The following is a 60,948-nucleotide window of genomic DNA, read 5'->3' on the forward strand; positions in this document are numbered from 1 at the left end:
TCATCCTGTTGCACTTCCATATTAGCATCCTCAATTTCCAAGTCACCATCTTTACTTTTACTACCGCTCATCCCCACACTTGCAGAGGGTGTGGAAATGGTGGAAGGAGGCTTCTGTAGGAGTAGTATCAAAAATCTCAGATTCACACACAGCACTCTTGGACACACTTAAATTCTCCTCAGGGATTTGTGAATACATAATTTGTTCTTCAGCCTGTTTTGTTTTATGTGAACTGATTTGCCTGTTTTAAAGCTGACACATGTAGACTTAAAGTGAGAAGGTGTTGCATGTGAGGTTTCAGAAGATGCTTGTGTTAGGCTCTGGTTTTTGCAATAGGCGTTCTAGTGTATGAAACAGCAGGAGCGGGATCACAACTTGCAAAGGAAGGCCATGGCCTCAGCCTTTCCTTGAATCTGTGTATGGAATGCTGGCAATTTTTACGCTTTTCAGCATTACATTTTCCACTTCTTATTAGAGGTGCTGTTCTCTTTAACATTGTGAAATATTGTTTAGATTTCAGGTGCCCTTTCTTTTTTTTTTATAAATTCTTTATTTTCAAAACAAAGACAGATTTTTGTAACAAAACAATCAGTACAAAACATAAAACTATATAGAAACAAAAAACACAATAATACAGATACATATTTAGATATACAAAATACAGATGCCAAAACAGAAATACTTCAGTTAAATCTAATGCTGGGCATACACGGCCAGATAAAATGTCTGTCAGACCGACAGACATTTTATCTGGCCGGCTGCCAGCCGCAGATGTCGCCGGCATACACTGTGAGATTTCTCTCACAGTGTATTCGGCAGATATCCGCGCTCCGCCCCCGGGGGAGGAGACATTTCCCTGTTCCTTCTGTAGGAAGGAACACAGGAAATGTCTGTCTGTAGGCCGCGGCTGGGCATACATTGCCCGATGCGGCCGACAGTTTACCGGGAAATATCGCATCGGACGGGCATGCTGGAAAACCCGGCATGCCAGACCGATCAATATTTAACCCTCGGTCACCCCCCCACAGGATACAATTATCGGGGTGATCCGCCGATAATGCGTGGATCGCCCCGATAACTGTAGCGTGTATGGCCAGCATAAGGTACAGCATGTTCTACTATATAAAAAAAGAAAAATATATATAAATAATCAGAAGAAAAATAAACATACATACATACACTCTGTTTTTAAATATAAAAAATAAATAATAAAAAGAAGGTGAAGAGGAATAGCAGAGAGAGAAAAAGACAAGAGGGGAGAAGGGGAGGGGGATGCAGGTAGACACTGAGGGTCTCATTCAGACCCGCTCGCGAGCGCAGGACGCTCGCAAGCGGGTCGATGCTACCTGCAATAATGACGGCCAAGCCTTCGTTATGGGTCTCGCACTAAAGGGGGCGTGCTGTTGATGGTGACTGACAGCACGCCCCCTTTAGTGGGCGTGCCTGGGGCGTCGTTGCCAGACGGAGGCGTTCCCTACCGTCTGGGTCCGGCCCCACTGACATCACTAGTGATGTCAGTGGGAGTGATTTTGGCTCTGATAGAGCCAAAATCACTCCTGGGCTTGCGGCAGCGAGACCCTACCGCAGGGTCTTGTCGCAAGTCCTATGGTCGCGATTGTCTTGACCATCGCGACCATCATCATGGACGCTCGCATAAGCTGTGGGTGGTCACCCACAGCTATGCGAGCGTCCAAGAGGCCGCTCCATTTTCAGGTAGGAGGGCCCTGATTCAGAGCGAGCGCTCTGGTCAGAGCGTACGGCTCTGAATCAGGCCCTGAATGCACTGACATCTGAAACACGACAGCAGAAATATTTAGAAATTAAGAACGTGGAATGAGGGCTGCATATGAGGCAGAGGATTTAAAATCTATTCAATTGGATCAAAGAGCAATAAACTCAGATTATTTCTTAAGGGCTGAATAGGGAATCTCATCCATTGTCATATAAAAGTCAAGACGTTGACACCATTCCCACACTGTAGGAGGAGTGCGAGAGCGCCAACGAACTGGGAGTATCGCCCTTGCAGCATTATTAATATGTCTAAGGAGGGACTTTTTATATAGAGAATTCTGGTCAGATGTATGTGAAAGCAACCAAAAATCCGAACCAGATGGAACAGTGTAACCTAAGATTTCTGAAGCCAAGGCTATTATTTTACCCCAAAAGGGGGCAATTAGTGGACAGTCTCACCAGATGTGCATCATCGTACCTGTTTCCCTAAAGCACCTCCAACAGAGAGGGCACACCGTGGGATAGGATTTGTGGAGGATAACCTGGCAACGGTACCATCTTGTCATGACCTTATATTGCGTTTCCAGAACCTCTATACTATTGGAACACGCATTAGTAACTTGAAACACTTTGTCCCAATTAATATGTATATCCTTTTTAATAAAATCTCTATCCCAGGCCTTTACAAAAAGAGGGTCGCCAGTAAACATGTTATGTAATAAAATCTTGTATATACCTGAGATTATATGTGTAGGAGGCTGCCGGAGCGAGCACATAGATTCAAAGGGTGTCAAATACCTAGCAATTACTGAAGGACCCCCAAGAGAAGAGACAAAATGTCGGATCTGGGTGTAGGCCCAAAGAGAATGGTTTGTAAGAAAGGTATTGGCACATAAATCTGAAAAGGGTATAAATTGGCCATTGGCCACAAGGTGACCAACTCTAAAAAAATCCCTGCAGCAGACCATATGGAGGAAAACCGCCCTGAAATCCCAGGAGGGAAAAGGGGATTATAAAGGATAGAAGTAAGAGGAGATATCCCTAAAGATATTCCAGGTTTAACTCGCAATTTTTTCCACATGTCCAAAGTAGTGCCCACTGTTGGGTGTGTGGAACAAGCAATTTTAGAAAACCACGGCAAGGTGCTCAAATGAAGATTAGACTATTCCGCCTTCAGTTCCACCCACTGCTTACCCACCGTGCCCCGAGTCCAATCCAGAACTCTACCGAGTACAATGGCCTGATAATAAGTGGATATCATTTGTAATTGTTGGCCTCTCTGCCTAAAGAGCACTTCATGTTTAAATCTGGGCTTCCTACCCCCCCCCCAGAGAAACTTTCGGATGAGGGTATGTGCTTTTGACAGAAAGCTCAGGGGGAGGGCAATCGGTGTAGTCTGCAACAGATATAAGAGGCGCGGAAGAATATTCATCTTGATAATATTTAGGTGGCCTAGCCACAAAAACTTTTGCAGGCTCCACTGATCCGGTTCTTTACAAATAGAATTGAGCAAAGGTGTATGATTAAAGCTAAACAGGTCACATATACGTCTAGGAATAAATATGCCTAAATATTTAAGAGAAGAAGTCTGCCATTTAAAGAGGAAGGAGGTACCAAGTGCAGACACTGTCTCAACCGAAGCGATAACATTTAAGGCAACAGATTTACTATAATTAATCTTAAAATTAGAGAGGTCACCAAAACGCTGGAATTCCTTCATTAAATTAGGGAGAGAAATAACCGGATTAGTTACTATCGCTAGCAGGTCATCCGCAAAGAGGGCAAGGCGATAGTCTTGTGAACCCACTTTAAGGCCTGTAATACTAGGGTTCGCTCTAATTGCTCTCGCCAAGGCAAGGAGACTGCAAGGTGTATTAAGTCAAGGACTTTGGTGGTATTGTCCTTCGCCTCCCTACTTGGGCCAAAACCCACCTGGTCAGAGTGGATGATAGATGGAAAATGAGGCTTAAGCCGATTAGCTATAAGCTTCGCATAAAGCTTGACATCCACATTTAAAAGAAATATAGGGTTATAGCTTGCCGGTACTGTTGGATCCTTGCCCTCCTTGGGGACAACCGTAATGTGTGCTGCAAGCAATTGATCGGAAAAAGGAGTATGCACTGAAACTGCATTACAGGCTCGTAACAAAAGCGGCAAGAGAGTATCTTGTAACGATACTGGATTAGAACCTCTATACACACCATCCTATACCTTCTAAGGATAACGCTAATTTGCGTACGCAGTCATACAGTATATAAAGACTTAGACCTGGAATCTGTGGTTCCAAAGCACAAGTATTATTCAAGTAAAAGTTCAGACAGTTGCACGCAATTGATCCAGACACAATTTAGGCGCAAAAGGAATTATACAGACCCAAGTACAGTATACATACGCAGCACTTCCGGTACCAGGTGCTAGGCATCAGCAAGAAACCCCTCGTCTATCAGCATTCGGCACGAAGACTAAAACCCAGTGTTGGAGCACACATATTTATACCCCCCAGGAATAGGTAAAACAATAGAGACGTTTGTTGCTGATGCTATTGGTTCCCAAGGGAGATCCATCTGTTACGGAGCATTTAACAGGCTGGTGCAAATAGACTCTCCCTGCCTCTGACAGCTGGGGGTCTCTCCCTTCCCGCCCCCTGTAACATCCTAACAGTTAATACATTTTGTTGCTTGAAGTCTCTGCGATCCATAACTCTAGAATGCATGATGCGATCTCCCCACCGATTACACCGGAATACTGTGGAAAGAGTACGCATCAGTACAAAACCAAACACGGCTTTCTTAGCATGTATAAAACCTTAGTTACCAAATATCTTTATTTCACAGCATTTATATTAACCAAACAAACTTAAATCTTATATCTTAAAGCTAATGGAACCTTGTAAGTGAATATGTAATGTGTGAGTGTACGGGGTTTGATATGAAGACGCTAGTTAACTAGGTGCGGATGCGAGCGCATTTAGCTACTAAACTGTGTTTTCATTTGGGGTCTTGTGCATTCGCTAATATGCGACTAGTTAACAGCGCTATTATGCGTATTATCGTGTATATGAGAAGTGATGGGAGATGCAATCGCATGGTGCTAATAGTATTATCGCCACATGTACTAAAATGTGAGTTTATCTAAAATGGCGCTTAGGCGGCCATTCGCAAAATGGCATCTTGCGATCTCATTTTCAAGATGGCGTCTTGCGGCCAGTCGCAAGATGGCGTCACCGCGATTCAATTTTAAACTGAACTTGTCTCAGCCAATTACTCAGCTTCGACAGTCCACCCTTTGATAGCAAACAACATGCTATCACAATCTGCTATTAGAATTTAATTTAGGCTTACATTTACATATTATTTAGTGTTATTGTGGGATGGCACAAGGTGGTTCTTAATCCATCAATAATGTGTCTCTGGATGGGGACATAAAACTACTATTATACGCACACCGTGGATCTTGGAAGATCATGTGAAAGATGTGGGAATGCACCAGTCTTATAAAAGTAGTCTTGAAGGGGAATTTAGACTTTACATTATCTGAGGTGTTTTAAGAATAACATTTCAATAATACATTCTATGCATGGCTAAATATAATACATTAAATGATGGTATTTCCTAGTTCAGGGTTGTAATGCAGTTCTATATTTACCTCGTTATTCATATTGTCATTACTGACCACCATCATAGTTTCGTTCTTGCGTTTTACTCTATTTTTACATTTTCCACACTTCAACACAATAGGAACACACCGGACTCATATGCCAATTATTATGATGACAATTAGTATAAGGATCCAGAATTTACCTATGCTGGCAATCACTTCCTGGACCCATTCCCCTAGACCTGAGAACCATTTCACTGGGTTCAGCCATGAAACCCTCCTTCTATCTTCTCCCCTACTTCAGCCACTGAAGCGTTATGGTTCTTACGAAACTCCCATTTTAGCTGCAGAATTTCATCCATCTTTCGGTCTATCACCTCCTTGGGGTCGCTGGTATCATTGGTGACATAGGTGCAACATTTTACTCCAAATTGGGTGGCCAATATTACGCAATACCCTCCAGTAACAGCAGTCAAATAATTCAGCACTAGCCTGTGTTGCACCAGTTCTTTCTTGTATGCTTGCAATTCTCTCCTTGTATACCTGAATGTGTCATCGTACATCTCGGTGATATTATCTATCAATTTAGCAAGTTCCTGGATATATCTAAAATTTAATGTACCCTGAGCAATCCTGGTGGGATCCAAAGTGACTAAAACTTGAAAGCCAGTTGTCTCACTGATTAACTGAGTGGCTTTATGTACATCACCAGGTATCATATTTCTTTTGCCTCTGTGTTCATATTGTGTGTGAAGATATGGTGACGGTGTGTTTTTATGTATACCAAGCATTTCAACATGTGTGAGGGTCATAACTTCTGGGACTACTCTTCCCAGGTAACACAAACCTTCGGAACTCGGGGAGAGCCATTTATACGCTTTTCTTCCACAGATGAAATATATATTATCAGGGAGAACATAAGGAATGGTATGCATCATTATCATTAAGCACATTTCCCTTGCAAACAATCCTATTTCTGCGTCTTCCATCTGGTACATGCAAGTTTCTGGCTGTATTATTTTAGCACAATAACCATTTGGCACCTTACCAATAATTTCTTTGGTGGAACTCAATGTATACCGCTACCAAAAATGTTTCCCACCAGACTTAATGGAGCGTAACAGATCATGGTTTAGGGACTCATTATCAGCTCTTTGTGAGAAGGTCATCGTCTGATTATTCCCTGTCACTTCCCAACTCCTGGGTCTATTGGGGTTGGTTATGCTTCAGCACAAAAGTGATCTATCTACTTGGAATTGATGGAGTTTGAAATGAGGGGGTTTGGATGAGAGAAATTTTCCATCCAAGGTTTTCCCTTTTTGCAATTCTAAAATTTCCGTGGTATTTAGCGGAAATGGCACCAAACCTACATTATGCTGTCCCTGTGGCACATGTGAACATACCCAGCAATCAGTTTGATTTAACACTTTGCCTACCATACTATGATAATCCTCTAAAGGATACCCACCCCAGTACGGGCTATATTTAGGTGGCACCGTTGGATACAGTTCTCATCAACTAGGGACCCACAAAGCTCACAAATACAGGAATCTTCAGACGATAACCCTCTACACCTTCCCCGAGTATCCGGAATGATAGCTCTCTTAACGATAACAGTACTAAGGTTGGTCAGACACTCCCCTTATTGGCATTGCACTCCTCCTGACTCCACTCCATCAGCACTGCCATCAGCTCCCATTTCCTCGATCGGTCTCCCATCACAGAAACTGGATACACCCGAACCGACCAAGATGGTGAACACTCTAAAAGAGAATATGAAAATGAACACAGCAGGCCGTCCATTGTCACAACAAGACCTGGAGATTTATTTTTTTTGTTCAGGTATCTCACTACAACCTGTTCAATCCTCCCGGAACAAGCTCACGAGCGACAGGTCCACAATATCAGCCTTGTCTCCGACTTGTTTCTCCACTGGTTGATTGACCTTTTTGCAGTGTGGAATGGACCCAGGTATCTCTCTCGGCCACCTTCAAAGATGCAGTACTCGTCAGCAGCACCTGGTACGGACCTTCCCACCTATCAGTCAAACAACCTGAACGCAAGAAATTGCTGATCATTACATATTCTCCTGGTTCAACATCATGACAGTTAGTTTCAGGCATATCATTAGACAACAATTTCAGTTTCTGCTGCTGTTGCTTTAACTGCTTACTCATTGATATAAGATACTTTACAGTTACCTCATTGTTACCCTTCAGGTCTTCCTGTGGACTTATAATCAAATGAGGTTGTCTACCGAACAATATTTCAAATGGGGACAGATTCAGAGGAGGTCTAGGAGTGTTCCTTATGCTATGTAGGACCAAAGGTAACGCTTCTGGCCAGCCTAGTCCAGTCTCTGCCATGATTTTACTTAACTTATTTTTAATAGTCCTGTTCATCCTCTCTGGCACTGGCTTGTGGTCGGTAGGGGGTATGAAGTCGGCTATTAATACCCATCAGCTTACACATATTTTGAAAAACATCACCTGTGAACTGAGTACCCCTATCACTCTCGATGATTTTAGGGATACCGTACCTGCATACAAATTCCTGAACTATTTTCTTGGCAGTAAACGCAGCAGTATTAGTGGCCGCTGGGTAGGCCTCAACCCAGTTAGAAAATACGTCTGTGCACACTAATACATACTTAAGGTTCCTGCAGGGTGGTATTTAGATGAAATCAATTTGTATCACCTGGAAAGGTCCATCAGTCGGTGGAATGTGGGACGGTTCGGTAGGGATCGCTTTCCCTATGTTCTTTCTCAAGCAGGTCAGACAGGACATTGCTATCTTTTCTGCTTGTGAACAAAAACCTGGTGCGCACCAGTATGCCCTCACCAACTTGCACATACCCTGTTTACCCAGATGAGTCAGGCCGTGTGCTGCCTCAGCCAGGCTGGGGTAATATGCTTTGGGGGCTACTGGCTTACCATGTCTGTCCCTCCAGAGCCCAGAGGACTCTTGCCCACATCCCTTGGACTTCCAAATGGATTTTTCCTGAATCGAACACAAATTTTGCATCTCAATTAATTTCAGCATATCAATTGTTTGGAATGACATAATTGTTTCAGTTGGAGAAAACATTTATAACCCTGCTGCCCATTTTGCAGCTTCATCAGCTCTGTTGTTGCCCAGTGACACCGGGTCATCCTCACATGTATGGGCTTTGCATTTAATTACTGCCACCGCTTTGGGCAGTTGGATTGCTTCTAAAAGAGGTTTTATGTGTCGGGAATGTGCAACAGGTGTGCCTGCTGATGTCATAAAATTTCTCAGACGCCATAGAGCCCCGAAATCGTGCACCACCCCGAACGCGTACCTCGAGTCAGTGTAAATGTTAGCAGATTTACCTGCTGCTAATTCACACGCTCTAGTTAGTGCTACTAACTCTGCCACCTGGGCTGAGTGAGAAGGACCAAGAGGTTTAGCTTCTATGATGTCTGTGTCATTTACAACAGCATAACCTGTACATAATTCACCTGTGTCTGTTTGTCTATGACAACTCCCATCCATATAAAAGGTCACATCCACATTCTCTAAAGGTGTGTCATGTATGTCAGGTCTAGTAGTAAAGGTCTGATTCAGATATGATGTCATACAATCGTGCGTCTCATTATGTCTGCCGAACTCACCTCCCGCCAGCAACTCCTCTCCTTCCACCCTTTGTACATCATGTTGTACATATGGTAGGTATGTTGCTGGATTCAGCGTACTGCAACGTTTAACAGTAATATTTGCAGGAGCGATTAGAGCTAGTTCCCATTTGGTGAACCTAGCAGAGGAGACGTGTCTGGTTTGAGCTGAGTTCAACAGAGCAGATACAGCATGGGGAGTGTAGACAATCATATCATGGCCCAATACTACGTCCTCACTTTTACTCACCAATAGAGCGGTAGCTGCTACACTTCTCAAACAGGTGGGGAGTGATCTTGCCACAGTGTCCAATTGGGCACTGTAGTATGCTACGGGCCTACTGGCATCACCATGTTTTTGTGTAAGGACACCTGCAGCACAACCATCGGCTTCCATACAATACAAATCAAAAGGTTTTTCATAATCAGGTATTCCCAATGCAGGAGCTCTTGTCAGACTATCCTTAAGATTAAGGAAAGCCTGTTCTGATTCCTCTGTGTATGACACGATTGGGCTTTGAGGAAGAGACTAATTCCTGTAAAGGTAAGGCCAAAATAGAAAAACCTGGTATCCACATTCTACAGTATCCACACATTCCCAAGAAGGTACGAATTTGCTGTTGATTCTGCAGCAGTATCATGTTCTGTATGGCCTGGATTCTATCTGTTGTAAGATGTCGTAACCCCTGGGTTAGGCAGTGTCCCAAATATTTTACTCTGGATTGGCACGGCTGTAGTTTGTCCTTAACCCCCTTTTCCTGTATGTGAGAGATGAAGTAACAAAAGTTTAGTATCATTCAAACATGACATAAACGAGTCAGAACATAGCAATAAATCGTCCACATATTGAATTAGAACAGATACATTGGCAGGTTGAAAAGATTGTAAACAGTCGTGCAATGCCTGGGAGAAAATACTGGGGCTGTCTATGAAACCTTGGGGTAACCGTGTCCATGTGTATTGTAAACCTCTGTATGTAAATGTGAATAGATACTGACAGTCAGGATGGAGAGGCACAGAGAAGAAAGCAGAACAGAGGTCAATGACAGTGAAATGGGTTGCATTTGGTGGGATCTGCATCAAAATGACAGCTGGATTTGGCACTACAGGGAATTGGCTCTCTACTACCTTATTAACACCTCTAAGGTCTTGTACCAGCCTATAACCCCTCCCACCACTCTTCTTCACCGGGAAGATGGGACTGTTGGCTACACTAGCTGTACGAACTAAAATTCCCTGTTGCAATAATCGCTCAATTATTGGAAAAACCCCTAATTCTACCTCCTGTTTTAGTGGGTACTGGGGAATTTTTGGAGCTTGCCTTCCGCTTTTTAAATTTACCATTACTGGGCTTACGTTTGCCATTAATCCAGTGTCCTGTCCATTTTTAGTCCAAAGGGAGTCTGGAATTAGGGACAACATTTCATTTATCTGAGATGGATTTTCACTTAAACTTGTAGAGTGATACATTATCCTTTGGGGAGTGTCCAACATATCCCGCACCTCATGTGCCACTCTCTCTGGGATGTCTAAAAATACACCATCAGGGGTGCAATATATGACACATCCCATTTTACATAACAAGTCTCTACCCAGAAGGTTAGTAGGAGCCGCAGCAGCCAGGAGAAAAGAATGCCTGGTAAGCAATGGCCCAATAGTAACCTCTGTGGACTTTGTTAAAGGATAATGTTCCACTTTACCTGTTACCCCCATTGTTGGTACTGTCTCGTTGGTCACCTGTAAATTAACGAGAGATTTTATCACTGACCTGGTCGCCCCTGTGTCTACAAGAAAAGGATATTCAGTACCAGCTGTATCAACCATCATGACCGGTTCTTCCCTAGTACTTCCCGTTAAGCTGACTATCTGTAGACTACAGGTATGACCTGACCCCTAGCGTTGGCTACCATTCTCCAATAAAGCATTTACAGCTACAATTGGAGCTGGTGCCTGCTGAACATCTGCTGGCCTCTGTGCATATCCCTTATGGGGATATCCAGGTCTTCCCTGATGTGGGGTTCCTACTCTTTTTACTGTACAGTTTCTACTTAAGTGTCCTGGTTGTTTACAGTTAAAACATGTTTGTGAATCGGGTGAAGACATGTGGTGTTGTGAGGTTTGCGCAGAGAGTAAAGGTGGTGGATATGGGTAAGGATAGGGAGGGTAAGGGTATTGTGGGGGATAAGAAGTTTGTGAGTAGTATGGGACCTGTGGTTGTGTCGGGTTAGTGGGATAGAGTTGTGTTTGTTGTTGCGTGGGGTTAGTGAGGGCACATATTTGTTCAGGTGTGTGTGCAAGTGCAAGTGTGTCTGTTGGCTGTGATGTTACCGTCATTCCCTCCAGAGCTTGGATACTGACAGCCATTAGTTTTTCGCTCGGGGCTTCTCTCTTCTTGGAGATGTTTTTATCATGTTCGTTGGCGGTTTCTATGAGGGTATCTATTGTGAGTCCCCGCCAACCAGGCTGTGAGGTCTGAACCCGGGTTTTTAAACTCTCCTTCAGACCTTCCACGAGTATCCTGACTATCATTCCCCTGTGGTGAGTGCTATCTTTAATATATTCTATCCCAGTGTACTGGGTGATAGCCTGCAGAGCCCGGTCGCAATAATCTTCTGCAGATTCACTCTCCTTCTGCTTAATGGTGAAAATTTTGTCCCAGTTAACTACTACTGGAAAATATATACCCAATTCAGTTACAATGCGGGAAATGTTACCTTGGTTTACTTGGTCTGTTAAGGGAACGTCACCATCCAATGCACAATCCGTGATAAATTTTGTCACGTTGGTATTGCGTGGTAGACAGGCCCTTAACACCACACGCCAATCTTTATTAGTGGGTTCATGTGAACTACCCAAATTTCTCAAAAATCTTTGACATTTGGCTAATTCCTTTTTGGGATCGGGGAAATCATTTATGATGGAATTTAGTTCTGCTCTTGTCCAAGGACAATGCATTACTACTTCCCTCGTGGGCACTATACCGTTCGCATCTGCATTTCCATTTGGAACAGTTATTGTCCGAATAGGATGCAGACCGGTAGCGCTGCTACCTTTGACCTGGTTACCTGGCTGGGGGTTTAGTCTGCTGCTGCTGCGTATGGTATGAACAACTTCCTCTACGGGTGCAGAGAGCATTAACAATTCCCTTGCTGTTACCGATGGAGATGGCGGCACCACTCGTGATGCGGTGATGCCGCATCTATCATTTGTACAGCATGGGAAATGGCAGACATTACAATAGGCTCATCATCCACATCATGAACATTTTCTTTATAGTTGCTTATGAGAGGGTACAAGTTGCTTGTTACATTTTTATGGGTATTTTTGGTAACTGTACTTGCACATCCATCCACATAAGGTGGGGGAGGTGAGCGTGAACTGCTGGCAATACTCTCCACGACACTACCTTGCCACACAGGCACGCCATTTTGTGGCTCGCCTGTATTGCAATTGAGCATCACGGATGTATTTTCTGGCAATGTGCTCGCGATGCTAGTTTGCATCGTTTGCACATTTTTAAGCCATGCATCCCCTTCATGCTGCCACAGTTTTAAACATTCATAATATTTAACCTTTTTCTCTCGGGAGCGCATCAGACTGATGTGATCCCGGACATTATCTAACACATTTTTATCAAAACTACCAATTCTGGGAAACGGTCTAACACTCTTCATCGTCATTTTAAACCATACATCACAATACCTTATCGCATAAGTACCGTACTTAGTATGCATAATACGATGAGCTGATCCGATCGGCGCCTCCATTAGCAGCACATCATTGTCTAACATCTCCACTGTTTGCGCGGCTCCCATTCTGAGACAAAATCCTACGCTTTTCAATGAAGATTTAAACTGGTGAAAGACAATCAAGATACTTTCACTTACCTGTGGACGATTTAAGTCGGCAGCGCCCACACACCTGGATAAGATTTGAAAAAGGCAACTTCCACACCCGGATAAGATTTAGTAAGGCAACTTCCATACCTATGGAAGTTTAGATGTCGGCCACTTCCACGCACCTCTCTACAACAAAGACAACATGTACATCTGCTACTGTGTATAGAATGGTAAAGCTGCTTACCGAGCAACTAGCACTTAGCCCTTAAAGGTCATACGGTACCTTTAAACAAAGTTTACTTTGTTTAAAGGTACTTTGTTACAAGTTACCCCTACCAACAAAACACTCACTGTTACACGTTAACCCAGATATTGCTAATAATTGAAAAAATGTAGACCTCAACTGCTTTATCCAAAACACGTGGCAGCACAACCGGAAGTACGTATACGCTATTGTGCGACCGGTCGCATACACAATAATGCGACTACCACACAACCGTATGACAACCTTTAGCTGCATACACAAAAGTGCGTCTTTGCTGTGCGCAAACCTACGACTTAGCCGCGTACTCAGTACTGCGGCACTCCTTTAAACGTAAGGTTCTATCAACAGAGGAAAACAAACTTTTTCCTCTCTTGTCCCTGGATTCTAGTCAGCTTCCTTGATTCACACGGAGACGGATAGCGATCTTTCAGCACAAAGCAGTTGCAGGCAAACCCTGCATGTGGCCACTCCACCCTTTGCTGAAATATCGATAGCCGTATGTACCGTGTGAGCAGGTAAGTGACTTCACTACGAGCTCCCAACTATCGATACTGGATCAGAACCTCTATACACACCTTCCTATACCTTCTAATATCCTGCCTATACCTTCTAAGGATAACGCTAATTTGCGTATGCAGTCATACAGTAAATAAAGACTTAGACCTGGAATCTGTGGTTCCAAAGCACAAGTATTATTCAAGTAAAAGTTCAGACAGTTACACGCAATTGATCCAGACACAATTTAGGCGCAAAAGGAATTATACAGACCCAAGTACAGTATACATACGGTACATTACATACATTCCGGTACCAAGTGCTAGGCATCAGCAAGAAACCCCTCGTCTATCAGCATTCGGCACGAAGACTAAAACCCAGTGTTGGAGCACACATATTTATACCCCCCAGGAATAGGTAAAACAAAAGAGAGTCGTTTGTTGCTGATGCTATTGGTTCCCAAGGGGGATCCATCTGTTACGGAGCATTTAACAGGCTGGTGCAAATAGACTCTCCCTGCCTCTAACAGCTGGGGGTCTCTCCCTTCCCGCCCCCTGTAACATCCTAACAGTTAATACATTTTGTTGCTTGAAGTCTCTGCAATCCATAACTCGAGAATGCATGATGCGATCTCCCCACCGATTACACCGGAATACTGTGGAAAGAGTACGCATCAGTACAAAACCAAACACGGCTTTCTTAGCATGTATAAAACCTTAGTTACCAAATATCTTTATTTCACAGCATTTATATTAACCAAACAAACTTAAATCTTATATCTTAAAGCTAATGGAACCTTGTAAGTGAATATGTAATGTGTGAGTGTACGGGGTTTGATATGAAGACGCTACTTAACTAGGTGCGGATGCGAGCGCATTTAGCTACTAAACTGTGTTTTCATTTGGGGTCTTGTGCATTCGCTAATATGCGACTAGTTAACAGCGCTATTATGCGTATTATCGTGTATATGAGAAGTGATGGGAGATGCAATCGCATGGTGCTAATAGTATTATCGCCACATGTACTAAAATGTGAGTTTATCTAAAATGGCGCTTAGGCGGCCATTCGCAAAATGGCATCTTGCGATCTCATTTTCAAGATGGCGTCTTGCAGCCAGTCGCAAGATGGCATCGCCGCGATTCAATTTTAAACTGAACTTGTCTCAGCCAATTACTCAGCTTCGACACTTGGTACGTCTTATAGTAAGACAGCGTGAAGCCATCAGGTCCGGGACTCTTACCAGATGGGGAAAACATAATAGCAACAGATAATTCTTCTTCTGTAAAAGGGGAGTCAAGAGCCTGTGTCACTGCTTCGGAGAGAGTAGGGAAATCTATTTCTTCCAAATACTTCTGGATCTGCGTTACCCGAGCTGCATAATCTAAGTTCGCGTTATCCAGACCTAAATTATATGGGGCAGAATAAAAAGTCTGAAAGACTGCTGCAGTATCGTTGTTGGTATGGCAGAGATTGCCCGTATGATCCTTGATACGTTGAAGATAAGTCAGGGATCTCTGAGCTCTAAGAGCCCTTGCCAGCATTTTGCCTGGTTTGTTCCCCCAACGATAATATTTATGTCTGCATTTTTGAAGCCCTCTCCTATCCCCTTCTTATAGTAGATCATTAAGAGCATCTCTAGCCTTTTGAAGTTCTACAAATACTTCAGTGGACACAGTAGATTTATGGGTAAGTCCGAGCATCTGGATTTTGGCTAATAAAGCATCCCTCCATTCAGTTTTCTGTTTTTCGAGGTAGGACCCTAACTGAATACACCTACCACGGACTACACATTTGTGGGCCTCCCAGATTGAGATGGGTGAAACGTCATCAGTGACATTATGAGAAATGTACTCTCTCAGGGTTTCCCCAATTTGATCTTTACAGTAGGAATAACGGAGAAACTGCTCATTAAACTTCCAGTACCACTGACGAGGAGGGTGTTCACGTAGGTACAAAGTTAAAAATATTGGGGGTGATCAGAACCAGTAATTTGCCCAATAGTGGCATCTGCCAGGAGGTCTAGGTGGGAATGATCTACACAAAGATAAGCTATACGGAAATAAGAATTATGAGGGGAAGAATAAAAAGTGTAATCCCGCTCTGCAGAATGTAAGAATCTCCAAGTATCTACCAATTGGAAATCGTGCAGAGTCAGTCTGAATTTCCTAGTCTCTTTAAAAGAGGTGCGTGGAGATCCAGAAGTGGTATCAATAGAGGGCTGCAGGGCCCAGTTAAATTCTCCACCAACCACTCGGATGCCCTCCAACTGATCCTCTATCATTTCTAATGACTTACTTAGAAAGCCAGACTGACCTCTGTTGGGTACATATAAATTTACCAGAGAATATTTTTGATTAGTTACCTTGACCAATAATACCCTACCATCTCCAATACGGACAACTGAGGTATCAGAGAGCACTAAATGTTTAGAAAACAAGATGGCCACCCCTCTAGCCTTGGCTTCGGAGAAATCATTAACGTACCCCACTGAAAAATAATGAAATCGTAGGGACGGCGCCACACCTCTCTTAAAATGCGTCTCCTGGAGAAAAGCTATATCCACCTTATCTATATGTAACGTATGTAGAAGACGGGATCTTTTCTCCGGTATAATAAGACCCTTTACATTGTTAGAAAATAGATAACTTAGCCATATTTAAAGTGTGTGGGAGAGCGTCTTAATTGTCGGGTACAGAGATCAGTTATCTGCATGCAGACGGCGTCTACCAGCAAAGAAATATTGGGGGAAAAGGGGACACATAAGAGCCAAAAGGGAGGGAAAGCAGAAAGAAAATGAAGGAAAAACAAGAAAAACACAGAACAAAACCTAAAGAACCAAGGACATGTTAGCATCAGGTTAAATCTCAATTCAAAAGTGCAGATAATAGTATCATAAGAACATAACTCCGTAATAAAGGCCATGAAAGGGTCCACGGACATTGTATACACAACGGAGTAGAGGGAAATAGGAGGGTAGTAGTGAACATGACACCCAAATAGGTCCAAAAACAAAAGGGACCTATCTAAATTAAAATAAAAACAAATATTCGCCTAGATCAATAAAATATATAGAATCAATAGGAAAACATTAATCTAGAATATTAGGAATAAACATGAAATAATCAGGTTGAAGAAGAACTGCTAAGGGCCAATTGTGACCTATGTAAGTATCCAACAGGATCTCAAATAAATGTAAGTATAACAGTATTAAGTATCCTAGAATGTGTAGGAAAAACAGCACAGATCAACAAATAGTCCACAAAAGGCAACGAGCACAGTGGCGCGTAAGTTCATCCCAGATGCCCGGAGGCAAGTTATAATTTGGACCCCCCCACGCCACAGCTGCTGACACTGTAATGTAGCAATTCGTGGGCAGACAGACTATAGATAGACGAAGGCAGCAGCTGATGGTGTGACATGGAGCTCTTCACTAGTATATGGTGGCTTCTCAAGTGCCGGGAAGGAGTGCCATGTATTGTGCGGGCCATGACGGTACACTCTGGGTACATAGTTATGCCCTAAGTGGGGTGAATATATTGTGGACAATGGCGGAGGTGGCCCTTCAGAGCTGGAGCCCGGCGGCAGGCGCCTCCATTGTCTTCCATAGTTCTGCCCCTGAACGAGCATAAAATAGGATATTACAGACAATAATAACTTTCCTGATCAGGTAATTTCCTCACTCTCAGCCGTAGGATCTCTTCCCGGTCTACGTCTGGAACCTCAAGCTTGCTGCCAGTTCTCCCTACGAGGTGGCACGGGGGCACTGGTATCCAATAAATCCAGCCAATTGGGGACTGAAACAGCAGGCAGACCAAGAGAAGAACAAAACTGAGGCAATTCAGCAGATTCTCGAAGAATATGGAGCTTCCCCTCGTGCATTTCTTGTACACTTAGCGGGAAAGCCCCATCAGAATTTAATGTCCCGCTTGTGCAGTTCCTCTGTGAGTGGACGGAGAAGGTGCCTCTGTTGGAGCGTGAGGTCCTGGAAAATCTGTACTGAACATCCATTGAAGTCGATCTCTTTTGTTTGTCTGGCTTGACGTAGAATATGCTCCTTTACTTTATAGTAGTGCAATCGGCATATAATATCTCTGGGTCTTTCAGAGGGCATACCTTTAGCCCTATGGGCTCGTTCAAATTGGATCCTAGAATCCGGGTCAGCGTGCAAAAGTTCATTAAATATTTTAGTAAGAGCATCTTCTATTCCTGACTGAGGGATATCTTCGGGGACCCCCCGTATCCGCAGATTATTTCGCCTACCCTTGTCAACATAATCCAATCTACGCTACTTCTCCAACAATATATGGGAGTGGCGAGAGAGCAAGGTGTTACAGTCACCGAGCTGGGTGTCAACAGATTCCACATGGTCTTTCAAGGCAACCACTCTCTCTGATACATGAGTAAAATCTGAGCGGATGGAGGAGATGGGAGTCTGGACTGTTTCCTGAATCCGTTTTTGTAGTATTTGTAAATCTTGTTGAATGTCCTACCGAGTCGGTAAGGACCGTAAATGTTGCAGAATCTCCCCTATATCAGACAGATTAGCAGAGGTAGGTGGGGTTAGGTGAGGTGAATGGGACCCCAGGTTAGAGCCTCCATCTGAACCCCCCCGATGCCATATGTGGAGAGGTAGGGCCTGGTGAAGTACCAGTCGCAGGTGTGGACTGGTACCCCCAAATAGAGTATGGAATTCAGAATTAGGTGATGTCTTAACTGGAGTGGTGGCCGGGCATTTAGCTATATTCTGTCTCCCCATGAGGAAACATATCAGAGCAGATTGGTACGATAAGGAAAAGGTGGATTACCAGGAATAGCAGGAGATGGGTGTCATATTTCAGGGTCCCCTTAGTGTCGTGTATTTATATCATTGTTGAAGCTGTCAGGGCATGCATTCTAGGGCTTAGTATCCACTGAGTGCAGGGGGACCTCCAATCTAGCACATAAGCACCCTCAATACAGTTTATCAATGTAAGTCTTGTTGCCTTATCACAGTGTTGGGCAGGCCAGAGTCTCCAGGGGCCAGTACAGGGCAAAGCAGGCAGAACAAGCAGCAGCCTGGGCAGAACTCTAATGCCCTTGCCTATGCAGTAGTCTTTATTTAGTGAGACTTCTATTGAACAAGGGAGGCCTCAAAATGGCTGCCACCCGCGATTCGCGGCTCCAATCGCGGCCGCTTTCAAGGGATCTCAGAGGCTCCAGAGGGGTGAATGCAGTCACAATTTTGAATATCAAGGCTGCTGTAAGATCTCTGTGTGCTGTACCCTTTAAAGCTGAGCGAAGGGTCTTTTTAAAGACTATGGGGGAGATGTGTCATCGGCGACATCGCCGATGTGGTACATCCCCCCCGACTTCGCGTACATACCGCGGTTCATTACCGCGGCATGTACCAAGAATATCGCAAAGAACAGCTCTCTCGATGAGAGCTGTCCTTTGCGATGCTGCCGGGCAGAGGGACTTCCGGGTTTAACACCCAGAAGTCCTTCTGCGCATGCGCAGAAGGCCGTGGGCCGCGGGAGCTCATGGGAGGGATCCGTCCGGATCCCTCCCAGCCCCGAGCGTTGCGCTAAGAAGCCCATAGGCTTCTATTGGGTAACACCACCTGAAGGTGGCGTTATCTAGCAACGCCAAGCAGCAGATTGCAGCGAAGGAGCGAGGGCGCCCGAGACGGAAACACGGGAGGAGGAGCACGGAAAGGAGCACGGAAACATGGCAGCATTCTGCTGCTTAATACATACAGGGAATGCAGTAAAACCCCCGAAAACTGCATTTTCGGGGGTTTTACCGCATTTTTGCCGTTAATACATCTCCCCCTATGAGCAATAAACACCTTTGCCTATATGACTGCATCTGCATCCTGTGACCTACAGAATTGCGCAAAACGCTATTCCATTCTCCTGCTGTTCTGGCTTGAGCCGAGCGTCTCCAAAGTTCAAGCCCTCTGCCCTTGCAGTGGGCGGAGTCAGTGACAGACGGTCACTGATGGTAAGCGAGAATGCATGTGGTAGGGAATATAGGGCCTGACTCTGTCCCGCTCGCAAGCGGGTCGATGGCCGGGCAGTGCGCACGCCCCGGAGCGAGTGAGAAATTAACTCGCTCCGGGGCTCGCTACAAACGGGGCTGCTGTCGATGTTGATCGATAGCTCGCCCCATTTTATAGGCGGGTCGGTGGGGGTGGCTTGCCAAATGGAGGTGTTCCCAAAGAAACGCCTGACGTTTGGGGGCGTCAGTAGTGAGCTTCCTGCTCTATTAGAGCAGGAAGCTCACTGGGGCTTGTGGCAGACGAGACCCTACCACAAGGGTCTCGTCGCAAGCCCGATGATCGCGACCATCACCTGGCCGCTCGCAAAGGCTGTGGGTGTTTTTTTTTTTTTTTACATTTTTAATTACATTTTGTTGGATACGTTTTAAATAGATGTTCTTGACCTAATTCAGTCATTACCAGGGCTGCCAAGAGAAATTCTGGGCCCCGGTGCAGCAACTAGCCAGGGCCCCCCGGAGGGGGTAGGGATGGCCGTCGGTGGTGTTACAATCGATGTCAACATAGCAAGTAGCCATCGATGGCTACAAACTATTCAGTAGATGACCATCGATGGTATCACCAACCGATGGTCATCCCTGTTTTTTTGAATGACTGGCCAATGGGCCAATCAGAATATGGGGGTGGGGCACCTTGGAAAAAAAAACATTTGGTTATGCTCAGACACCCATGGGGAAGAACTACCTGGTTCCCCCCCACTGATGTCAAAAGCAGTCGACATCAGCCATAAACTATCGATGATTCTTAATCACCGATGGTCGATGGCCATCCCTAGGAGGGGGTGTGGCCACAGCATTTTGGGGGTACGGCACGTGTTAAGCAGCTTTATTCACAGCAATGAGTGCCAGACCTTGCATATATTTGTATATATATATATATATATGACACACACATGAAATATATATATATATACACACACACACACACATCACTGATGTAATAAATGCATCGATCAACATTAGTGTATTTATAAATTAATTATATACAAGTTATATATTTACAACTTTCAGTAGCTGGAGGCTGCAGCACCACAGAGTCGCTCACAGTGTTTTATAGCTGTCAGTGGTGGCGGGCGGTCGGCTGTTCCCTCAGTCACACACACCACTCCGAGTCCAAGCTTCTTATTCTGACTGCACCGCGGCTACACACAAGAGCGCACACGCCTAAAATAACCCAGCCTGCCCTTCTGTTGTCTTGTCCCTCCTAGTCCCGCCTGCTGCCCTGAGTCCAGAGCCTGGAGCAGAGAGGGAACGCCTCGCGAGATGATGACATCATCTCGCGAGATCACACCAGCTCCGCAGTCCGCAGTGGCGGATGTGAGTGAGTTTAGGTCTGTGGGTGCAGTGACCAAGACAGCCAAACCACCCCCCCCAACGGACTGCCGCCGCCCGCCACCACCGGAAGTTTTCATAAAGGTGAATTGAAAAGGAAAAAAAAAAAGGCTAATGGTTTGCTGCTGCGGCCCGGGCCCCTTGGCATAGCCGGGCCCGGGTAATCAGTACCCGCTCCCCCCCCTCCCCCTCTCGGCGCCCCTGGTCATTACAAAAACCGACAATTTCTGAGCGGTTTAAAAAAAATTGTCAGTTAAGTGGTTAATCATTTGCCTATGGAATACACATTTCCTGCATGAAGAGTACATAGGAAAAACACATTGTATGACATAAAATTCTCTTCTTAGACAGACATACAGGGGGCGATTCAGACCCGCTCGCTAACATGCGATCGCCCGATGCATGACGTAGCACGTGTATGCAAATATGCAATCGCACTGGCAATCGCTGTTCAAACATGCAGACGCCCATCCGCTACTAAAGTCCACCCACTTCCCTCTACGAGCGAACGGTGAGATGCCACTACACAAGAGGAACATCGGACACATTTACACTGCTAAGGTAGACCTGAGCACTGCGAGAGCTGCTGACTTTAATCCAGCCCTTTCACATGAATGCTGATGATGCATGTTAATTATAGACGCCCATGAAACTGCATTCAGATGATCTGACACACCTGTGTTCACTCAACCACTCCCCCGTCAACACCCCTTAACGGCATCTAATGTCACTCAAGCTTGCAGGTCTTTGGTATGCTACGAGCGTTTGCTTCACAGTACTTAAACATCGCCGGCTAGCGAGCGAACGCCCGCTTGCGGACGGCTCTGAATCAGACCCATAGACCGCCATATTGAATGTGACAGATAGAATCCAAATTACAAGAACGAAGGAGGATGGCCTGATGTCAAGAAGGGCAGCAACGAAGCCACTTCTCTCCAGAAAAACATCAGGGACAGACTGATTTTCTTCAAAAGGTTCAGGGATTGGGCAGCTGAGGACTAGGGTAAAGTTTTTTTATCTGATGAATTCCCTTTCAGATTGTTTGGGGCATCTGGAAAAATGCTTGTCCGGAGAAGGAAAGGTGAGCGCTACCATCAGCCCTGTATCATGCCAACAATAAAACATCCTGAGACCATTCATGTGTGGGGTTGCTTCTCAGCCATGGGAGTGGGATGACTCACAATTTTGCCTAAGAACACAGCCATGAATAAAGAATGGTACTAAAACATCCTCCCAAGAGCAACTACTCCCAACCATCCAAGAGCAGTTTGGTGACGAACAATACCTTTTCCAGCATGATGGAGCACCTTGTCATAAGGCAAAAGTGATAACTAAGTGGCTCGGGGGAACAAAACATCGACATTTTGGGTCCATGGGTAGGAAATTCTCAGACCTTAATCCCATTGAGAATTTGTGGTCATTCCTCAAGAGGCGGATGGACAAACAAAAAACCCACAAATTCTGACAAACTCCAAGCATTGATTAGGCAAGAATGGGTGGCCATCAGTCAGTATGTGGTCCAGAAGTTGAGTGACAGCATGCTAGGGCGAATTGCAGAGGTCTTGACAAAGAAAGGTCAACTCTGCACATATTGACTCTTTGCACAAACTTAATGTAATTGTCATAAAAAGCCTTTGGACCTGATTCAGACCCACTCGCGAGCGGCTGTCCGCTCGCAAGTGGGTCGATGTTATGCACTGAGCATGCGCACGACGGAGGGAGCTCCGTCGTGCGCATGCGCCAGACGCGACGAGCGAAGGAAAGTCCTTCGCTCGTTGTGTCCGATCAAAGGGGGCGTGCTGTCAATGTTGATTGACAGCACGCCCCCTTTGGTGGGCGTGCCGGGGGCGTGCCTCCCTGAAGCCGGCCCACTGACATCACTAGTGATGTCAGTGGGAGTGATTTTGGCTCTGATAGAGCCAAAATCACTCCGGAGCTTGCGGTTGAAAACCTCAACCGCAGGCTCCGGCTCGCAAATTCGATGGTCGCGATGGTCTCGACCATCGCGACCATCACAATGCACGCTCGTATAGCCTGTGGGTGGTGACCCACAGCTATACGAGCGTCCAGGAGGACGCTCCATGAAAATGGAGGCCGGCCCTCATTCAGAGCGTGCGCTCTGCTCAGAGCGTACGGCTCTGAATGAGGGCCATTGACACTTATGAAATGCTTGTAATTTTACTTCAGTATACCATAGTAACATCTGACAAAAAGGTTTAACAACACTAAAGCAGAACATTTTGTGAAAACCAATACTTGTGTCATTCTCAAAACTTTTGGCCATGGCTGTACTAGAGAGAAGAAACACAAATAACATATTGATATAACCTTAGGAAAGAAAAAAGCAGTGTCCAAACTCCTCCACCCTAACCTAAATAACCGAAGAGGAGAGAGAAAAGACACTGGCTTTCAAAACAGCAGAATACAAGCTAAATATCAGTTACAATCATATAGCATTGAAATACATGTCCGTTATTCAAGGAGGGGAAACATCTTGGTCAGTAGGGAAAGTATTAGTAGCGTTATCAGACAATTTGAGTCTATGGAAAAGTTATTTGCCATCTTTGGCGTCGTGCACTGAGAGTTGTCTTCCGTTCACCTCCACAATCAAGCGGAAGGGAATTCCCCACCTATATTTGTATCCATTGTCCCATAACATTTTGGTAACGCTGCGCAGATCTCTGCATTTAAGGATAGTTGTTGGAACTAAGTCTTAAAAAATGTGATTCTTCAAAAAAAAAAATCTGTGGAATGGATCTACTAGCAGCAACAATTTGATCCTTAATTTTGAAGGATAAAAACATCAGAATAACATCTCGGGGGGGCCCTTCGTCTTTCGTTCTGAGGGCCATGTGAGCACTTTCTATGAGCAGCAATTGCAACGAAAGGGAAGGTACCAACATCAGAAAGAGATGCTTCAGCATACATGCTTACCCTCCCGGTTTTCGCTGGGGGCTCCCGATTTTTCAGGTAACCCCCTGCACCCCCGGAAGGGTAGGCATTTCTCCCGCATTCTGCCCACTTTCCTAATTGTGGGCAGAATGAGGAGAATACCCGCGGCGATCGTGGGTCTCCATGTAGGGGGCGGGGCTTAAAATGGGATTCTTAATGAATGATGTCATTTGGCCCCGCCCCCACAATTTACAAAGAGGGGCGGGGCTTAATGACGCAAATCATCAGGCCCCGCCCCCATTGCGCTTCTCTTACCCGGGCTTCTCCCGGGAAGAGATCTGCAAAGGTAGGCAACTCTGCGCTTCAGATAAGATTCAAGAGACTGGGGAGATACAGTTTCCAGAACATTGCGAATCCTCAGATTATTCCGTCTTTCCCTGTTTTCAAGATCTTCATTTTTGTCTCCCTGATGTAAAAAATCTATGTCATGGGAGGCATTTTTCAAACCCCGGGTGAGTGATTCCGTCTTGGCCTCCACTACTGAAGTTCGTTTGGATAAAGAGGCAAGTTCATTGCAGAGGTTGGCAGAAAGTTAGAAGTGAGTCTTATTGTTCTGCCAGCATAACTTGAATGTCAGTTTTGGTAGCGTAGACATCGCCTGATTGCACATCAGTACCGAGTGGGTCTCCGGGAGATATCGAAGCTTGACGGGAATCAGAGCGAGATAGGTAAGGGATTATACCCTGTTGAGTACTTTTTTCCTTTGGTAGCATTACGATGCATATTGTATAGCAATTAGAAATATTAACCAATCAGGTACTGCAAGCTAAATAAAGGCTCAGGTGGACAGTAATATTGCAACCTCAGAGCATAATTCGTTTCCCGGGCCAAAGCCAACGAGATAATGGATAAAACAGAGAAATGAACATATAAAAGATAATATGAGCAATATAAGAGCCTCTGGTTGTAGTAATATAAAATGTACACAAGATGGTGCTGGCTCACTGTGCTAAGGAAGTGTATTCTGTATAGGCTATTGAACTACTGAATAGTAATACAATATAAAAATATAAGCACCGAGGAGTATATTTACTAAAGTGAGAGTTTTTTGAAGGGGAGATGTTTCCCATAGCAACCAATCAGAATCTAGCCATTATCTTCTAGAAGGTGCTAGTTAAATGTTAAGTAGAATCTGATTGGTTGCTATGGGCAACATCTCCACTTCTAAAAATTCTCACTTTAGTAAATATACCCCCCTAGAGTCCAGAAAAAAAAAATCACAAAAACAGCTTCCAAACATTCTTAGGGCTCCAATCTTGTGGTTGGCCTCTTATATCGAGATATTGCCCATTATAATATAAAGAAGCTCAAAAGGAAAATGGCGGTGCACTGACAGAGCCATTATAGTTATGTATAATACATCAGGGCCTTAACAATCCCACCTAGGTTGGCTGAGGAGTACACTAATTACTTAGAACAGGCCTGCAGATGGAAGAGGTCTCTAGTACAAGTAAATTGATCTTTCAATGCAGGCATGGTAACAAAAGGCAGCCTGAGCACATCCGAACTCCTTATCCTCTGGAGGAAGCCGCGACAGCCTGGAGAGAGGACCGTAGAGGATGTCTCGCCTCTTGCAGACCCCGGGAGCCGGCGGTGGAGTTGCTGCTCAACTGGAAGGACCATCGTTAGGGGGACACAGGAGCGCTGGCCTGTAAGGCAGAGTCCAGTCTGTCCACCCGGAGATTCATCAAGCACGAACAGCTTTTTAACAATCTTCCCCTAACACCGACCGACGGTGTTTAGCAGACATAAAATAACTTTCCAACACATTAAAATCACCACAAACTTATATTTGAGCAGTAGCAAATTAGTGGTGTTTTCCCCTGCATTCACATTAACACAACGCAAAGTTGCTAAAAAGTAGCACGAACAGCTTTTTAACAATCTTCCCCTAACACCGACTGACGGTGTTTAGCAGACATAAAATAACTTTGCAACACATTAAAATCACCACAAACATATTTGAGCAGTAGCAAAGTAGTGGTGTTTTCCCTGCATTCACATTAACACATACGCGATGTAGCAAAAAGTAGCAAATTAGTGGTGTTTTCCCTGCACTTCATGTTAAACATAGGACAACGCAAAATAGCTATTTAGACGCACAGCCAGCTTTTTAGTGACCTTTCCCAAACCCATACTGGCATGCTCACACACATACACAGAAGCCTTTCCAACTTAGTGCTGGTCGCTAAGTGGCCCACAGACCCTCAAACACACAACACAATTTAGTGTCATTTCTCCCTGCATACACATTTAAAAGCAATGGTCCCGCAGCGCGAAAGGAATGATTATTACTTGGTTTAATCGCAATGTCAGCATATAAAGAAATGAATGTTTTCTGTAACTATGGCTTAGTAAATGACAATTGGACCGTGTTTGGTGCCGTACTGATCTACTCTGTTCCCACAGCGTTCCGGTGGCATCGGTGAGGAGATCAGAACATGCGGCTATGAAATATGAATGTTAGAGAGAATAACTTCTTGAAATGTTGTATGCCATAGTTAGATTAGATTTATTATGCAGCGGGAAGGTGAACACAATCAGGCTGTTAGAGGCTGGGTTGAGTCTCTGCACTGACCTATGAATTGTACCGTAACGGAAGAAGCAAGAAGAGGAACCAATGAGAACCTGCCAACGTATTCTATTGTATTGCTTATACCAGTACGGGTATATATGTGAGTGCTCTGAAACAAGATGCCAGTCTGCGGTGTTCCTGTTATGCTGTTCGACGAAGGTCTCATTATTGATGCCGGTATCTGGTCCCAGAGCGCACGCGTATGTATTGACTGTACCTTATGACCTAATATTTGTACAATTTATTTTGCGCTCATTGTTAGATCATAGCATGGTAACATCTGTACTTTTACCTGAATAATAATCTTTAGCGCGTTGGACCGCTATTCAACTGTCTTAGAGTATTATTAATGGTATAATTAAACATGACGCTAATTAGCGACATCTTGTGGTTTTAGAAGGTATAGGCAGGTTTTGTCTTAGAGGTTCTAGGCAGGTGAATCTTAGAGGTTTATAGGCAGGATTGTACTAAAGGTTTATTTACGATTCAACAAGGCCCAGAGGGTGGAAGTGTGCAATGACCTTTTGATCAACTTTGAAGTCAACCCTGAGACGTTTTTGGAAAATGTCATTACAGGAGATGAGACCTGGGTATTCCTTTATGACCCAGAAACAAAGGCCCAATCAAAGCAATGGAAACACCAAAGTTCACCTAGGCCAAAAAAGTTTAAATCACAGCGATCCTTAAACAAAGTCATGGCCACTTTCTTCTGGGATTGCCGAGGTGTTCTTCTCATCGATTACTTGGAACCAAACCAATCAAATCAAGTGATCGATACATTATTACACTTAGGAAGCCATCCGCAAAAACAGGTCAACAATTCCACTGCCAATTGTCATCTTACACCATGACAATGCCAGACCTCACACTTCGATGGCAAAATCTGCGGACATTGCCAAAATGGGGTGGGCAATAAAGCCACATCCACCATACAGTCCTGATTTGGCCCCTTCTGACTTTCATCTGTTTGGCCCTCTCAAATACTATCTCCTGGGTCAACTTTTTGAAGACATAGAGGTTGCTAAAAACGCCCTACGTTCCTGGGTCAAACAACAACCACTGGAATTTTTCCAAAGTGGATTCACATCTTGGGTTGAGAGGTGGAGAAAATGTTTGAGGGCAGATGGTGAATATTTTGAGTAGAGTCATTCTGTTACTAAGACTTCAAAGTATTTTACTGCAAATTTTCAACTCTGTGTCTATAATAAAATTTGAGTTGTGAGCATTTAAGCATTACTTTTTGAACAACCCTTCGTATTTAGAAGCATCAAGTACAAACATACCAATGCACAGTCCACAACCATTAACTATTTTTCATACCATTTAGGTACATATATTCATCCGATTCAGCTCTCAATGAACACCAGCAATGGGTTAGGCGCATCAGTTACTGTCTGAGTGCTATGAATTACAGGACATTTGTACTATTTAGAAACATTCAAGTTTTTCACAGAATGATGGAGGTATTTATCACTTTAAAGGCAGTGGTTCCCAATCTTTGACTCCCAGCACACTAGAGCAGAGGTTCCCAAAACTCTGTCCTCAAGGTACCTTAACAGTTCAGGTTTTAAGGATATCCCTGCTTGATCACAGGTGAATAATACAGTTTTTACACTTGCAGCAATAACCTGGGTTATTACACGTGAATGCGCAGCAATCCAGGTTACTGTGCAGTGTATAAGGGCCATGTTGAAATAAGCCGGGTGAAGCATTTTAACCCTGGTCACAAGGGTTGAATGCGTATTCAACCCATACATGCCTACCCTCCCGGTTTTCGCGGGAGACTCACGATTTTTCGGGTAACGCTCCGCACCCCCGGAAGGGTAGGCATTTCTCCCGCATTCTGCCCACTTCCTAGTGAAGTGGGCAGAATGTGGAGAATACCCACGGCGATCGCAGGTCTCTGTGTAGGGGGCGGGGCTTAAAAAAATGATTCTAGTCATTTGGCCCCACCCACTATGCAAATTCTAGCCTATCGCGGCAATTTTACCGTGAGGGGGCGGGGCTTAATGACACGAATCATCAGGCCCCACCCCCATCACCCCCCACTCCTGCTTCTCTTACCCGGGCTTCTCCCGGGAAGAGATCTGAAAAGGTAGGCAACTCTGATTCAACCCAGCTCGTGATGTGGTGAGAACGGGTAAACCTGGGTCCCACTTAATATATAGGAAGAGCCAGCGCTTGAAGTTGATCTCATTTCCATGCGCCGGCTCATCATGTGATGCCAATGACATAATTGACCCAGCATTAGTGCCGAGCCGCCAGTCTTAAAGGGGTCGCAACCGGGATTGGTGCGTGAACATAATACCGCCATTCAAATGTAAGAGAGGTATTAATAAGTAGCTCAGTCAATTTGATTTAACCACCTGTGCTCAACCATGGCTCTCTCTAAAACCTGAAATGTTGGGGTACCTTGAAGATGTGTTTGGGAACTTCTACCCTAGCGTATCAGCAATGTTTTATGGAAGCTCTACACCAGAAGTTTCTGATTGAGAAATGCAGAAAAAAGTTATTGTGTTCAAATGTTATCCTTTGGTTCAGTTACGTGGTGGTGGACGGGGTTGCGCCTCTTTCTCCATTTATTATGAATGGCAGCCATCAGCACAGGTTTTGCCAATCACATCGACCATAAGTAATTTGATTTTGTCTGGGAACAGCAACATGCGGCACCCTGGGAACCACTGATTTACAGGGCAATATTAGGTTTGTGTAGACACTGCAAATATTCACTATTACACATACCAGTGATGCCTGAATTGGGAGTTTTGTTTTTAGTAGGTCATCAGGGCCGGATTAACAATGGGGCGGGTGGAGCTACAGCTCCAGGCCCCCAATGAAAATAGGCCCACAGCATCCAATGCAGACAGTGCTGATAGGAAAAAAAAATATTTTCTGTCACCACCAGCTGAGTGCGGACATCAGGAGAACCCAGTCCCCAGCCTACGCTGGATAATTCAAACGCTCCGCCCATCCCGACGGGTGCCTGAAACATCGAACATTTACCTGAGGCACTCGCACTCCAACAGAAGCTTGGCCCCTGCCCATTAGCTTTGCCTACTCAAATCAATGTCCCCAAGCACCCACCCACCAGAAACTCACCCACTGAAGCCATACTCATCAAAGTCCCCATCACCAAAGCTCCGCCCATCACACCGGTTGCCCAAAGCTCCGCCCCCATTCACCATCAGCAACTTTGCAAAGTGAGTGAAAGAGTTTGTTTAGAGAGATACAGAGGCAGAGCTGCCTGGAGCAGAAGGGAGGGAACATGGCCATGCATTACCAAAGAAACTCACAGGTCAGTGCACACTTACTGACTACTGGGGGCAGCCATGTCAGCGAGGCAGGGGTCATGGGGTGGCAGAAGTGGTCAGTGTGGGGGCATGATGGAGTGTTCATGTCATTATGTCCACACCCCCAGGTCCATCAACAGCTCTGGGAGGGGACATGGCCAACTCAGGGAGTTGTGGCCAGATCCCCTCCTTACTAAAAAATATAATATATTCTTTGCTAAGCACATCACAGAGGGGGGCGTTGGTGTTTGGTGTAGGCAGGACCGTAACTAGAGTAGTGAGACCTGGGCCATGGCACAGGGCAGGGGGTGCTGTTTGGGACTGTCAATTTTCTGTTCATTATCTCACTTGTAGTTTCACCTTCTTCCCCCCCCCCCCTAATCTCTTCCTTGGCCTTTATTTTGGGTGTTTCATCTTATGTCCCTATTTGAAAAATAGGGGGGGGGGGTGGCAATACTCTTTCTGGCACAGGGCACCAAAATGTCTAGTTATGACTCGTATCTAGAAAATTGGCACTCCAGTATCTAATGTTTTAAGTGATATAGTCTCATCAGGTAACACCTCCCAATATAAATATATATATATATTTATATTTCAGGGTGAGCAGTCCAGAAATCTTTCCCATATAGTGACATAGCGTAAGATGTGGAAAATGGCACTTGTATATGCTATATATTTCAAATGCTGTACATAAACACTTTGGTGTTTAAAAAAATCAGAGCTAGGACTACCTTTTTCCATATCTTACTGTCGTGTGTTTGTATGTATATATATATATATATATATATATATACACACACATACATATATATATATATACACATACATATACACACATATATACACACACACACACACACACACGTCAGGTTTCACACTTATGCACAATATCGCATCTCTTACACGATATAGGCAGGTAGCAACTCAGTTTTTCAAAATGAGCGTGACCTTTAGGATGCGTTGCAGCCAATAAGATCTGACTGTATCAGTCCTCATTCAAACATCAATGAGTCGCTAGACTTTAAATCAGCCATCTCCTGTTGTGCCAGCAGGTCACTGGTGAGGAATGGTGTTGTGCTGCTAGGATGACCCCCAATAGGTCCCACTAACAGAGCGGGGGCAAGCCTGTTGGACCAATAGCTGCCACCCCTTGCCATATTCAGTGGGGATGGCAGACTATTGACTCCCTCTTGCTTGCCCCAGACTCTGTGAAGCAGCCATGGCAAGGCTTTGTCCCTCCCCTTTGTACTCCTCACTTGCTCCCCAGTGGTGAATGTTCTCGGGCGCGCTGCCTGTTTCACTGTCGCAGTTGTGAAGAAGCAGCACCAGTCGGCTCACCTAAGTATAAAAGCAACTTCCAGGACCAGGGGGACATCTTAAATCTGTCATGGACTTAAAAGTGCGAGGTGTGTAGTACCCTCATGTGCACATACTTCAGCAAGCTTTTATACTTGTATCCACCACACACACACCACGTCAGTGGCGGAATGCTGGCATTCCGACTGATGCCCTTCAGAACTGCTGTGATATGCAGTTTCACAACAGCCGTGTGTGTGGGTTCTAACTAGGGGGTCTAGTTACTAAGCAGTGTTAGGAGACAGTGAAAAGTTATAAGGTGCCAGCCAATCAGCTCCTAACTGTCATTTTTCAAACACAGTCTGTTAGATGGCAGGTAGGAGCTGAGTGAAAAGTGATAAGGTGCCAGCCACTCTGTCTCCTAACACTGCTTAGTAAATAGACCCCTAGGACTGTTACAGTAAATCCACTAATAAAGTGACTTCTCCATTTCAATGTGGCATTACATGTATCTCAGACACCATAATGTGTATTAGGGGTACTGCAATGTGACTTAAAATGTGTATCAGGGACACTACATGTGACATAATGTGTATCGGGGACACAATGACTAGACATAATGTGTATCAGGGACATTACAATGTGCCATAGTGTGTTCAGTGGGGATGGGAGACTATTCCCCTTGCTTGCCCCAGACACTGAAGCAGCCAAGGCAAGGCCGCTGTGTCCCTCCCCTTTGTACTCCTCACCTACTCCCCAGTGAATGTTCTTCGTCATTTCTCGTAAATTGTTTTACATTATGATGGGACCCTGAAACTGTGAAATAAGACCTCAAATTTTATAAATGATGGGTCCCTGGGACTCGCATACTGTGCTGTAATTTTCATGTCCGTGCAATCATTGTACTGTATAGATAATGTATGTGTGTACTTAAATAAAAAAAATTATTCAGTGCTCAATAATATAACAGGTGGTGCATACTTCATATAAGTGATGAGGGGACAGAGATTTAGGTGGTTGACGGTAGGCAGTAGCTATGCCATCCATGGTGTTAGCCACGCCCCACAGTACAGACCACACCCTCACATCCAAATTCACACCCTTTGCGGTATCACACAATAGGCCCTTCATAAATGTCAGCTCCAGCCCCATCTGGACCTTAATCTGGCACTGTACGTCATACTGATTGAAGCTACAATATATTGCAGTTTCTTTCACATCGTAGAAGACATAATGGCTGTTTGAACATTACACCTCATGCCATCATCCTCCTGTCATAGCTTTATAGCCTACATCCATCCCGCCAATGCACTTCACTTCGCTGCAAGAGCAGTTCACACTGGGCACAAACATAACAGCAATGTTTCTCAGAGTTCAGAAAAAAAATAAAACAGCTTCAAAAGACCAAAGATTTTATTTAAAGCTCATTACAAAATAATGTTAAAGGAAAAACAAAACAAAAAAACTGATTGATGGAAAAAAATAAAATTATATAAGTATATATAGTATAACAAAACATTTTTAGAAGTCTGACTAAATTGCATAATGTAAATATGTGCTGTGTACAACACATCCCAGTACACAGGAGGAGGATGAGGAGGATGAGGAGGAGTGCTGCGTGGTTTATTAAGTGTCCTACATGAGAATGTGCATGAAGCAGAGACACTGAGCGCTGTCAGGTTCACACATTTTATTCATATAAACATCTCAATATTGTACAGATAACGGATTAGTGCACAAGCCGATGCCCAGGAAGCAGGAATAGTTTGTGGAAGATTATATAACTAACTCACCAATGTATAAATTGTACAGGTCCCCTGATTAATCCTATGTAGAGTCTAAAATCACATGAATGTACACCCTCACAACAAGATATACAGATCAACTCATGAACAGCTCTTACACACCTGTTCATGAGAAATAGGGGTATAAAAGCAAAATAACCCCCCCCCTCTCACACACAGTAAAAATGCAGACATGGTATAGAGCAGTGGTTCTCAAACTCGGTCCTCAGGACCCCACACAGTTCACATTTTGCAGGTCACCCAGCAGGAGCACAGGTGTAGTCATTACTCACTGACACATTTTAAAAAAATCTACAGGTGGAGATAATTATTTCACTTGTGATTCTGTGAGGAGACCTGGAAAACATGCACTGTTTGGGGTCCTGAGGACAGAGTTTGAGAACCTGTGCTATAGAGAAAGAAATAAATGAATGCAACTTCCAGCTGCCCATCAGAGACCACTTGGTCCAAAAATGTACAGCCTCACGTGTGTGTGCCTTACCAGCCGTTCATTGCAACGTCCAATGGGGTGATACCACGGACCACGTGGTGATGTTACATGAAGCATGTAACCATAAATCACGTTGTCGTACGATGGATCGAGTAGTGTACAATGATGTAATATATCGTTAAGTCGCATCACACCATTGTTCAGGTGTGTACCCAGCTTTAGGGAAGGGGAGATTCTGAACGGAATATATTACAGGGGAGATGTACTAAGCTTTGGAGAGAGATAAAGTACCAACCAATCAGCTCCTGTCATTATACAGGCTGTGTTTGAAAAATGACAGTAAGGAGCTTATTGGTTGGTACTTTACCTCCCCCCAAAGTCTGAATTTAACGACCTCAGAATTACCCCAATGTGACTCAAGCTCAGTTGTAGTCCATGCAAGACCCTGCCTGCTGGTGTAACGATAAGAGGATACCACATCCCCCAGAATATTGCCCATACATGTGCACACACTAAGTCACGGGACATCAGTCACCATAATAAAACAAACATTTTCACAACTTCCCTGAGTGCGATTCTTTCCCCCCATAAATTAGAAGTCCCAGACCATGCCATTCCCATGAGACCCTGCAGATTAATAACGCCTTCCATTCATTCCATCACTGATGCCCTAGACCAGCAGTGGGTAATAAGCAGCCCTCCAGCTCTTGTTGTCAAATAGCAAAACTGTGGCAGGGCATGCTGGCACGTGTAGTGCTACAACAGCTGGGGGAGCAGCTTATTGCCCACCCCTACCTTAGACTCATGAGGGCCCCTTACACTATTCTGACCTCCCACAGCAATCCGGTACCACAATTAAAGTCGTTTGTGTGTTGGGGGGAAAATCCATAGAAACAAACAAAAAAAAAAAAACCCACTTATGTCACACAAACTAAATAGGGCATAGTTTAGTTTAATATACTTACAAATTAAAAATCACACTAAAAACTTTTTGCTAGTATTAGGCTTAAAAAGAAAAACAAAAAACATGGATGAACAAAAATGTTCCTACTCAATAAAAACAGAAGAGTTTGCCAGGGGAAATGAGCCCATAATCTGCTGCTTGTTATGTAAAATAAAGACTTCTGGTTTCACTGTAAAACCCTTTGAATGTAATATTTTAATGGAAGCTATGCTGTCTATGCTATACAGGATAGGTACAGTAACAGTGTGCTAGGATTTCTGTTATAGGCTTTGGTATAATATGGAGTGTGACCACGTTACAGAGTGTAGGCGCTGTTCACCAGGCACTCTTTGTCATCAATCGGGTTCCACATGGCTCGGAAGCTGGCGTTCTGCTGGTTCTTCTTCGCCACCTTCACAAAGAACATGATCATGGCACCAAGCAGGGCGGCGGCCAGTATGGCAAGGAGGATGGGCAGCACCACAGCTAGGGAGGGAATGTACAGTGGTTAGGAGACCAGCAAACTCCATCTTACAATTTACGTTTCTACGAATCGGCATTGTAAGAAGTCTTAGAAAGGTGATAAGTTACTATAGGGGTAGAATAGAAAAATATTACATATCCAGATTTTTACTCAGATTACAGGAAGCAGTTTGGACAACTCCTTCTATACTGCATTCTGCGTGTTAAAGGGCCTAAACCAAAAATTCAATCTCCATATTGTAGTCAACACTTCCAGTAGTCACAGTAATAGTCATCTAATAGACTTCTTAGCCCCTTTTGCTTATGGGGTACTGGCAGCTGTGCCTTTGGCCTTTATACCAGTGTGAGGAAGAGAAGGGTTTCTCAGCCTGTGGTTCATGTGCCCCCAGAGGCTCTGCAGACAGACTGAAGGGGCACTTCCACATATTAAATTATAGATTACTGTATTCGGAAATAAAACCAATTCAAAACAAATAGTACTTGGTAAACGATTCTGTGCCCTCCACAGACACCCCCTCTGTATATGAAGGTCTTCCACTCTTTCTCCACCTCTACAAAAATCCATTACACAAAGAGAGAACTCATCCCTGCATGTATACAATCCAGGGAAACAGGCATTCAATAAGTTATACCTAGTCATTTTTGTGACATTACTGTATTATATAAAACTCACCAGCTATTGGGCGATGTAGGACACTGTTATCTATAGAGCCGTCATCATCGTGATCATCATAATCATCATGCGGTACTGAAATACACAAGGAAGGGAAACGTTAATCGGGGTTATGCAATTAGTCGCTAGTGCAAATATTTAGTCAATATAGTTTGTGGCACTTTTATCCTAGTTAATCATTCTGCAGTCATAGTATCTGACAGCAATCTACGGTCCGTCAGCAAACCGGTCACATGAGCGTTCAGGTCATGTCTGTTAGAGAGCACAGGTCATACAGAAATATAAAGTTGCCCATCCACTAGATGATTAAAATGAGTGGTTGAACGATAACGATATCGTAATCGTTTGCAAACATGTCTAAAACGACCAGCGATGTGCGCTCCCGCTGGTTGTTTAGACATCCATCACCGGCAAACATGCTGGACAACCTGACGATAACATCAGGTTGAGCATGTTAGGGGATGATTGATGTGCCTACACTGAATGACTGCCCGTTCAGTGCAGGCTCATCATAGACTGACAAACGACTGCACGATTACAATATCATAATCGTGCAGTCATTTTCATGTCTTCTAGTGGATGGGCACCTTAATACTACCGGAACAGCCCAAACCTAACTGCCACATATACTTATTACACAACATTACTGAGAAGAATCCTTGTGCCCCTCCATCTCTTGCCCAGAACTACCTGCTAAAAAGTGCTTTACACATGTAATGAAGGTGTTGGCGACACCAGTCGTGTGCATGCGTGTGCGTATATATATATATATATATATATATATATATATATATATATATATATATATATATATATATATATATACACACATATACATACATACACACATATACATACACACACATATATACATATATATACATACACATATACACACACACTAATGTACCCAAAGGTGGTAATTTAATAATACGAAGTCAGAAGGGGGAATCATAGGAGCAGTAGTCACAAAATCTGCCTAGACCTGCATCCAAACATTGACGCTGGGACAAGCCTAAAGTAGGTGCAAAAACCACTGTCAGAAGTTCTGCATTTAGGTCAATTAGCAGAAACATGAACACCTAATCTAACAAGGCAAAGAGGAGTAGGATAGATCCTATGCACCACATAATAGTGAACTTGAATGGTCTTAATAGGTGCTATTTAGAGTCTTTGCACTAAATAAAAAAAAAAAAAAAAAAAAAAAATGCACCTTCAACAATCACCTGCAATAAAAAAAAAACCACCTGGGGCATACTTGGGGGACCCCCTGGAGTCTATTTCGCTAGTGTTTAACTTTGGCCCCCAACTTTGGTATTTTCCCCCCCAAAACAAAAGTGCTTTTTTATGGGGTGTTCTAAAGTATTTTTTAAGGTTTTTTTTTACGCAGTTTACCTTTGGGGACTGTCCCAAGGCTGCAGGCAGGGGTGTTGCCACAACTTTGCACCACAAAACCCCAATTCTGCACTCTCGCCAGCTTTCATAGGCAAATCTTTTCTGCTGGTTACACGGCGCAGACTTTTCGCACCGGCGGAAAGTCTTTGCAATTGAATTGAAAGTTTCCGCCTGGCGAAATTACGTCATCGGCGAAACCTGTCCGTCGATCGCGGATTTTCACCTGCAATGGAATACGGGTCAAAATAGGATAGGCTATGGCAGGGTGCCTCTGCACATCAAATGGGGATTGGCTGCTGCCACCCAGTGGTCACAGTAAGTAATAGTGTTGTAAAGTAAAGCAGTTCCCACGCCAACTGCCTGTAAATAGTGATCCCAATGCACTCCTGCAAATATTTGTACAAACAATGAGTTCCGACATCATCAATTAAGAGTTCAAAAAGAAAATGTCTGCAAGTTATTATATATCAGAGACAGTCTCGGACATCAGTCATCTCTACAAAGTCATGATTACAGATGAAGGTGGAGCATTCTCACAAGGTGTTTGAGGTGCATCGATTTGGCTACAATGATTGATCCTGCAAATTCTGAAGCTGCATACACACGTAAAGATTTTCTGTCCAACCATCCAACTAGTTGATTGGTTGGAATGAAAATCTGGTAACATATGGGAGAAACTGATGATCAGCAATTTGCTCCTAAATGCGAGAAAACAGATGAAAATGGACAGGAAAGTTTGTTAAATGTTTGATCTAAACAATTTGTTCAAACAGTTTTTGACCATTTTCCGGCGTTTGGGAGCAAATTGCTGATTGTCATTTACTTTCATACCTTACCAGATTTTCATTCCAACCAATCAACTAGTTGGATGGTTGGACAGAATCTTTAAGTTTGCATGCACCATAAGGATATAAGTTCTGAGTAAAGTGCCGGAATGAAAAGAAAAAACACGTGAGCAAAATGTTACACACCGGATGCTGTTAGACAGTAAATACCCTCAGGAAAAGTCCAATATACATTTGGAACAAACAAGATTCATGGCGAACATTTTTGAATTAATGAATTGAATAAAAAATAAAAAATAAAAAAAAGTCAAATTTTTCTGTTACTGAAACAGAATAAAGAATCATTTATAGGGACTTCTGCAATTTAGGGAAATATAACAGAGTAAACATGATTAAATACAGTTGAAGCTCAGATTGCATCTGTCTCTTTTATATATAAGATTGGCTTGGATCAGATCTTACAAACACATTGGAATCTATTGGGCACAACATCCATGCAGAGTCGCCAGATGCCAGTCGGAGTTGTGCCCCTTCCAAAGACAAAGGGACAATGACATGGAGCAGGATATTATGGTAGACACTAAAAGCTATCCGGCACACATCTATTGGGTACAAGGGAAAAACTTGCCGATGACCGTTATGTGCTGTTCTGGAAGGGAGGATGATATCATTAAGTTGACAATAACAATGTCGACATTCATAATGCCGACACCACAATGTCAGTTATGTCACCATTGTTAAAATGCCGAATTGTGAAATGCTGACACATTAGGATTAGGGCCAGGGTACTCACGGGAATGCCGCTCCATCACATGACTCTGTGGGAACAGATATTCAGATGATCACTGGGACCCAGAAGACGCCATTGCAGCTGCCAAGAGCAATGAAGTCCCCACTGGACCACCAGAGACAATTTCATCAGTGTCTACAGGATGTATGTCAATATCGGCATTGTGACCACGTCGACATATCATACCACTCCCCTGGAAGGTCACAACATGGCAATCACATAGCGTGGACTCTTCCCGCCCTACCCCCCATGAATAGCAAACCTCCAAATTTTACACTTTTGGAGGCTTGGACTATTCAATCTTCTAACTTTGCAGGAGGGAAAAAAAGTTTTAGGGTAGCACTGTGACAGGGGGGCAATATTTACTTCTTACACGTGAAAGTCTAATAATAGAACTAGTTTGTAGAAGAAAGACGGCCAGCCAGAGACTAAGCGACTCACCCACACACTTGTTCAGACAGTCCTGCTCAGTCATGTAGTTGTTTTTATTGCCTTCACAGCCGCCATAGATAAAACTGCGGCAAGACGTGGATTCTGCATCGAAGTACCATCTAGGGAAAGCGGCTCGGCAACGGCCAACCAGCTTAGGATCTGTGCAAAAGCCTAAAACAAAAGTAAATACTCATAAATTACTAATCCAAAAAATATGCCTTAACAATAAAATATATTAAAATGTCTTCTACAGCTGGGAAAAAGGAATGTCATGTACTGACCTGAACGAGAACTGGCGGCCACCAAGGGTTTGTAAGGCGATTCAATGTTATTGGTCTCCACCACTTGAGATGGACAGAAAGAGAAAGGAAAAAAAGAAGTGTCAGTGAACGGCGCATAGGAATAGGCAGGAGCATGTGATTAATTACAATTGAAACTCAGATTATAGGAATCCAATCTCGTTTTAAATAAGAGACTGGCGCAAACAAAAAAATGGATACTATGGGCTGGTAAAGAACAGTAGGGCAATCACTATAGGGGTCTTTTCAAAATGATCCCAATGGTTGCTGAGCTTGTGTTCTTGTGACATTAGCTACTTAGACATATCTCTACCACACCATTTGTAAAGCACCATAGGACGCCACAGCACTGGACAATAAGAATAGTGAATTATAAAAAAAAATAAAAAAAATCATACAGACTACTCATTTATAAACATACAGTTTCTGCATTGGGATAAACACTGGAGGGAGACTTACCGAATGGTGGGGCAGCATTAAGTGCAGTTGTTTTTGCACAGGTGTGTAAGAACCACTATTTATGAGAATACAGTGTCTACAGATCACCCAGTGTAACGACAGACAGCACTCCTATGACTATGGTCTTACTTCATAAATTACTGCTGTATGGATGAGGTTGGCCCCAAACGAGTACTTCTGTATTCAGCTGGGAACCCCCGTTGTGTCACAGGGGTATCCTCCTGATAGGCAGGCCTAACATCTTGTATGGTATAAAACAGAATGCAGTCAGGAAGCAGACAGGAGGGGGGGGGGGGACGGAGGTTAGGCAACCCTCCGGGAGACTTAGGTTCCAGCCGCAGGGAAGGGGGGTTAGCTTTTGGCACTTAGTGGGGGGGGGGGGGGGGGGTTAGGCACCACTAAAGGAGGGTTAGGGGGTAGAATAGGGTTACGGTGCGTACACACTGGGCAATAAAGTGGACGACTGAACGATAACGATATCGTTCAGTCGTCCACTTTATCGTCCATTTTTAACACCAAATAGATGAACGATGACGACGACGCGCGTTCCCGCGGGTCGTTCATCATCATCGTCGTTCATCGGGCTGACATGCAGGCCAACCTGACTATATCGTTAATGATAAGGTTCAGCGGCTGTGCTCAATGTCATGAACGACATTGAGCACTGCCTGCCGGGGACAACATTACACGATATCGCTCAGGGAGCATATCGTGTAGTGTGTACCCACCTTTAGTTTTGCTTCCCTTTTAAGCTTCGGGATCTTCACCCCTGCTGGGCTTCCACTGTCGGGATTAGAATCGGCGGTATTACATACTGATTCCGGTACCCACCCTGTAAAATCAGTCTCCATGAATAAGACTATATTCTTGGGATTTAGACATACTTTTTTTTGTTTAGCAGTTCTAAATATGTGAAAGTAACCATGGGACAAAATGATGGAAAAGGCATTATCACCTATGTTTTTTTCCCTCCTTCCCTATGGAATGGCTGTAAAATAATAATTATAAAAAAAGCTGTCTAATTGCTTTTTTCCTTTCCAGACATAACATTTGATTGGGTAAATTAACAATTTAGCGACTATAGTTCAGCAGCGCGAATCCATGAAATCGGGCCAGGCCAGGGATGTAAACCAAATCCTATCACGGAAGTGTTATACAGAGGAAAAAATAAAAAATGGCAAAGAGTTGTTGTCCCACATAGAAATAAAATTATTATATTTTCTAAGCTGTACTAGGAAAAAAAAAAAAAAAAAAAGGGGTTCAAGTCTGGTTGTTATGAGTGACAGATATTTTTGCACAATTATCTGTGCAGCAGTTTTCATGAATGTGTCCCCAATGTCAGCCTGTGGCATTCTGGGAAGAGAGAGCCGGCTTATTTTATATCAGTCGAGACGTCTGATCTACATATGATGAAATAAATCGTATCTCTCTCTTCATCCATCAAGTAGAACAGAATGGGTAAGGATTTTCCCCATTTACTTTGTTGGTGGTTAACAATTTAGCCATTCTGGCACTATGGTGTCAATCCTTTGAGTGTATACCTTCAGCACTGTATCCATTTTGGAGAGGCAAATTTTGTTTCCTCTTTTAAGCTTAAGAGGGCGGGGGAGGGCAGATAGGGCTGGGAGTTTACAGATAAAAATGCAAGAGGAAAGCATTTTTTGGTAAGCTTGAGACCATAGGCTAATTAGTGCCTGGTGCTTGGCGAGAGGGGCAGGCATTGGTAATGTGGGACAATGAAGTAGCAGGTCAACTATAATATTGATTCAATTTAGCTGACCACTAGGAAAATACTACATCTCCAGGCAGATGTGTGCAGGGCTGTAATCCTTGTGTTCACTTTCAGAGCATGTGCAGAACTAAGTCAAACAAAAGACATGTTAAGCAAACTGCCATAGCAGTAATCACTATGGGATGCGGTCAGAATGCCACACACTGGGATTCCGGTAGTCAAAATACCGACGCCAGAATGCCAACACTTGTCAGAAAACCGGCGCCGGCATCTCGACCGCCGGAATCCCGAAGGCAAGTACGGGGATTAGGGTTAGCAGGGCCGAAACTAGGATATGTCACCCGATGCAAGGCAGCAATTTTGCGCCTCCTCCCTTCCTGTACCTGAAGTTTGTCCTTGCTCATCCATAAGGCAGTGCACTACTCAGACGTCCCTGGTATAGTGACTTACATTATTCCACACACCATAATGCCCATTACACATTATGCCACACACTGTAATGCCTATTACCAAAGTGCCACTTACATATTTGCCCGACACCATTTTATACCCCACAGTAAGGCTTCTAATTATTTTAAAATTACCTGCTCGTTGTCAGGGGTTACATGCTCGTTGCCATGGGGTTTCACGGGAGAAGATGCAGCTTTCAGCATCTTCTCCCATTAGCACCAGCGTTCCCGGCACTGGGAACGCTGGCGCTAACGGGAGAAGGTGCTGAAAGCTGCATCTGCCGGGAACGCTGTGTGCATTGCGCTGGCTTAACAGTCACTAGAGGTCCAGTAGGACCTCTAGCATCTGTCTCCTCCTAGGCGGCGGCCATTTTTGGATGGCTGTATTCAGCAGAGTCCGCATGGAATTTGCTGAAAACGGTCATCCAAAAATGGCCGCCGCCAAGGAGGAGACAGACACTAGAGGGCCAGTAAGGACCTCTAGCATTTGTCTCCTCTTTGGCGGCAGCCATTTTTGGATGGCCGTTTTCTGAGTCTGCAGCCCCCAGGCCACCTAGAGTCTGCTTTTTTTACCCCCTGCAATCCGGCACCCGGTTCACGTGCACCTCTAGCCCCATAGTTGCGGCCCTGGGGTTAGGCTGCAGGGGTGGTGACGTTAGGTTTAGGCACCAGGTAGGGAGGGTTAGGCTTACTTACCTGGGTGCATCGGCATGCTAACCTGGTCGGGATTCTGACCACCTGCATCCCGTACCAAACCCATCACTACACCAGCCACACTGTGTTCATATTGAATGCAATGTGTGCAGTAACTGGGTTCCCAGAACTGAATGACGCATGTACTGGGGGTAGTCATGTTGTTTCTACTCTAGTAGAAGATGAGGCTGCTGCACCTGCTCTATCTACCTGCGCAGTCTAGAAGAGGGAATTCAGGCTTATTGGTGTCTGTTTTCATGCACGTTATCAGCTGAGAAGTGGTAGACAAATGACATGCTCACTACACAGTACATTCTGCCTGCAATGGTCACTACACAGTACGTTCTGCCTGCAATGGTCACTACACAGTACGTTCTGCCTGCAATGGTCAATACACAGTACGTTCTGCCTGCAATGGTCAATACACAGTACGTTCTGCCTGCAATGGTCAATACACAGTACGTTCTGCCTGCAATGGTCAATACACAGTACGTTCTGCCTGCAGACTCCAGATGACTTGGACATTACTGGATAATTACTAAATGCAGTTTTTGCAAGTTATTGGGAATAATGCACTGCTTAGTGTAAAGTGCATTGTTGATTTAGACTATCACTTGTTGGTTGGCTTTTAGGCTAACAATTGTATATGAATGAAAAATAAAAAAAGTTTAAGTTTCCCATACTGGTGGTGATATTTAAAGTAATTTTCACAGACATTTAGAACATCTAAATAATGAATAACATGTATCAAATGGAAAACCTGTATTCATAGCGCAACACCAAAACATTGCTTAAAAGATCGTCGAAGATCGGAAATTACAAAAACACAGCTTTGTGCAAAAATATTTGATGAAGTCCACTCAGGGACAAAGGACAATCCCATAGTGTGGGTCCCCCAATGACAACAAGCAGAGAAACACGACACAGAATGGACTGTGAAAGTCCCATCCACCCTCATTAATGCTCTATGGTCTCTCTACATTATTTGTGAATGTGTACTAGAATACAGGCAACATCATGTCACATAGATGAACCAGCAAGTAAACATGCCACATGGGTCTCACCTTTTACCCCACCACATTTCTTCATGCACTCCTCCTCTCCAATATGGTTGTTCAGGTTTACAGGGCAACCGCCATAGGTGAAGTTCTTACAGGTCTCGGTCTTGGCATCATACCACCATCTTATAAATAAGGCTTTGCACTTTCCAGTTTCAGCTTCCGACAGGCAGAAATCTGGAGTGGAAGAGAAAGAAGAGTCTGATCACAACACATTTTAGATATAAAAGAATGAGTGGATAAGTGAAAAAATAAAGCATATACATGGGGAGGGGGTTAAAGCAAACATTGAGAATTATACAAGTGAGCGGCACACAGGAGACAAGGATAGTGCAGGATGAGAACAAAGAAGGTAGTGGGCCCGGCCTGCGAGCTACAGTCTAGCAAGGTGGGGGTATAGCAGAGAGGTGAAGTGGAAAGAGATCAGGAGGGAGGACAGAAGTGTTCATTCTAGCACTCCACACCTGTCACAACCTGTGCAGTTCCCCTTTCCTGTCGCTCTCTGCTCTGGTGATTCAAGCACACTCATCTGTATACCAGAAGTTTGTTGCATCAGCTGAATGTGCTAGAAGCACCAGAGCAGAGAGCGACACCCCAGGAAGGAAAGAGAAACTGCACAGGTTGTGATGGGTGCAAGGCACTAGAATGAACACTAGAGGGTGCAAGTTCAGAATGTTAGGAGGGCTGGTGGTCTTTAATGAACAGGTGCTTTTTCAGGACACGTGAATATGTGCTGTTAGACAGTCTGATGGGATGCGTTCCAGAAGTGGGGACCACAACACAATAAGTCTTGGATACAGGAGTGGGAGACGGACAATCAGAGGAGAAGCAGACAGAGGGCGTGTGGACTGAGAGGAGGTCAGAGATGGGGAGGAGCAATCGAAACCTCTGAAAGTGAGAAGCTTAAAATGGATTCTGTAGGGGGAAGAGAGTCAGAAGGAATTGATGGTCAAATCAGAGCAACAAAATTGAAAGAGGAGACGAGCATTGAGCAATTAAGAGTGGAGAGTAGAATAACAGGGATTAGGAGTTTGGAGTAGTCAACGGTGGGAGACGACAATGGCATCTTCCAGTGTGAGGAGTGGTCTGACCCTGGAGATGTTGAGGAGGTAAAAGCAGCAGGATTTTGAGATAGCATGAATGTGTGGCTAAATGAAAGAGGGAAGAGTCCAGGATGACACAGGATGCAGATGAGGGACAGGAAAGAGGATTAGGTACACAGATAGTACCCTCAAGGAGGAAGGGAGCGCAATAATCTCAGTCTTAGGAGCCGATTCAATTACCCATGACTGCAAGAAGGAATAACTTCCTGCAGCTTCGCAGGATATATCTCAGAAGCACTAGAGGGGTACGGACCACACCAGGTGACAGCATCCGATGGGGTTGACCCCCAAATAGCAGAGCTGCTCCGCTATTCTGGTGTAACCCAGCAATGGACGATGCAGAGTGCTGGGTAGACCCTCAGCATGACGAGAACAGAGAAGGGGGGGGGGGACACGACGCGCATGACATGCAGTCATTACCCCAAAAAGACATACACCCATGGGGAGGGGGAATGAGGCCTCGCTCCCTTATGCGCACTGGGTGACACCAACCCTATTGAAGCAGATTTCTGCTCACATTCTATTGGCTCGATTCAATTCAACGCGAATTGAACAGCGCTGGGAATGAGCTCCCGGAGCTATTCAATTTAGCGCACTGCTAAGCCCGGCTAAGGATTTCTTCTTGCATCCCTCCTGGGGTGCGATCAGAAATCCGACAAAAGTATAGGCGCGATGCTGTTTTCTGCCCTTAGTGCGGCGGAAACAGCACCGCGACAGGAAGTTTAGTCGGAGAATGCCCGTTCTCGCAACTAAACACCCTGTTTAAGGTGAGGGAGAACGGGCGTTCCCTGACCTAACAGCACTCAGAATTGGATAGCTCCAGGAGCTCCTTCCCGGCGCTATTCAATTTGCGTTCAATTGAATCAAGCCCTATGAATGTGGGAGCACAGATCAGCTTACTGTAGTTATGCTAATGAGACAGTGGGCAGCTCACATTAACTGAATTGCTCCCTTAGACATATTGGGCGGAATTCAAATGTTTCCTGCCCCCATCGCGCCCGACGGAGCTATTCAATTGTTGCTCCTGTCAGGCGCTCCATTTCAGCTCGCAGCCCCAGGGGGGCAAGAGCTGAAATGTGCAAAAAGTGACATGTTTGGGCGCCCAAACATCACTTTTCACGGTCGCGCCCAGCACTTTGGTCGGTGGTAGCTACCTTACGCGGCTAAACCCAATTGAATTGCGGCCCGCGATCTCCTGTCACTTTAGGCGGGAGATCCGGACAGCGTAAACAATTGAATCCCGCCTTTTAGGTTTAAGAAAGCGCTAAGGCATCCAGCAAGAGAGGTCAGTGAAGGATAACTGCTTAACAATGGAAGTAGAACATTAAAGAAATGGAATAAACATAATCCTAACCAGAGAAGACTGCATTAATAAAAGGAATGTAGCAAGACTAGAGAGACCATATTATTGAATTATACTGTCTGGACAGGTTTACATTGGAACACTGATCGCTGGAGTGTTACACTACTGCATTTATTAAGCTGATGAGGGCAAGAGATTAATGATACATAGGTCACGATTCTATTCTATGCGATGTGAATAGCACCGGGAGTGAGCTCCCGGAGCTATTCAATACGCCGCTCTGCCAAGTCCGACTAGGATTTCTTCTTGCATCCCCCTGGGGATGAGAGCAGAAATCCGACAAAAGTCCCGGCGCGAGGCTGTTTTCTGCCCTTAGCACCGGGAAAACAGCATCGCGCCGGGAAGTTAGGTCGGGGAATGCCCGTTAGTGTGCCTTAAACAGGGTGTTTAGTCGTGACAAACGGGCATTCTCCGACTAAACACCGCGCACAATTGAATAGCTCCGGGAGCTATCTCCCGGCGCTATTCACATCACATAGAACAGAATCGTGCCCATAGAATATAGATGGTTAAGAGCTCTCTGATTAGGGTGCAGGTAGAATATATAAAATGTGTCCCATATATAAAAAACCTGGTCACTCCACTTGGTTCTCAAACCATTACCCCTCAATGTCATCAGGGACCTTTTCATGTGCTGGCTGGTAAAGCTGACCAGGCTTTATAGTAAAAAAACTAACTCCTATAGTTTTCACTATAAAACCTGGTCAGCTTTACCAGCCAGCACACCTTGAAAATGACTACTTTACTGGTTGAAACGCGTTGGTGTTGTATCCCAGGTTGCTGCCATTCAGATCCTTAACTGGTGGAGAGGTATTGCTTAATAGGGGGAGCATAATTAACCCCTATATGCTTAAGATTGTGCCTTTCATGAAAAGGTCCCTGATGACATTGAGGGGTTATGGTGTGAGAACCAAGTGGAGTGACCAGGTTTTTATATTGCGTAGAAGAATCGTGATTGGAATATAAACGGCAATTGGACTGCAAAGACTATTGAAATATAAGACTTTTCCATATATATGGGACACATTTTATATATTCTACCTGCAACCCAACCAGAGCGCTCTTAACCATCTATATTCTATGTATCTATTTTCTTGTGATTGGTGAACATCACGCAGGTTATTAACAGCCAGGTGTAGTGTGGATCGCAAGTATTCACTGTTTTTTATTAAGAGATTAATGATGCCTATGACAACGTTCTAAGTCACAGTTTAGCAAGTATTAAATGCAGATGTAATGGAAATAACCTAGATAACCACTTCTAGTTGCATGCACACGATACACTGCTTGCAGAGGCTGGAATGTGTACTGTATTGTAGAGTCTGGTGAAATTGCAGAAGGAAGTAAAACAAGACAAACAGACCACAGGGACAGTTTCCAAATAATCACATGTAAACAGGCTTAACAGGTTTTACCTCTGCACTGAATAGATGACTATAGTCAAGAAGGGATGGGCTACTAAGGGAATTTGTATCTGGGTCAACTTGGACTGAATGTTCAGCTAAGAACTGACAGCAAGTGGTAAAGCCAGGCGAGATAATGGTTTCCAAGAACCTCCTTCCTGTCCCAGCTATTAGAATTGTGGGTCTGCCTTTCTTCAACGGCATCTTATATTTAAAATTCATTGGTCTGTTTGTCTGCCTGTCCAGTTATACATTCGGCCACCCTTGCACAGATTGGGAGGAAACCAACGCGAGGTGGTCCAGTTGGATCCTGACCAGGTTTTTGGTGTGTTAGGGGTCCCAGTCTGACCTCATGGCGGAGTGCGCCAGCAGAACTTTGACCCAGGGAGCCTGTCCTCAGCCTTCCACTGGAAGGATTTGGAGGACATCACATAATAAAAATAACTTAAAGATTTAAACCCAGGCAACGCCAGATACTCTAGCTAGTGAACACTAACAGAGGGAATGGGAGCAATTATGCTTGTAATATCTGGGTGAAACAATCAAAATATGTATGGGGAGGCCTGGTGGCCTTTATCAGAAATTCCAAATAAACCCAGCTTGATACTCAATTGCTATATTGTACTGTGAGAAGAGAATAGATGAGAATGAAACACTATGGGCACGATTCAATTGAACAGCACCAAGAAGGAGCTGCCGGAGCTAATCAATTCAGCGCGCTGTTATGTCGGAGAATGCTTGTTCTCGCACCTTAAACATGGTGTTTAGTCGCGACAATGGGCATTTTCCGACTAATACTGCCTGGCGCAATGCTGTTTCCGCCGCACTATGGGCAGAAAACAGCATCGCACCAAGAGTTTTATCGGATTGCTACTTAAATCCTTAAAATCGGGCTTAACAGCGTACTGAATTGAATAACTCCAGGAGCTCATTCCCAGCGCTATTCAATTCGCATTGAATGGAATCGAGCCCCATGGTAGGTAGACAAGAAAAGCCAGCTGATCATAGGGCCTACACACTGATAGTGACAAGGTGATCTAATGCAATTCCCCAACATTAAAAAGAGTGCCTTTCAGCTAACAGACTAAGGTTAATGGCAAGAACTGCAGGCAACATTCACAACATTTAATGCCTGTTGCATGCAGGCAAACAAAACCAAACAACTGACACACCGACCATGCACAAATCTGCGTATGCATGGACCAGACAACCTAAAGGCACAATACAAGTCAGGTGCACAGGTGTTCATTTTATATATCATAATACACATTCGAACTTCCCTCCAATAATCATATTGTTACAGTCAACTTAATTTCTTAACGATATGGGGACAGGTCAACAGTGATCCGCTTCAGACTTTTTTTGGAGGCCCAGAGTATTTAGAACCCCTCCTTTACTTGGCACAGTGTAAAGCTAGGTACACATTGGACGATGTGTACCTGGACGATATCATATCGTACCACGGGTACACATTAGAGCGATGTTATGAACGACCATTCATTCCGTCCTTCATTAACATGAATTGGGCCGCTTGCGATATCATCAGGTTTGATGTGCAGCACATCAAACCTGAAGACGTATGCGATCACGTGGGAGCGCGCATATTGTGCATAGACACTGCACGACATGTCGTTACAATTTGGCCAAATCGTAGCTACATCACTCCAGTGTGCACCTAGCATAAGGGAGTCCCACGTAGAAATTCATAATTACATTTAAGAGTTGCAAAATCCTGTTTAACTGTTCAAAGAGGACATTAGACTTTAAAAAGACTGCCTGATTCTGCAAGGATCGTAATTGCAAAGTTGCAGTTGCGATCATTGCAGATATGGTAATGCAGCAGGAGGCATCAAGCCTCTTGTGCACTACTCATCAGAGCTGCGTTGTCCAATGCAGCATCGGATAATATGCGTACCATCGGACGGCTGCAGTGACCCATGGAGTCCCGCAGCTAGCCGCCGCAGTTTAGAGGAAGAGGCCAGGAAATCTCCATCACCCGGCGGAGATCCTGACTTCTTCCCTCCCCCACAAAGGCACGCCTCCGTTTTGGGAAACAGAGGGCATCGCCGCCCACAAACGGCAGCAGACTGTCAATCACTGACAGTCTGCTGCCAGTTTACGTGCAAGGTCGCAGAACAGGTCTGGCGCCTGCGCAGATTCCCGAACATCTGGAATCTTCGTTCAGCAGTATACGATAGTTGAATTAGGCCCTGTGATAATTAGTATACAGTGGCAAACGCAGGATTTCTAGAGGGGGGTTTCCAAATGCTTGATATTAGAGAGAGTGTGGCCACTCCATGAAGAGGGTAAAATCAGCATTTAACCAGCTTTAATATACATCATACAAGGTGTATTATGTGTCGTAATTCTGACATGTACAGGACCAGTGATCACAGTAACCCATTAAGTGCGGCTGTAGGACCAACCTGCCTAAGATGAAGGTTTTTATTTAAGATGTGGGCACCATTCCAGAGTATTAGAGCAAGTCCGGGAGTCTGGGAGCAGCAGAATAACCTAGCACTGCCCTGGACATATATGTACATATTGGGCTCTATAGCAGCACATCCCTAACAGTGAATGTTTTCCAGATCTCCTAGTTGATGCACAGGTTATTTCTTACTAGCAGATACATGCTAAAAGATCCACAGGTGGTGATAACTTAATTTGTGATACTGAGATTAACATGCAGCACTTGGAAAATTATATTACATTACTATTTCTATTGTGGTCATGGTGTGGGATGGGGAGGGGGGTTTCCAGGCAGAAGGAAATCCCCCCCCCCACGTTTGACTGAGTATACAAAATTATAGTATTATTAGCAAGCCCAACCACATTATAATATTGACCGCAAGCATCTAGTCCTGGCCTTCTTCATACATGGGTAACACCACATGGTCTTTAAAACCTCTATGTTGTGCATTAATTTGCAACTCCTACAGGCTCATTAAGTTGTGTTAATTAGGCAGATATGACAGTATTTTGAAATGTGCATTTTAAATAAAAGGATGTGACTGAAGGCGCTTGAGGTGGCCAGATGAAGGGGGACTCGGCCAGGGAGGACAGAGGTGACCAGGAGATACTGGGGATAAAAGAGAAAGCTACAACCGAGAATGATCATATACAAAAAATTAACAGTCCCAAACCTAGTTTCGACCCTGTAATTAAGTGTAGCTGTGACAATAGGTGGAGGTACTGTAGGAGTTCCTGACAATAGGGCAACAACTGTAGACAGTAAAGTCTTTTTATAGAGAGGGTACATATCACTGATATTTGCTTGATACAAGTGTTTACACACCTTAAGACACTGAAATTAAATGTTTATACAATGTTCCACTTGCAACATAATACACAATTGCCAGAAGCTAAATTCTTACTAGTGATGAAAATATGACAAGACTTTACGTGCGATGCGCAGATATTCCTGTTGAATAACTGTCATTCTGCGCATTTCATAGGTGGGCTAGTGAATCTACTGAGCCCCAGGAGAAGATTAAGGAACTCTGGGCCTGATTCAGCAAGGGTCGTAGTTGCTTATACGCACGCAAATCAGCTGATTGTTGCGTACTGCGCATGCATCTCAGTGCGATTGCAAAGGATACACAGACACATGACAGAGTGATTGACAGGATGTTCCGTTTGTGGGTGGTGACGGGAGGTGGTCGGGCAAACACAGGCGTGCAGAAATTAGCCACTGCCATACCAGACGCAGCCTGAGGCCTCATAGCATGCGCTTAAGTAAGCAACTCCTGAGTGAGGCCTGTTCTGCCTTAACTGTGCGTATGGGTCCGATATTACAGATTGTTTAGCTATGTTGCCAAAGTATACGAATGTGAGTAAAGAGAAAGCTGCAATCGCAATGTGAATGCAATTATTTACATATTAGCAACTGCGTTGCGTGAGTATAAGCAGAATAGCGATCCTTGCTAAATCAGGCCATCTGACAGGATCTAGGGCTGTCAATACCATAGGATGGCCACCACAGAGCCTAGGAGAGAGCCAGACACAGAAGTCTTCCTTGGGAGGATAGAGAACAGGCAACCCACTGCAAATCCACGGTCAAATTGTACGGGCTGTACTCACGGAAGCGAGTCATGGCGACAATGGCCATGTTTGACGGCAGCCCAGATGCACATTAAAAAGTGCTTGCAGCCCCATAGGGCTCACAGCAAAATAAAGCAAATTTGGGCTCGGAGCTTGTAATGCTGTTGCAACGGTAACTCACACCCATCGCATGGGATAGGATTGACCCCTATGTGGTTAGTTCGGTATGTACATGGATCACACTTGTTCTTACCCCCACACACTGGAATTGCAGCATGTAGGTCCCACAAAACAAAATGGGACACTAGATAATTAAAAAAGGAAGACGATTGGACATGACAGAAAAAGCAATAATGGTCATATTGCTTACCTCTGAGGCCAAGTGGCACATATGACCCGAATTGGTACAAATCGCAGCATGTGCAGCCCACAATTGCTGTGATTCGCAATCATTTCAACCCACAACAAACAGCATATAAACGCCTGAACATTTTTAGACATGGGAACCTGATGCTTACCTTCCTGTTTGGGCTGGACACCGGCATCCACCTTCCTGAAGCTCCTGGTGCCCTCTTGCGGGATCAGTTCACACATGTTGAAGTCTTCTAGGGTGCACCTGAGCAGGTGGCACTTGCCCCCAGACACAATGGCCAGGTCACAGTTCTCACGGTGACAGCACAGGGACCAGCAATCCTCCTCCGCATCTTCGGAAGTCTCTAGCACCTTAACCCCGATCTGAGAAGGGTTCTCCAGGTCTGCCATGCCCATGCCTTCGGCTACCTCGAAGCCCTCACACGGCAGCTGCGTGTCTGCTAAGGCAAGGGGAAGCAGGAGGAGGAAGAAAGCGCGGAGGCCGGACTCCATGGCTGTGGTCTCCGCCTGGGCGTGTGACGTCACTCCCTGTGCCACTCAACCCCGAGACGCGCGCTCCCCTAGCCTTCCCGGTCTGCGACTGTTAAAACAGAAAAATACGAGTAACCTGTCGGTCCTACGAACCTCCTGTACTCCTCAAGGGGCCGCAGTTCCACCCGCTCTGTGTATGTGTGAGCGCCGCCCGGTTACGGTCACCTGAGCTGGGGTGGGGGGGTGTCTCTTCTGTCTGTGAGGCCCCTCAACGCCTCTGTCTTCTGCCTCGCGCTGGTCACGTTGTGTGTCTGCTCGCACCTGAGCTCGAGCTGCTGCCGTTGTGCCCTGTCTCCGCCCCTTGCCTGACGTCACCCACAGGACAGGTATCTCAGCGGCCAGGTGAGGAAGGCGGGGACGCCATCTTGTGTCTTCCTGTTTATCCCAGCCAGCCCAGCCTCCCTCCGTCCCCCTCCCCCTCTGGTTTCTGGTGTCAAGGAGCAGTTTCTGTGTCCCAGCATGATTGACATTAGCAATCAGTCACAGGGGTAGGCGAATATACCGTGTATGTATGGAGTTGTACATTGTATACACAAGGACCCCCTTCCATAGCGTAATCATTATACACACAGTGATTATGTATTGTAGCAGCAGGGCATAATAATGTACACACAAGGTAAACAGGTGACAACTTTATTACAGAATTATGTTATACTGTCTAATTACTCTTTACTATTTATCATATGAATATAGAGTAACATGGGTGGCATTTATAAACTCTGGTTGCACAGAAAAACTATTGGCAAAAATACACTACATTTATTATAAATGTTCTCATGGTTTTTATAGATAGCACCTTGGCATCTATGCCAGGATTGGCAGGTGCCTCATCAGCTCCAGTGCTTCTTATAGAGGTCCAGCCAATAAGTCCCTCAGCCCAGAGCTGGATTAAGACTTTGGGGGGCCCAGGGCACTTAAGACAGGGGGGCCCTAAAGTCTAAAATTAAAATCATTCATCGTCAATCACTAGAGAGAGAATTACGGTACAATTCGGTGGTAAATATTAATATTATATATAGAATAATATGAGATATGGTAAGAACTTACCCTTGTTATCTCTATTTCTACGAAGTCCATAGGGTTCCACAGGATACCTTGGGGTATAGGTGTGACGTCAGTCGCAGGGCACCAAAGAGTTAAGCATTCAGCCTCCCAGGATGCACTAGGTCCCCCTCCTATACCCCGCCCCCGGGCCAAGGCACCTCAGTTAGTTACCAAGCCATAGGCCGGAGGAGGAGAAGGAAGAGAGAGAACAAAGATCTGGACACATACAAGAATCACATTCTCACCAGAGGGAGACGGAAAACCGGTGACCAGAGCAAAGCCCATCTGCAGCACAGGTGCGACAGGGCGGGAGTCCTGTGGAACCCTATGGACTTCGTAGAAATAGAGATAACAAGGGTAAGTTCTTACCATATCTCATATTTTCTACTTCAGGGTCCATAGGGTATCCACAGGATACCTTGGGGATGTCCCAAAGCAGTATCCTTTAAGGGTGGGGACGCTCCTGTGCAGAAAGGAGAATCCGCCGCCCGAAGGAAGCATCCTGAGAGGCGAAGGTGTCAAACCTGTAATACCTCACGAAGGTATGGACAGAAGACCACGTAGCAGCCTTGCAGATCTGAACTGCCGAGGCACCACGTCGAGCTGCCCACGAAGGACCCACAGACCTAGTGGAATGAGCCTTCAGAGAAGGAGGGACCGGTAGGCCTTCATGAAGATAAGCTTCAGAAATAGCCATACGGATCCAGGCTGCCAAAGTTTGCTTTGAAGCAGGCCAACCCTTTTTACGGAAGCCAAAGAGGACAAACAAAGCGTCCGACTTCCTAAACGAAGAAGTGCGGTCAACATAAGTCCTTAAGGCCCGCACAACATCCAAAGAGGCCTCACCCACGGAAAGACCCGGTGAGTTAAAGGCCGGAACAACTATTTCCTCGTTAATATGAAACTGGGAAACAACTTTGGGAAGAAACTCGGGCCGAGTGCGGAGCACTGTCCTGTTCCCATAAAAAACCAAGAAAGGGGGTCTACAAGAAAGAGCCCCTAACTCAGAAACACGTCTGGCCGAAGCAATGGCCAGAAGGAAAACAGTCTTAGCTGTTAGCCATTTAAGATCCACTGAGCCCAGTGGTTCAAACGGCGGTCCTTGGAGAGCCCTCAGGACCACAGCCAAATCCCAAGGCGCCACAGGTGGAACAAAGGGCGGCTGAATGCGGAGAACACCCTGCATAAAGGTGCGCACATCCGGGATTGTAGCAATCCTACGGTGAAACCAGACAGATAGGGCCGAAACCTGTACCTTCAAAGAAGCAAGGCGAAGCCCATGATCTAGTCCCGCTTGCAGGAAGGCGAGAATCCGAGACAGACGAAACTCCCGCGGTGCATAACCTCTCGGTCGACACCACTGGAAGAACGTATGCCACACGCGATGGTATATCCTCGCGGAAGACGGTTTCCGAGCTCGCAACATGGTACGCACCACAGAGCTGGAAAACCCCCGGGACCTCAGCATGGCCATCTCAACAGCCACGCCGTCAAAGACAGCCGAGTCAGGTCCTGGTGAAGGCAAGGACCCTGAGACAGAAGGTCCGGTCGTAGCGGCAACCGCAGAGGAATGTCCACGGACAGACCCTGAAGGTCTGAGAACCAGTGCCGTCTGGGCCACGCGGGAGCTATCAACAGGAGCGTCCCTCCTTCCTGTTTGAATTTCCGGATTACCCGTGGAAGAAGGGAGACCGGAGGGAACAGGTATGCGAACCGGAACGTCCACCGGACGGACAGAGCATCCACCAGAGACGCCCCTTCGTCTCTTGTGCGAGACCCGTACACCGGCAACTTGTTGTTGTGCCGGGACGCCATGAGGTCGATTTCTGGAAGACCCCACCTGTCCACCAGTAGTTGAAAAACGTCCGGGTGCAGGGACCATTCCCCCGGATGAACGTCCTGGCGACTTAGAAAGTCCGCCTCCCAATTGAGCACTCCCGGGATGAAGACCGCGGATATGGCCGGAAGATTGCGCTCCGCCCAAACCAGGATCCGAGAGACCTCTACGAGAGCCGCCCGACTGCGAGTTCCTCCTTGCCTGTTTATGTAGGCCACGGTGGTAGCGTTGTCCGACTGGACCTGCACCGGGCGACCCTGGAGAAACCGCTGTGCCTGCTGGAGAGCATTGAAGACCGCACGGAGTTCCAAGATATTTATTGGAAGCTCCGCTTCTGTCGGCGTCCACCTGCCCTGGAACAAGTGTGGACCCGAAACTGCTCCCCAGCCCCGAAGACTGGCGTCCGTTGTCAACAGGACCCAATTTGGAACCCAGAACGGACGTCCCTTGTTGAGGTGGGTCGTCTGTAACCACCACGTAAGGGACAGGCGAACCTCCTGGGTGAGCACAATCGTCTGGGACTTCAGAGACTGAGTCAGCCCGTTCCACTTGGACAGGATCAGGTGCTGCAGAGGTCTGGAGTGAAACTGGGCGTATTCCACCATGTCGAACACCGACACCATGGAGCCCAGTAACCTCATCGCCGAGTGTAAGGACACCCGGCGGCTGTGCAGACAACTGCGCACCCTTGACTGTAAAGCAGAGATCTTGTCCTCCGTCACGAAGATCCTTTGCTGTCCCGAGTCCAATAAGGCTCCAAGATGCAGAATCCTCCGAGACGGGATTAGAGTGGACTTCTGCCAGTTGATTAGCCAGCCGTGCCGTTGCAGCAGTGCAATGGTCAGGTCCAAGTGGCGTAACAGGAGCTCTGGAGATCCTGCCACCAATAACAGGTCGTCCAAATACGGCAACATGCGGACTCCCTGCAGCCGCAGAGAAGCCGCCATGACCGCCATCACCTTGGTGAAAACACGTGGTGCTGTTGCCAGGCCAAAAGGTAACGCCCGAAACTGGAAGTGGTCGCTGCTGATTGCGAACCTGAGGAACTGTTGATGGCGCCAAAGAATAGGGACATGCAGGTAAGCGTCCTGTATGTCCAATGACACCAAGTAGTCCCCAGGTTCCAGCGCCAGAATGATGGACCGTAGGGTCTCCATCCGAAACTTCGGGACCCGCAAAGACTTGTTGAGTGCTTTGAGGTTGAGAATCGGACGATATGACCCATTGGGTTTCTGTACCAAAAATAGATTTGAATAGAAACCCTGGCCCCTCTGGGAGAATGGAACCGCCACTATAACTCCAGCCTGGAGCATAGTGTGCAATACCTTCCGCAGCTCCGTAGCCTTGTTCCGGTCTGATGGGAGACCCGTGGTGAAGAAGCGAGCCGGGGGTCTGTGCCGGAAGGAGAGGGCGTATCCGTGAGAAACCACCTCCAGAACCCAAGTGTCTGTCGTAGTGGTCGACCAACACTGGGCGAACTGTAGCAGGCGGCCTCCCACCCTGGGATCCCCCAAAGGGAGGCCCGGACCGTCAGGCCGCGGGCTTGTCATCTGGCTTGGGGGCCGGACGTCTGGTACTCCATGCCTGCTTCCGGGGCTTGACCGATTTCTTAGGGCCAGCCTGTCGAGGAAACGACTGTGGTTTGGGCCTGCCCTGGGCCCTAGATGACCGAAAGGACGATGGTCCCGAACCAGAAGGAGCAGCGGCCGACGGGAGACAGGCAGATTTGGCTGCCGCCAGCGTGGCCACAATCTTATCCAGATCCGGACCGAAGAGAACTTCTCCGGTAAACGGCAACGCTTCCAGACCTTTCTTGGAATCTGCGTCCGCCTTCCAGGATCGCAGCCACAAGGTGCGACGAGCAGCTACCGCTGCTGAAGAAATTCTAGACACCAGAGTACTAATGTCTAGAGCCGCCTCGTTGATGTAGGTGGCCGAATCACGGAGATTGCCAATCAACTCCGCCTGATCGGCCGGACAGTCGGATTCAAAAGAAGCCTCTAATGAATCCGCCCAGCGCTCCATCGCTCTGGCAACCCAGCAAATGGCCATAGCCGGCCGTGCTGCCCCCCCTGCAAGGGAATAAGCGGACTTCAGGCAGATTTCTACCTTGCGGTCCGTAGCATCCTTAAGGGAGGACATGGATGGCATCGGCAATGTGGCACTACGGACAAGACGGGTCACGTGAGAATCCACCTGTGGAGGGGATTCCCACTTCGCAAAATAATTATCCGCGAACGGATAAGCCACCGCCAGGCGTCTCTGCGGCTGGTATCTTTTGCCAGGTTGTTTCCACGCCTCCTCTAAATGGTCCACCAACTGACCCGAAAGAGGAAAGACTGTGGCATCGCCCTTCACATCTTTGAAAAAGGCATACTTAGATTTAGCCGCTGGGGGAACTTCGTCCTCAATCACCAAGGCTGTGCGGACCGCCCGAATAAGTCCAGGAATATATACTTTGGACTTAGCATCAGCGTCCTTAGTATGGAGAGGTTCCTGATCGTAAGGATCTAGAATCTCCCCATCATCAGACGTCCCTTCGTCATCCTCATAAGGAGCGGACAGAGACGCCACCGGCCGTTTATGAGGCCGCATCACAGACTCCCCTTGCAACACATCCGACAAGTGCTGTACAGAACTCGTCAGGGAGTTAACCCACGCTGGCTCCTGAGAACCCGGGAGCGGGGAAATAGGGAGACTGTGGGGTACCACCAATTGTCGTGGGAACCCCTGCATGGGTGACGACACCACAGACTGCTGGGACAAACCCATCGGAGTAAACGCGGGCTGCGGAGCTAACTGGCCCACTAAAGCTGTTAACGCCTGAGCGAAACAAACCCAGGGCGGCTCCTGTACCGGTGCTGTAACCGTAATAGGCCGCGCCATGGACAAACACTGCCGGCAAAGGCCCTCCGCGCTACCCTCCCCCTCCGCTAACGGTACTTTGCACGTGGTACACTGTAGCCGGAGGGGAAAATCACTTTCAGACATGATGGCACCACGTATGTGACCTCTCTCACCAATTAAGTATTAAATAGGCGAGAGACCACCCTGCAGCACCGCACCGCAAGGGCTTTAGCAGAAAGAACAGGGACAGTAATAAAGCTGACAGTTTAGATGAAAAAAAGATTACAGGCAGCAGCGCTAGCACAGTCACATACAATGCAGAGAAATAACAATTCCTGCACTAACAGCGCTGATCACTCAACTACACAGACACAGGGCCTGGTAGGACACAGCGCTGCATACACAGACCTGACCACAGCGGAGGAGAGGTATGCGGGGGGACCCAGACCACGATGCTTCCGTCCAGCGCTTCCAGCAGCGTTCACCATGCGTTCTGGAGAAGATGGCCGCCGAGGAGCAGAGAGGAGGCTGGCCTGGGGGAGGAGCGCTGCTAAGCGCTCGCAACCGGGTCGATGGTGGCCCACAGCGCATGCGCACGACGAAGCCGGCTCCGTTGTGCGCATGCGCTAGACCCGGCTAGCGATGGGCAATCCGTCGCTCCGGGTCTCGCACCAAAGGGGGCGAGCTGTCGATGTTGAGTGACAGCTCGCCCCCTTTGGTGGGCGGGTCGGGGAGGGTGGCTGCCCAAACGGAGGCGTTCCCATGTGAACGCCTGCCGTTTGGGGGCGGCCCCACTGACATCACGAGTGATGTCAGTGGAGAGATTCCGGCTCTGTTAGAGCCGAAATCTCTCTGGGGCTTGCGGCCACAAGACCCTACCACAAGGGTCTCGACGCAAGCCCGATGGTCGCGATGGTCTTGACTATCGCGACCATCAACCTGGCCGCTCACTATAGCTGTGGCTAAGCGAGCGGCCAGGAGGCCGCACAGAAAAAAAAAAACGCCCTGATTCAGAGCGAGCGCTCTTTCAGAACGTCCGGCTCTGAATCAGAGCCATAGTGTGCACCTGGACCTCCCCCTTTTTTCTACTGTAGAACTACAAGTCTCAGCATGGTAGCACCTCTTATTATGTTTAAGATTAGGATGTGCAGCCCAGACCCCCTTTTTTCATCATAATTTATATGTACGCATAATAGTTCACTTAGTTTTCTTCTCACAGGTACAAATTCAAGTACTCGTAAAATTGATCCAAACTCTATAGCTGCATACACACACAACGATTTTTTTAATGATTATCGTTAAACGATATCGTTTAACGATAATTGATGGCAAAAATCGTTCACTTTCTGAGTCAAACGATGAACGATTATCGTTCATGCGCGTTCACGTTTGTAGTTTGTCGTTTGTAGTTTGTCGTTCAGTCAGACTTGTCAACTCAACGATTTTCATTAAGGGAATATGCAAAAATCGTTTGTAGTTCATAAAAATTGTTCATGACATTTAGTAAATGAACAACTTTAGTAAACGATTTTAGTAAATTTTTTCAAGGGAAAAAATCGTTTACTCAAATCGTTCATTAAAAAAATCGTTGTGTGTGTATGCAGCTAATAAAATAAAGAATGCATGACTTAAAGATGTGAATTGATTAGTAAAGTGCAAGAACAGTGGGATAAACTAAACAAAATGCAGTCCTAAAGGTAACAGAGTTTAGAGACAGATATGTAACTACACGTGAATGAACTATAGGGGATGCAGTCAGGAAGCCGACGGTCGAAATTCCGACCGCCGGCTTCCCGACTGTCTAATTCTGGCAGGGGTCTAATGACAGGCGTCGAGATGCCGACGGCCGTCATTTTACCTACGCCGGGATCACGACGACCGGCATACTGATCGAAGAGGGGGGGGTTAGGTTAGGGGCTCCCGGGGGGGACTTAGGGTTAGGCACCTCCCCCGGGAGACTTAGATTTAGGCTGTGGGGAAGGGGGGGTTAGGTTTAGGCACTTACATGGTTATGGTTAGGCACTTGTGGGAGGTTAGGGTTAGGCACCCCTTAGGGGGGGTTAGGTTAGTAATAGTAGAAATACTTACCTGTCGGGATCTTCACTGTCGGTCTTCCAGCGTCGGGATTTGAACCGGACATGCGTCCGGCGGTATTTCATACCGATCCCAACTATAGGGACAGTGGGCCTGATTCAGAGCCGGACGCTCTGAAAGAGCGCTCGCTCTGAATCAGGGCATTTTTTTTTTTCTGGAGCGGCCTCCTGGCCGCTCGCATAGCTGTGGGTGACCATTGGGCTTGCGAGGAGACCCTTGTGGTGGGTTAACACCCACAGCTCTAACGACCACTAATCTCTCTGCACATCTATCAGAGCCAAAAGCACTTCCACTGACATCACTTGTGATGTCAGTGGGGCGGGCCCCAGACGGTAGGCGTGTGCCCATGGGAACGCCTCCGTCTGGTCAGCCACGCCCCTGGCACGCCCACCAAAGGGGGCGTGCTGTCACTCACCATCGACAGCACGCCCCCTTTGTAGCGAGACCCATAGCGACGGCTTGCCCGTCGCTATCTGGGTCTCGCGCATGCGCACGACGGAGCCGTATGGCTTCGCAGTGGCTAATTTATGCACGCCCCTGCAACGGCGTTCAAATGCACTCGTCTCTGCGCCATCTGACCCCTCACAGGCTAATACAAATCATTGCCTTCTATATTGTGCCAGGGCCCCGGCAAGTGCTTCAAATTCCTTATTTATGTATATTATTACTCTTTAATATTAAGGAGCATATTTATTTATGCCACATGTCACGGCAATAATAAATTATGTATCGGACCTTGGGCCTGATTATGAGCTGGGAATAAAGCATAAAAGTGCAAGTAACTGTGCACCTAGACAAACCGTGTAGCAATGCAAGGGGTTCAAGTAGATAAAAAATTTTGCAT

General features: G+C 45.7%; 1 protein-coding gene across 2 annotated transcripts; it reads right to left on the reverse strand.

Moving 5' to 3' along the window:
• Positions 1-32,438: 32,438 nt before the first annotated feature.
• Positions 32,439-52,670, reverse strand: SPINT2 (serine peptidase inhibitor, Kunitz type 2). 2 transcript variants are annotated; one of them, XM_088458108.1, is made up of 7 exons: positions 52,448-52,670; positions 51,898-52,331; positions 43,476-43,646; positions 39,061-39,123; positions 38,789-38,950; positions 35,378-35,452; positions 32,439-34,707 (listed from the first exon to the last, which is right to left on the reverse strand). In XM_088458108.1, the coding sequence occupies exons 2-7, from the start codon at positions 52,241-52,243 to the stop codon at positions 34,538-34,540; spliced, it is 987 nt and encodes a 328-aa protein (XP_088314234.1). In that variant the 5' UTR covers positions 52,244-52,331; positions 52,448-52,670; the 3' UTR covers positions 32,439-34,537. The 2 variants fall into 2 exon arrangements, with proteins under 2 accessions (XP_088314234.1, XP_088314233.1); XM_088458107.1 differs by having other exon boundaries at positions 51,898-52,670.
• Positions 52,671-60,948: the final 8,278 nt, after the last annotated feature.

Source organism: Taudactylus pleione, unplaced genomic scaffold, assembly GCF_031769625.1.
Source record: "Taudactylus pleione unplaced genomic scaffold, aTauple2 ptg000809l, whole genome shotgun sequence".
Lineage (NCBI taxonomy): Eukaryota > Metazoa > Chordata > Amphibia > Anura > Myobatrachidae > Taudactylus > Taudactylus pleione.

What these genes read in the sequence shown, in the direction of transcription:
- SPINT2 (XM_088458108.1), bottom strand. Translation starts at nt 52,243, where the DNA reads ATGGAGTCCGGCCTCCGCGCTTTCTTCCTCCTCCTGCTTCCCCTTGCC. An exon ending in TGTCCAGCCCAAACAGGAAG is followed by an intron (nt 43,647 to 51,897) that starts GTAAGCATCAGG and finishes CTTCCACTCCAG; the next exon opens with ATTTCTGCCTGTCGGAAGCT. An exon ending in GAAATGTGGTGGGGTAAAAG is followed by an intron (nt 39,124 to 43,475) that starts GTGAGACCCATG and finishes GTCCATCTCAAG; the next exon opens with TGGTGGAGACCAATAACATT.